The 68,530-nt window shown below is 36.3% G+C and overlaps 3 protein-coding genes and 2 pseudogenes across 3 annotated transcripts; 2 read left to right on the forward strand and 3 right to left on the reverse strand.

Annotated features, from left to right (window-relative positions):
• The first annotated feature begins 3,100 nt into the window (after positions 1 to 3,100).
• On the forward strand, positions 3,101 to 3,460 carry LOC148584216 (uncharacterized). The gene has a single exon (XM_088518802.1). It carries the CDS (start codon positions 3,101 to 3,103, stop codon positions 3,458 to 3,460), a length of 360 nt encoding a protein of 119 aa, XP_088374928.1.
• A 5,720-nt stretch (positions 3,461 to 9,180) lies between these two features.
• Positions 9,181 to 10,386, forward strand: LOC148584217 (uncharacterized; annotated as a pseudogene).
• A 15,101-nt stretch (positions 10,387 to 25,487) lies between these two features.
• Positions 25,488 to 27,186, reverse strand: LOC132164067 (LOB domain-containing protein 1). Its single transcript, XM_059574477.2, has 2 exons — positions 26,870 to 27,186; positions 25,488 to 26,192 (listed from the first exon to the last, which is right to left on the reverse strand). The coding sequence occupies exons 1-2, from the start codon at positions 27,110 to 27,112 to the stop codon at positions 25,821 to 25,823; spliced, it is 615 nt and encodes a 204-aa protein (XP_059430460.1). The 5' UTR covers positions 27,113 to 27,186; the 3' UTR covers positions 25,488 to 25,820.
• Positions 27,187 to 35,339: 8,153 nt separating this feature from the next.
• On the reverse strand, positions 35,340 to 42,972 carry CARB (carbamoyl phosphate synthetase B). Its single transcript, XM_059573467.2, has 4 exons — positions 41,330 to 42,972; positions 39,456 to 40,148; positions 36,877 to 38,447; positions 35,340 to 35,597 (listed from the first exon to the last, which is right to left on the reverse strand). The coding sequence occupies exons 1-3, from the start codon at positions 42,668 to 42,670 to the stop codon at positions 36,897 to 36,899; spliced, it is 3,585 nt and encodes a 1,194-aa protein (XP_059429450.1). The 5' UTR covers positions 42,671 to 42,972; the 3' UTR covers positions 35,340 to 35,597; positions 36,877 to 36,896.
• Positions 42,973 to 63,639: 20,667 nt separating this feature from the next.
• Positions 63,640 to 68,530, reverse strand: part of LOC148584218 (uncharacterized) — a 5,636-nt pseudogene continuing 745 nt past the window's right edge.

A 68,530-nucleotide genomic window follows, 5' to 3' on the forward strand; every position in this document is an offset into this window, starting at 1 on the left:
TCGATCGACTGGGTTAGGCGATCGATTGCACCTCCAGAGGCACAGAAACTCCGAAAAAGACTATAAAAACAGAAAAATTTAAAACAAAAATAAACTAAGGAAAATAATTCCAAACAAAATCAAACAATCCCCGGCAACAGCGGCAAAAACTTGTTGTTCCACAATTACCTACCTAAATTAATAGGCAAATAACTGGATGTTTTACCCACAAGTGCACGAGGTCAACATAGTAGCAATGTGTGCAAATATGGGGTCTGAATCTTGTCTAAATTAAATTCCCAAAGTAAAATAAAACAAAGATTGGATTTGAATTGATAATGATAAAAAGGTAGGGCTTTGATATCCACCACTAATTATATTATGCTAATATATCAATATGCCAATGTTTTGATCAAGTTATGTCTATCTCAAGTTTGTCAACCTAAGGGCATGGGTGTATACTCCTTAAGCTATAGATTTCCCTAAGTAACGATTTAGGCATAAGTGTATACTCTAACTCTTTTCTTTCCTAAAGGATTTAGCATGGTATATACTAAGTTGTTCTTTAGAAAATCATATGTCTATGGAAAACGACAAACACATAAGGCCTAGAGCATAAGTGTATACTCCCGGTTCCCCATGTTGATTAACCCAAGAATTTGGTGTGGATATCTTTTGTTACTTATGTTAAACCCAGGATTCGGTCATCCAAATTGATTTAACTAACTAGTCCATACCACATCCACATGTTGATCAGGTACACACATATGAGAAATTCATGAAACTAGGTATTAATCGAGTTAAATATCATAACAAGATCATCACAAAGGCGCCAATATTGAATATTAACAAAACATAACTAGGGCTTCAATCTAGCCCTACTAATTAAATTAGTTACACATAAAGTTGATGTTAAACATCTTCATAGAATAAAAGAAAAGAAAGGAAAAGAATAAACCTGAAACTCAAACTTGAAGAGCTCTTATTCTTCTCCTTACAAAGTATACCTATTCTAGAGGCTTAAGGATCTATTTATCGGCTTTAGAAGTCCTTGACAAACTAGTAAACCTAGGAATTTCGTAGGGTTTCAAAACCTATTACAATTGGGAGTTGGAAAACCCTAATATGGAAAGAACGACACTCTGGCCGCCACTTGATATGTCTTTTGCGCACGATCGCAGGGAACCTGTGATCGATCGCAGTGTCAAGGACTCCCATTTTTCCCATCTTCTCTCTTTGGGCCCAAATCTTCCAAATTTACTTCATTTTCTTCTAAAAGCCTACAAAAGTGTGGAAAACACAAAAATGAATTAAAATGATCTAATTAACTAAAACCAAAGGATTAATACATGTAAGTTACGGGCTTAAAATATGAATATTGTAGCACTTAACAAAAACTGTCCTGGCAAGAATATGGAAGGTGGAGGGAAGCATCTCTTTTAAGGAACTGCAGGACAACCTCTGGATCTTCGAATTTTTCGATGAGGAGATCAAGCGAAGACTGATGACTAGACGCCCGTGCTTTTTTGATAGACAAGTGTTGGCGCTCAATGATATTGACGGGCTCAAACCCCCTTCACAAATGGATTTTTCTAATTCCCCATGCTGGATCCAAGTTCATGACATGCCACTTTTGAGCATGACAAAGTTGGTGGGGTGGGGGAGATGCCTCAGGCTCTGGGTTAACATTGACCTCACAAAGCCATTAGAACGGGGAAAGCACTTTTGATGGGAGGCAAATCCATCTTGGTGTGCTTCAAATACAAACAACTTCCTCTCTTCTATTTCCATTGTGGGAGGATCATCCATGGTAGCAAAGTCTGTAATGGGCTTAAAACTAGATGTATGAACTCGACGGAGTAAGAAAAACAATGGGGTTTTTGGCTGAGGGTGGAAGAGTTGGGAAAGAAAATTGGTGGTGAAAGTTCTTGAGCAGGTGGGGCAAACTGGTTTGTGGTAGAGATGACGAACCAACCATCCAATGGGCACCAGACGATTGGTACAGCTCGAGAAGGGACACAGACCGCATCTTTTGGAAACCCTAAGTTAAACAACTCTCCAGATACGAAAGGTAGTAGTGGGGAGTCAATTTATTACGATACAGCAAGGGACAACCCATATGCAAAGAAGGAATATTCACGAAATGGAAATAATACAGTAACAGCAGGAATCCCTGATATTATGGAAAAAAAAAGGCGAGATTGGCTCATGAGAAGGAGGATCAGTTAGAAGCTAGCAAAGAGGACATGCAGATTAATAAACAGCATGGGCCAATGAGATTCCATCCAATAGCAGCTCATAATAACCCAAAGGAAACATTTCCTGATGGGAATAGTCCAAAAAGAAAGGATGTGGTTAAAGTGAACACGGGTCGCATGGTGGGCCGGGCTGGAGGAAAGAAGGGAGTTAGTTTCAGAGACAGTTGCAAGTTACTTGAAGTTGAGCAAAGTACTACACCCTTGACAACCACTATAGAGGGAAACAACGCCGTACATGGAAAAGAATAGCTTGAAACAACTCTGGAGAAGGGATATGTTCGGGGCTAGAGAATGGAGGATTGGAGGAGAGGTCGAAGAAGGGAAGAATTGATGAAGGGAGGCATGCCCTGATAAGCATGGAATTGGCGGATACTGCAAAGAAATCCTGCCAAACACCATGATTCTCCTAAGTTGGAATTGCCGAGGGCTTGGAAACCCTAGGGCAGTTCATGACCTACTCATTCTTATGAAGAAAAAGCGCCCAACTTTTTGTTTCTAATTGAAACAAAAAGTACACATAATAAAGTGGAACATTTAAAGATTATACTTTGTTTTCATGGATTATTTACAGTTGACCTAGTTGGTCGTAGTGGCAATTTATCCCTATTCTGAGAGGAAGACTGTGATCTCTCCATAACTAATTTCTCAAGAAGGCATATAAATACAAATATCATCTCCGAGGGGGTGGGGTCGAATGGAAGCTGACATGTTTTTATAGACACTTGGAGGTGGCAAAATGACATGAAGCATGAGCAATTTTGACGCATCTAAAATTTTTTTCTCCGAATCCATGGCTTTGTGTGGGAGATTTTAACGAGATAGTCACAACCTTTGAGAAATGGGGAGGAGCTACAAAGAGGGACATGCCGATGGATAAATTTAGGGAAACCCTAGAGACATCCTATTTGGGAGATCTTGGATATGTTGGGTCCAAATATACACGGTCAAATTCCAGAGAGGATGGGGGCCACACCAAAGAGAGGCTTGATCGTGCACTTGCTAACAATGATTCGTATGCAGCTTTTAGGAAGAAGGAGGTTCAGGTATTCGCGGCCCAATCTTCTGATCATAAGCCCCTCTTACTTTGGTTCTCTAAGACAAGGTCGGATAGATATGTTGCAAAGAGGGGCTTCAAGCTGGAAGCAAACTGGATGCTGGACAAAGGATTCAACCAAGTAGTCCAAGATGAATGGAAAACCGTTACCACCGAATCCAACCAGTGAACAGCAGTAAGGAATAAATTGAATAGGTTTGGGGATGTGCTGAAGTTATGGAGCAGGGGTAAATTTTGCAATATGGAGTGGATCATTAAATCCAAGACAGCCCAATTGAAAGCTCTCCGACAGGAGGAAGAGCCAGGGGAAGTAGCAAGAATTAAAATCCTTCAACAGGAGATTGATTTATTGCTTGAACAGGAGGATTTGAAGTGGAAACAGAGGGCCAAAATTAACTAGTATGACAAAGGGGACCGCAACACTCTTTATTTCCATGCATGGGCAAACCAAAGACGAAGGACCAACATAATTTATTGTATTAAAGATGCTAAAGTTATTGAATGGAGGGATACGTAGAGAGTGAGTCAAGCTTTTGTTAATTTTTTTCAAGCAGCTATATACAACCGAAGGTACAGTTGGTCTAGTAGAATGCCTTGATGGCTTACAACCCATAGGGACAGAGGCTATGAATAGAACTCTTTTGGCCGAATTCACTAGCTGTGAGGTGGAGGCAACGCTATCTCAGATGGCCCCACTGAAATCACCACTACCCGACGAATTTGTGGCAGATTTCTTCCAGACGTTATGGCCCAAGGTGAGCAAAGAGTTATGTGAAGCGGTCTTGGGTTTTCTTAATGGGGGTTTTTGATCCTGCTTTAAATAGTACATATCTAACTCTGATTCCTAAGAAGCACAATAACTGAATTTTGGCCCATACTTTATAAGATTATTGTGAAAGTGCTTGCAAACAGGATGAAAGGGGTGCTATCTCACATTATCTCTCCTTTCCAAAGCGCATTCATCCTGAGGCGCCTAATAACGGACAACATTTAGGTAGCGTTTGAGGCTCTTCACACCATGAATGGGAGAAAAAAATGGGAGGAAAGGGTTTATGGCCTTAAAGCTAGATATGAGAAAGGCATACGATCGGGTGGAGTGAAATTTTTTGGAGGAGATCACGAGGAATATAAGGTTTGCACCAAGGTGGGTTGAGCTGGCCATGACCTGTGTTCGCACAGTTTCTTATTCAGTCTTAACTAATAGACAACCTCATGGGTGTATTTTTTCTCGGCTAGCCTGGCAGGGTTACTAGTAATTACCCAAGTTTAACCAACTTGTAGCTAAATAGGGAATCACCCCTCTAAGTATTATCCGAGTTAATGCATAAGAAGGTGAAATAAATCAGAAAACATCTAGAAATCATTATGGAATAAGTAAAATCTTTGAAATTAAAAGATATGGAGCAACTAATAAAAATATAAAGCAAACTTGGTAACTGCATGAACGTCTTAAACCAAATTCTGTAGTGGTAACCGTACTACTCTTGGGTTCTAGGAACAGACTTCCTATAAGAATAATAACGGCGTAAATCTAACCACTTAGTAAGTAAACCCCACAATTTGATATGACATGAGCTCATTATTATTAGGCAAAAATAAATGTGCAATTTTGGTAAATATTTAAAAGAGGTGTTGCCTCCGGTAATATATCTTGAAAATATCATTTCGTTTGATAAAGGGTGCAGTACTCCCAACGGCAATTGCCTAAGTATTTTAATGCACAAAAAGTAATGCTTTATAGAACATAACTATCATGTAAGGTTTACTCGAGAAATTACTCCTTCTAAGCAGGGTTGGCGTTGGCCCGAGGGACCTGAAATATAAAGTCGGTATCTCGGCCATTGTACACTACCATCCATAATACTAGGATCCTAACCGAATCCGAGCTTGGGTGGCCCACACTACTAATGATGTACATCTTGTAGTGACCATCCTTTAAGGCTGCGCCGGTTACGAAACAACCATTGGATCCAAGACCCATATATCACACACACATTTGACCATAGAAACATGTCTATATAGTACACCCATGGCCATTAAACCACACGTACAGGTATACTATGTCATACAATGCATCTTATCAACTAATTATTAAAGTAGTTACCAAGTTATTACAAAAAGTAGACATGCTCATATCATACACATGGTCAGTCAGTTGAAATATCCCACATTTTTAAGGAAAGTGTTCGTAAGTGTTTACTTACTTCGTTCATTCGCTCGAGTCCTCCAACATTACAAAACACAGCTATAACGAAATACGAAGCATCATTACGCACAATACTAGAGGACCTTTACGAGTATGACACCAAATCCTATCTCAAAAAGGGATTGTTGGACCTAATATACACAAGTGGAACTAAGGGCAGGTGTCCTGCTCTCTGGTCGTACGTCTGGTCTCAAGAGCGTACGTCCGGCGAGTGAATTAGGTATTCTAACAAAAAGCTCCAAACTGTGTCTTAAGGCCTTTATTCAATCTAAGGCTGATACATCTCATCCTATGCCAGTATGTAAACACATGCATTGTAAGAAAAGACATTATCATGCAACACAATTGAAGAAGTGTTTTAAACTCTTTTGAAAACATTTCTTTGGTTTTGTAGGAAATGAGTACAAAAGCTTAACATATTGTCTTTAAAACGCATAACACTAGGAAAGCAGTAAGAACAACATTAAAAGTATAGAAATGAGCAAGGGATTACCTTAGAAGATGGCAAGATCACCAAGCTCTTCCTTGCTTCACAAGAAAAATCACTCCTCACACCAATTAGGGTTTTCTGGGGGTGGAAGAGGCTAAGGGGATGACAGGGGGTCTTATATAGGGGTGGGAGGCGTGGCATTGTCGGGAAAAGTGGATAATGGGTTAAAATTGCTTTTTAGGGTGGTAATGTACATATGGTACTATTGGGCGTACATACGGTACTATTACACATTGGGTAAAAGGGTTCAGTCGTACGTCCTGACGTATTGCCCACTAGGTCAAAGACTGGTCAACGTACCCACGGGTTACGTCCTCACTAAAGACAAAATGCACATACGGTGGTCTCTTGACGTACATCCTCACTAAAGACAGGTGCATACGTACGGATAGTCCTAGCGTACGTGCGGTCAGAAGATTGGAAATTTAGGTTTTGCCTCCAGGTTTTTCAATTAAGTGTGAGGGCTTCGGTCTTTTGTTTTAAAGCTCGGCTTTGTGAGATATAATAAAACGGTTGTTTTTATTGGGGTATTACAACTGTAGCTCCGAAATCTAAAAATTCTAAAAATGCCCCTCCAGGTGTCCTTAGTGACCTAAAGTCCAATTAACCCTCTAATTAAGTTGTCTTAAGCCTAATTAATTATTTAGGTCACTACAAACAGCCCGCTGGTGGTGGCGAAGGACTTGATACGAGTCATCTTTGAGGACTAAGACCCGTTATGGCTGAAGTCCATATGGGATGATAAAAGATCTATCTGAGCAGAGATGATAGAAATTGTTATCATGTTAGCTTTACTTAGGCTTAGGCGTTGATCTTATTCTCAAACAATGATTATGGTTTGTAATATTTTATGATCAGTCTTTGACCAACACATTTGATGATCTGTCTATGTTATGATGCTTTATTATTACTCTCGTTATTGTGATTATGTTTTTAGTTATTGCCATCCTTATCTTGTGGTTGAAAGTCTTCCGCTATAGTCTCTCCTAGGAAATGTTATGATCTCTGAGTCTTGTTCTGTGAGGAACAAGGTTAGGAGGCGAACCATGCAGTTAATTATCAATTAATTGATTTACACGGAACGTTACAGTTTGAGATAATATGTTGGTGCAGACCAACTTTAATGTAAGCTCTTTGAATTCCATCTCATTGATTAACATCATAATCCAATATCTGACGACGCAATCTGTGATCAAACTCCAATGAACTAATATCAAATTCATTGGCATCAACTCCCGGAAGTTTTTTAGGAGAATTTTCAAAAATTGGTATCACCAACATTGACATTTGAACTTTGTGCATTTTTTCTTTTGAAAAAGTCAAGTATTGTAGTTTACTTTCCCATCATCTACAAATAAATTTACATGGTCATTTAGAAGTCTTTAGAAAAGAAAGAAAAATATATGCATAGGTTAACAATGAACAAACTCACACAAAGAACAATATCATATAAGTAGCTTTCATGAGTCAAATTCTCCAATTAAACGTTTAAATTGTAACAACCACTTAGATTAGGAATTGAGCTTAGTATACTAACCTCAAAAAGTGCAACCTGCGTTGAGTTATTTTGTAGCGCTTCTAAATGGTTATGTCATCTACGAGTTGTTGTTCTATGTTAGGAAAGATAAAAATAAATTAAAAACTCTCTCATTATTTTGATTTGAATTGTTGTCCATTTTATGAGTTGTAGGCTGGAGAGATAATAAAAAAACACAAGAATTAAGAATCTAAGGATTTTGAGAGATCTTGTTTTAATTGAATAAATTGTTTTACACTCATATTATGAAATTGCCTTTAAGTTTTACATTGAATAAATATTATAACACTCATTGTCAATTAAAAAAATCACACAAAACAATTGGTATGATTTGAAAACTAAAAGGCCCTTGAAAGAACTCATGCCCTAAGCTCCATTTTCTTGAGCAACTATTAAATTTCAATTATATCAAAATTGTGTTTCTGAAGCTCAACTCTGGTCCATTTTCTTGAAGCTCACAAGCAGGGAATCAATTTTGCTCAAATATTTGGCTTTCCAGACGGTTGTTATGAAAAAAAATTATTGGAATTTGCTTTTCACAATGAAAAACTTGTTTAAAAAATCACACAAAACACCACTTAATCTTACCCCATTTGACCACTTTGATTAAAATTTTATTTTATTTTCTCCATCTTCCTGTTGTTCCCCATTTTCTAAAGCTTCAAAAACATTGAATTTTTTTTTTTTTTTTTTTATGCCACTATCACTCATTCAAACCCTTTTCCAGCTGCCCATGTGCCTATGACCAAAATCTCAAACAATAACTCCCTAAAAAAATACCAAAATAAAATTCACTCTTCCTTACAAAGTTGCAGGCGTGTACTCTTGCACTCTTACTCGCTTTCTTTATTTCTCTTTCTTTTTCTTTTTAATTCTCTTGACATAGGAGCATGTTGCGTTGAGTGCCATGATTCACTGCCTAGATCCAGTTCTAGTGGGCAGTGGACAGTGGTGAATACAACTATACAAGTGAAACGACCATACAGATTGAAGAAAAAATTGAAGTTAGGGTTTCAAAAATTTACAAACTGTCCAAATTTCCAATCAACTACCAGAGATCACGTGAAGTTCTTTGAGGCTACAAAGGATACCGAAAAATCTAATGGTGGTGGGAATCACAGATCCAATGGTGATTTCCAATTTTTTTTTTTTCCTTCTGAAATTTGCCTATTCCATTCTACTGAAATATTGGCATTTTGTTTGTAGCAATCGACAGATCGTCGGATCCTCTATGTTAGAATGGGTAAAGAGCCTAAAGGCCAAAAAAATTCATTGGGTAGGGCCAATAAATTTTTAAGGTAGGGGTTAATGGGCTTAAAATAATTTTTTTTTTTTTTTTTTTTCTGAGGAATGGGGGGGGGGGGGGGGGGCTGTGGGCTGTGACTGCCTTCAACTACTTTACCTCCTGTTAACTCCATGGATGATATTCCATCAAGTTCTGATGGAGAATTTTCCAATCCGTTATATCCTCACCATGGAGATAGTCTAGTCACTCTGCTCGTTTCATAACCATTGGTTGGAAACAACTATCATACATGAAAAAGATCAATGTCAATGGCTTTCTTTGCCAAGAACAGGCTCGGGTTCATTGACTGATCTTTGGCAAAACCAACCATGGAAAGTCCAAATTATCTTGCATGGGATAGGTGCAGCGATATGGTACTGTGGTAGATCCTCAACTCGATGTCTCAAGAGATTGCTTCTAGCATCATCTACATCGATTCTGCTGAGGAAATGTGGAATGATATCAAAGAGCATTTTTCTCAATCAAATGGACCTTGCATTTTCCAGTTGCAGAAGACCATATCTGCTCTTTCTCAGAACAATCATTCGGTGAGTTCTTATTACACTTCTTTAAAAAGATTTTGGGATGAGTTGAACAATTATCGTCCCTGCCTTTATGTTCTTGTGGAACATCACGAACTATTCTTGATTATCAACACCGAGAGTATGTGTTTCAATTCTTGCTGGGATTGAATGAGTCATTCTCACACATCAGAGGTCAAATTCTACTCATGGTGGTGTAAGAAGAGTGTCAAAGAGAGGTTACCTCTACATTCTTTGCTCCTTTGAACCATACTGCAGCTGCAATGGTGACAAAGTATAATCCACCTTATCAATTACGTCCTCAAGGCTCGAGGACACAGTGTACTCACAAAGAACGTCCACTTTGCACTCATTGTGGCCTTCTTGGTCATACCATTAAAAAATGCTACAAACTGCATGGCTATCCTCCAGGATACAAGTTCACTAAAGGGAATAGTGCTTCTTTAGCAAATCAGGTATTTGATTCTGCTATACCACAACTTCCAATCACATCTAAGCAATGCTAGCAATTGTTAACCTTGCTCAGATCAAAGTGCCCTGATGGTGTCTCTTCTCCTCTAGCTGTCAACACTGATAACCATGATCATTGGTTCACTAAAATGGCATGTAATACACATCAATCTTTCTGTTTTCAATACTCTGTTCAATCATCAAATCCAGGAGATAGACTTTTGTTTTCTCTTCAACCTCTCTTTGTCACATGGTTGTTAAGAATTATGTTAAATATCCATGGGATCATTGACACGGGTGCCATAGACCACATGGTCTGTTCAATTTATTTTCTCACAACAATCACATCAATTGTTTCTAAGCAACTTAATTACCAAATAGTAACTATGTTGCAGTCACACACATTGGCACTGTTAAGATTTCTACAAGATTGACTCTTACAAATGTCTTATGTGTTCCATATTTCTCTTTCAATTTGATTTCTGTAAGCAAATTGATTAGAGTTCTTAACCGTTGCTTAATATTTTTGGCTAAATTCTGCTTCATTCAGCAACTGTTAGGCTGGAAGATGATTGGATTGGGTAAAGAGAGAGGTGGCTTGTATCATTTAATACTACATGACTTGGAAGGTTTCAATGATTCAAATGTTCCAGCTTTAGCATCTCTTTTTGCATCAATAAACCCTGTTTTCAATTCTGCATCAGTTGCTTCTATAAGGGTCTCTACCAGTGTTTGGCATTCTAGATTAGGCCATTTGTCTGACTTAAGAATTCAATTACTACATCATGTAATTCTTGGTTGTTCTTCAACTTCTAATAAAGATTGTTCAATATGTCCTTTGGCAAAGCAACATAGAATTCATTTTCTGACTAGCAACACACATTCCACTCATATTTTTGAACTAATTCATTGTAACATATGGGGTCCATTTTCTTCTTCCACATCAAATGGTTCAAAATTCTTTCTTACAATTGTAGATGATCATAGTAGGTTTACTTGGATATATTTGATGCATAATAAATCCCAAACTAGATTTCTCATTAGTTGAAACTCAATTCAACATCAAAATCAAATGCTTAAGATCTGATAATGGCAATGAATTTAGCATGACTGATTTCTTTTCTTCCAAGGGTGTTATTCATCAACTTACTTGTATTGAAACACCACAACAAAATTCAGTAGCAGAACACAAACATCAACATATATTAAATGTTGCTCGTGCCCTAAGATTCCAATCAAACTTACCCTTACATTTTTAGGGTGAATGTATACTCATTGCTGCATACCTTATCAATCATACTCTCACTCCAATTCTCACAAACAAAACTCCTTATGAATGTTTATACTCATTCCTTCCCCAATACACTCATCTACATGTATTTAGTTGTTTATGTTATGCCTTCACAATCTCTAGAAATAGATCAAAATTTGATCAACGTGCACGTGTCTGCATTTTCCTTGGATACCCTTATAGTGTTAAAGGTTACAAACTATATGATGTTTCTCTCAACCAATTTTTTTTTTTCCCCGTGATGTTATCATTCATGAGAATACATTCCCTTACTCACTTCAATTTCCATCACAGTCCTCCAGTCCAAACCAGAACGTTCTTCCTACACTCATCCATTCTCTGGAAAAATCTGATTTAATATCATCCTCATATCAAAATGAGTGTCAATAGACTTCACATTCCAAACCACCCCCTTCTCCTGACACTTCCCATGATGATAACACATCTTATATTCCTTTTATTTCTCCTAGGTTACTTCGCAGGTCCACTAGATCATGTTCTCAACCAAGTTATTTGTAGGAATATCATTGTCAACTAGCTACCACATCTTTACCAATTCCATCATCCTCCAAGTCCATGATAGTACCTTCCACATCAGGTATTCATTTTAGTTTATAATCTTATCTTTCTTATGATAAACTGTCTTCTACTCAAAAATCATTTAGCCTCTTAGTCTCATCACATTTTGAGCCACGGTTCTACAATCAAGCTATCAAAATCCCTCATTGGTGTGATGCTATGAAAGCTGAGAATGTTGCTCTTGAAGCTAATGATACTTGGCAGCTAACTACTTTACCACCTGACAAGTATGCTATTGGATGTAAGTAGGTTTATAAGGTGAAGCTTAAGGCTGATGGCTCAATTGAGGGATACAAGGCCTTGTTGGTTGCAAAAGGGTATACACAAAGGGAAGGGCTTGACTACTATGAGAATTTTTCACCCGTGGCTAAGTTAACCACAGTGAGATGTTTGTTGGCAATTGTTGCAGCCAAGAATTAGCATTTACACCAATTGGATGTGAACAATGCTTTCCTTCATGGAGAGTTAGATGAAGAGGTGTTTATGGAATTACCACTTGGTTTTGATGCTTAAACGAAGTCTTAAGTTTTTCGATTGACAAAATCACTCTATGGATTTAAACAAGCCTCGAGACAATGGTTTTTAAAATTCTCCATTACCTTGCTTAACCTTGGTTTTACTCAATCCAAATGTGATTATAGCTTGTTTACTAGACTAGTTGGTTCATCTTTCATAGCTTTAATGGTTCATGTAAATGACATTGTTTTGGCTGGAAATGATTCTGAGGCTCTTTCCAGTTTTACACAACTTCTTAATCAACAATTTAAGCTCAAAGATTTAGGTGATTTGAAGTTTTTCTTGGGTTTAGAGATTGCTAGGAAGTCTACTAGGATTTCCCTTTTTCAAATGAAATATGCTCTTGAAATATTGGAATATTAAGGTTTGCTTGCTTCTAAATTAGCCAAATTTCCTATGGATTCCAATCTTAAGCTTTCTAAACATGAAGGTTCCTTGTTGGCTAATCCTACTTCATATAGAAGATTGGTTAGCAGATTGTTATATCTCACTATTACTCGTCCAGATTTGGTTTATTCCAATCAAGTTTTTAGTCAATTTATAGCTCAGCCACAATAACCTCACTTAGATGCAAGCTCATAGGGTTCTTCGCTACATCAAATCAGCTCTCAGTCAAGGCCTTTTCTTCCCTGCCTCCTCTAATTTTAAGTCGAAATCTTTTTGTGATGTAGATTGGGCTGCTTGCCTTGATACAAGGAAATCTGTTACTAGTTTTTGTTTGTTTCTTAGTGATTCACTAATCTCTTGGAAATCCAAGAAGCAATAGAACACATCTTGTTCTTCATCAGAGGTTGAATATCAAGTAATGGCAAGTGCTTGTTGTGAAATCATGTGGCTTTCTTCTCTACTCAAAGATTTACAAGTCACTTTTTCACAATCTGCCTTATTATTTTGTGATTCCAAGGCTGCCATTCACATTGCTGCGAATCCTGTCTTTCATGAGCGCACTAAACACATTGATATTGATTGTCATTTGGTTCAAGATCAGATTCAGAAGGGTACTATTCGAACATTACATGTCAAGTCTAAACAGCAATTGGCAGACATTTTCACTAAGCCCCTTGGTTATGCTCTTTTTACTGCTATCACTTCCAAGATGAATCTCCTCAACATATACGCTTCATCTTGAAGGGGGTATTACAATTTAGCAGTTCTAAGAAGATGAGTTGAGCTGGATAATGCAATGTTTATCACGTGTGAGAATGAGCTAGAAGTATTCTGTTAAGCTTGTTATTCAGTTAATAGGTTGGTTATTCAGTTATCTAGATTAGTTGATTAGTTAATCTATTTTTCAATGTAACAATCATAGTATCAATATTGAACTCTTGTAATTTTGTTCATTAATGCAAATGATCTAGAAGTTTCCGTAAGTCTTGCTCCACATTTGCATGCTTTGCTTTCTGTAATTATGGGTGTGTATCACAAGGAGGAATTGGAAGACAACTCACATTTGAATTTAATTCACTTATCTTCTTGGCTTCTGCAAGGCATTACAAAATCCCACCTATGAATCCATCGCTCTCTAGCTTCCTCAACTTGTAAAACTACTGCCCTCGACTTATTAGGCTGATTGTAGAGAGATCTCTGATCGGATCTGTCTTCTGTTTTCCGTCTTCCTGCAAATCTCCATGAAAAAAGACATTCTTTATGTCTACAAGTTTAGGAGCTCTCCTTTGAGAGCTTTTGGGTTGGGGATTTGGAAGAAATGGTTTGTGGCCGTTTTGGGGTAAAAAGAAAGAGCGAATAAGAGAGAGAGAGAGAGAGAGAAGGTTGAGCGGCATTTGAAAGGAGAAAGTGATTCGGTGAAGAAGAGTAAGTAGCGCATGGCATGGGTAACAAGGTAAGGGTTATCTAGATTTTTGGGTTAAAATGCGAGGCGGAGCGGGTACCCGGGATGTTAAGAAAATTCTTACCGAAACTCACCCCGCCCTGCACGGATATCCTAAAATCGAACCCGAATATGCGTTTTTACAAGGGAAATTGGTCGGGGTTGGGCCGATTGGGTAGGTACTGCAGTTATAAATGGGTTTTTCTCACTCCTAACTATAACTATCTTTTCGCACCTAATATTTTTAATTGGGTGGCTATTATCAACCCAATATTTAAGAGTTTTACTACAAATTTTTACAATTATGTGTATGTGCTTGATATAAAAGAGTGAGTGACTCGGGAATCAAACAAAATTGTAACCTTATTTTCAAAGATAGGTATCTTACTTGTCACTACCTTGGATTTGGTCTTCGCATTTGTGGAAGTCATCGTATAAACTTGGGTTGGAACCATCGGTTGCAAGGCATTCCTTTTCGGCTAAACCGTGTTGTAGGTGGTGGGTGCAGTGCAATATTTACTAGAGTGGCCAGTCTGGCCACAATGGAAACAAACGTTGGCATTTGTTCTACAAGGTCCCTAGGTGCAACTAGTTGTTATGGCTGGTCCTGTTAATGTTGTTGTTGTTGAGGTGTGGCTGAGATGCACATTCAGCTGGCCTTTGTATTGGGTAGTCTCATGTGACTATCTTCTTAACCATTCCAAATTCTCCTTAGGGTGCTCCTTGTACAAAAATCATCTTCCTCTACTCATAATACAGTCAGTTCTTGAAAGTATTTTAAATGAGGGAGTCAACTATTCTCAATGTGGTGATGTTGAAGCGGCTTATATGGTATTAATATCATTTGAATTTGTTTTGATCTTGCATTTGATGAAACTGATTATTAAATTCGATAATTCTTTTTCCAAGCTTTGTAACAAAATTCTCAAGACATTTTAAATGTTATGAGTGCAATTTTAACTATAAAATTACTTCTTCAGAAGTTGGAGAATAATAGTGAAAGTCTCTACTGGATACTATCAAATCATTTTGTGAAAAATATGAAATTGATGTTTCTGATATTAATGCTCGTTATACTAGAGCTCGAGGTAGATCTCATCGCCAAGATGAAAAATCCTCGATAACAATGGAACTCCATCTTAAAATTGATGCATTTACTGCTACAATAGTCTTCCAAATGCAAGAATTGAATAATAGATTTAGTGAGCATGCACTACAACTTCTTATTCTTAGCATCATTTTAAGCCCTAATACATACAAATCATTTAAAATTAATGATATATGTAACTTAATTGAGAAGTTTTATCCTCAAGACTTCACTGAGCAAGAAAAAATCTATTTGAGATTTCAATTGCAGCGTTATGAGCTTGATGTGCCAAAACATCTTATTTTCAAAATATGTCTATTTTATTTGTGCTATGCAGATTTTGGACATTTTGGAAAAGTCAAAGATCTATCATTTGATTAACAAGTTGATTAGTATAGTATTGATTCTCTCTGTTTCTAACGCCATTACTAAATGAGTTTTTTCTGTCATACAACTTGTAAAAGCTAAATTATGTACTAGAATGGAATATGGGTTTCTAGCCGATCATTTGGTAGTTTATATTGAGAAATAATATGCTAAATATTTCACTACGGAAATGATAATAGATTAATTTTATTCAATAAAAGATCTTCATGGAGCATAATTTGAAAGTGATACCAAGTTCTTTTTAGTTTTTGCACATATCTATAGCAAGTTAGAAGACTTTTTGTATTAAAAAAGAAAGCACTTTTTAAAAATAATTTTATAAACACGTAACTTACTTAATAACTGTATACAAATTGTTTGCAAAGACAAATATTGGGATTGGCCCTGGCTCTATCATAACTGGAGTACGGTGTTCTTGGTTTCCCTAGCACCATCATGTCAATTTCTAGGTGGAACATGAAAAATTAAAGAAGGGTACTTATAGGCCCAATACATACTTAACTTAAACCACAAGAAACAGCTCATTACTGTTCATTATTGGAAGATTGGGCCACAGATTACACATAAAGAATAAGCACTTCCTCTTCAACTCATTTCATCGCATGTTTCCAACACAAGACATGTACTTATTACTAACAAAACTGAATTGTGTCTTATTTTGATGGGAAGCTAAATCATGCAACATTGGGTCCGCTACCCTGTTTGAGTTTCTTTAGATGCAATCAACCAATACTTAGCTAGCTAGCTACATCTTATCTAGCTATTTACCTCCAAAGTTTATAAACTTATCAAAATCTAGCTATTGGCCTCAAGAATCAAAAGTTGGGTGAATGCCTCTTTTTCTCCTCAAGTTATCGAAATTATTCGTAATAATGAATCCTAGTATTTGGAATTGTGTTTTCTGGGTTGTGCTTTTTGGTAGCTAACAATCGTCAAAATCAAAAGAATAACCTTAGTTCTTGCCAAACATGTAACAATATTGTCTTGAATTAGGATCTTCAGTACTTTGCTGTTCATATTGCTAACAAAATACTCACATGTCCAAATAAATTTTAAAATGCTCAGCTAGTTAATCGGACACGTAGATTCCAAATAGGCTCAAATAGTTGAAAATCCTTAACCGATTGTCTTTGACATGGCAAAGTAATCCTAGGGCATTAACCAAAAGAAAATAATAAATTGTGGGCCAATTGAAGCCCAGAGCCTCTAAGGCTCCCAAGCCCAAAATGTTACGGCCCATTTGTTTTCTGAGAAGTCATTTTCATTTCTGAAAGTACCTCGAATATACCATTTTCAGATACTTATTTTTGGCAATATATTCTTAAACACAATCCAAATTCAAGGAAACACTGGAAAACATAATCTAGATCTAGATTTCTTTTGAAACTTCTTGGAAACGACATACATGGAAGGGTCAATTCAATTTCCTTTCAACATGTGTTCGTTTTCCAACTTCTAATACCTAACCAAACATACACCATATATATATATATATATGCACATGCCACAACCATATACACTGGATGACTATACATTGAATCTTCTCGGAAAATCATTTAGCTGTTAGATATGGTACCATTTCAATCATAGAATGCAGATTCGATCCCCATTTCTTTTCACATGATTTCTTAGCAAATAAGAAATGTGGTACACGGATTAAAACACGAAACATGGATACTTATAAAAAAAAAAAAACGAAACACGAAACACGGATTAAAACAAGGAAACATAAGTGGGCTTCTTAACAACATAATTAAAATGAAAATTATAGTGTAGAACATACAACCAACTAGTAAAAAATGACTCGGCCCTATCTGAAAAGACAGCAAAAAACGGTGGTAGATTTACAAGACCTAAGAGTAAACCGATGTCGACCAAAACAAATGTTAATTAAATGATTAGTAGTGATTTAATTAGAGCAAATATCTTAAATTTAAACCATTTCTTTGTAATTTATTCCTCATTTTAATTAAATATTTCACGTGTTGTATCTTATTTATTAAGAAAGAGTTTGGCCACACGTATTTGTTTTTTCTTGGGCTTTGTTTGGTGGGGGGAGTTAGAGTGAGAGAAAGTGTGAAACAAAACCTTCGTTTTCCATTGTTATTTGGTAGGCAACTCGAAGATATGCTTTGCATCCGTAGAAGTTTGACACTGCCATAGTTGACTCGCTGTAAGAATTCTGTAATAGTTTTTATTTTTTATTTTTATTTTGCTTATAGGAGTAAGACAGCAGCAGCAAAAATGGCCAATAAAAAGATGACAGCAAGTGGAAAGCCAAGGCGAGTGCTGTTGTACACAAAATCCATCAACCAATGTTTATGGTTTGCGTCTGATTTGAAAAATGGAGGTGGTGATACTCAAATCAATCAATCAATAGATTTCAAGTAGAGTATGACAAAAACTAATCCTTACTTTGAAAAATCTACGACCATTTGTCCAAAATACAATGCTGACTTTATGGGTTTCCCTTTTAAATTTGATCACTTTGCCTTGAAAACGACTTGCTAGTTATATGGGAAAGAAATTATATTTAGTCCCTGTGTTTTATGCTTTTATCAAATTGTTTCTCATCTTTTCAATTTTATATTTCTCTCTCTCTCTCTCTCTTTTTTTTTTTTTTTTTGAGTGTTATTATGAAATAGATTTTTCATATAAACAATCTATTTCATAAACATGTAAGAAATGTTTTTTTTGGGTGTTAACTATATTCCTTAAACAATCCTGTCTTTAAAAGTGTCATAAACATGTAAGAAATGTTTTTATTATTATTATTATTATTATTATTAATGACTTTTAGTGATTGAGTTTGAAGAATTTTCCTACAATCTAATTTGTTAAAAAATTCTATTCATAAAAAAATCTATTTGATATAGGTCAAAAAGTAATATGATAAAAGATAAATTAAATAGAGCGATTTAACAATAGCCAAAACACAAGGATTAGTGGAATAATCTTACCTAAATATACCAATGGGTTCCTTAATAAAAGCATTCTAAAATATGTGTTGAAATGTTTATTAAAAAAAATACCATAAAAATCAAGGACATAAAATTCCTCCAAATCAGTCTGGAAGAAATATCCTCCAACCCATGTAAAATAGTATCGAAATATCTATAAACATTTAAACTGCACATTTAATTCTTAACCTCATTAATAATAATTTATTAACTTAAACTAAATTTAATGTGATTTTTAAATGTTTATAGACATTTAACAATATTTTACATGGATTAAAGGATATTTCTTTTATACTAGTTTAAAAAAAATTTCTGTCCAAAAATCAAAAACTTTTTTTTAAAAAAGTTGATATATGTAGAACGTCTTATAATAATAATAATAATAATAATAATAATAATAATATTATGATTGTGACTACTCCACACCAAATACAGCTAGATCGGATTGCTAGTTATTCTTGTCTGGGTACGCAATAATGCTCCCTCCCTACATCTGTTTTTTTTTTCTTTTTCTTCTTTTTATGTGAATGTCTCATAAATTGGCGGCCGGCGGCGACGACCGATGCCGATGATAATATGTACGGTCGAAATGCTAAGCCGGTGGGGCAGTCAACATATATACATGTGCTGTCGTCTGTCGGGGCTCTTCATTATTATCATCACCCCATGTGTTATATATAATAGAAGTGAGAAAGCATTAAAACTTCAAAAAGGAATTAATGTGGAACTTGCACGAAAAAACCCGAAGCATATATAAAAAGGAAAGAAGAATAATTAAGAGATGGTGGTGGGGTAGCTTCTGCAATATGTAAAAAGTTATTTCAAAAATGATGTCTTGGTTCCCATTGAAGCCTCTTCTGCAGCAGTTGTTCTTTGTTTCTTGGAACATGGACAAGACTAATTTCCTTACAATTTTTTCTAAGGAATAGTGTACGTACGATGTTTTGTCTCATCTCATTTCCCTGTTCAAATACGACTTTTCTTTACCTTCTCCAACTGAATCACATTTTTTTCAATTAAATTTTGTTATTTGCCCTTTCTACTGTGTGCACAACCTAATACCACTATTGGCCAATGATGTAGATTGAGCTAACTACTCAATGCTGCTGCTTCATATACTTTATTTCAGATTATATATATATATATATGCAGCATTATATACTTTATTTCAGATAATATATATATACCCAAAGTGCAAGAGATAAGGAAAAATTGTAGAGAAATGTGAGAGGGGCTTCGCCGCCCTGCTTTGGCAAGAAGTCCCGGCTCGAATGGGGGCCCTCTTATAATCCCCGGCCGCCAGGTTAAAGAAAGAAATGAAAAAGGATTGTAATCCAAAGGAAAGCGAACTGTTTGGGATTGCGTTTCATAGCCTAAAAGTACGTTTAACACTCAAAAAGTTCGTTTGAAGAAAAAAGTATTCGTTTGGTAAAAAAATTAAAAATGCTTTTAAGAATCCAAAAAGCCTAAAAATGGCAAAATGCACTTTTGACAAAAGCTTAAAAATGAAGATTTTGCCCAAAAATTCTTTTTGATTTAAAAGCTCCATTTTCCTAACGCAATCCTAAACAAACTAGTGATACATAAATAATCATCTTAGTTACCTTTACATGGAAGGTAATTATCGAGCCATTAGATTACAATTACCTTTATAAGGAAAACAAATCAATTAATCTTCCCTATGTGAAAACTACACACCCTCTCGTCTAATCCTCAATTAGCCATTAATACACTCTACATGGTGAGTCATGCCCCCACAAGGAGAATTACGCACCATTGACACTGATGTTATCATGTTAGACTAGAAACATCTCTCAGGTACTAAACAAATACGTCTTTCTCCTAAACACATACGTCTCTCAGGTACTAAACACATACGTCTTTTTCCTAAACTCTTCGTTTAATTTTCTCTCTTAAAAATGACTCTTCTGACTTAAACATCGAAGAAGATTCGTTATCTATCAACGGCGTCATTCCGATAGCTCTTCTTTTGTTTTGCAGGTGGCCCGTCGCGATCCACCGTTTCCAAGTAAATGTCTATATTCTAGATATTGGCATGCACTTGGGACTAGTCTTTGATTCATTCCCTTTTGTAATCATTTCAAATTTAGATTGGCATGCACTGGAGGGGTCTAGTCTTTGATACATTCCCCTGTAATCATTTCAAATTTAGAAAAAATGTGGTTTCGCTACTTCCTTCAGTTGGAGGGTTCATACTAGAGCAGGTTTTAGCCCAATCAATTACTTGTGTATTCTTTCATACTAGCTAGTCACGCTCAATTTTACCAAGAATTAAAATCTTAGTAATACTTAATATCCTTGTTGAATTAAAAAGAACTCCAACGCGTAAGCAGTAAAAGTATCTCTAACAGATGCTTTAAATTAATGGCTAATATTAGTTTTATTTAATTAATATGAGATGCTTCAAAGTAAAATGTATATTACAGTAAACTTTTAAATATAAAAATTCACGGTAGCACATTGAGTGAATATAATATTGAGAGCAACAGTTTGTTTGTTTTTTTTTTTTTGGAAAAATTACAGTTTACCCTCTTAAAGTTGACAGCGTTTTTCAATTCGAACACCAAAGTTTCAATTTTTTGCAATCCATCCACCCAAAGTTTCAATTTTTTGCAATTTGACCAATTATATCCAAAACTTCCCATATTACCCCTAATTTTTTATTTTTTATTTTTTACAAAAAAAAAATTAAAATTAAAATAGAGGTGGCCGTAGCCACCCCTTTGGCCATCTGGCCATTTTTGTACCCCCAAAATTGTTTTTTTTTTTTAAAAATAAAAATTAGGGGCAATATGGAAATTTTGGGATAATATTAGTTGAAAAAAATTAAAACTTTGTGAAGGTGGATTGCAAAAATTGAAACTTTGGTGTACGAATTGAAAAACACTGTCAACTTTAGAGGGGTAAACTGTAATTTTTCCTTCTTCTTTTTTAATGGTTTCTCTCCTTTTAGCGCATTGAAAAATAATAATTAATGAAAGCAGTGATAGAAGTTGAGTTATGGAAACTGATAATCAAAAACAGATAAGGAAGAAGATGAAGTCTGAATATTTATGGAGAAAAATGATTATCTTCTATTGAATATCTATAACTACCTTGCTACGTGAACGAATTGAATACATGAGAAAACAGAAAACTAGCTTTATTAACTATCTTCTAACTACCTTGCCAGCTAGCTTTAAACTATCTAACTAACTAGCTTAACTAATTTACATAATTTGTACAAATCGCATACTCGTAATAAGTAGATAGTTGAATAGAAATAATTTGTTGAAGTTTGTATTAAGAAAAAAAAAAAAAAAGTTTTTTTGGTAGTTAAAATAGACATTAATATTGGATATGGTCTAACAAGGGGATACTTAGAGCATTCACATTGGTTTATGTATATTTTTATACAAAATAGTTAATCAAAACGCACTTTATCTAATTTAGCTAATGAGTTTTAAAAGACACCATACATTCAATTATCTTTTGTTTTTTTATCTATATCATATAAAATTTACCTTTTTATTTTTTTAAATACGGATTGCAATTTTCCTAAAGGTCATATTTTTCAACTTTTGGTAAAAAAGAGATGTTAAGAGAGAAATAATATGTTAATGAGATGGATCTGTAAATAGTGTCGGCTACATATAGCAGTGACTGTTTACAAAAAAAAAAAAAAAATTGCATTTGAGATGCATAATCCGATGTAGAGGATTTTTTTTTTTTTTTTTTGTGTATTTTACTTATTTATTTTAGGTAAAAGTAAGAAATAACTAAGTCATTGTGAGTGCTCTAAGAGGCCCAATAGTTAAACATGTCATCTAAACATTATAGTCGGTATTAATTGATCATAAACTTATTTTATATCTCTAGTAATGTTTGTAAAGACAATCATCGAATAGTTTTTAGTGACAAATTTTGTTCTTTTGATTCCAAACAAGCATAAGACTTATTTGAGCTCAAAGATGTATGGTCAAGCCGAGTTTGAACATCCTTGAGCTCGATCGATCGACTTAAGCTCAGCTGCTCAAGTCTAGATATCATCTTGTGGAGTCGAGTTTGAACATTTAATACTCAAACTGATCAATTGAGATCTATTAATTAATTACAACCCTAGAGAAAAACAAATTAAATTATGGAGAATCACTTGGGTAAGGAGTGAGACAGGGGTACGTAGTACCTTGCCAATGTTTTCGTTTTCGTCTTCTTAAAATGCTTTCTAAATGATGTAACAACAATTTTTTTTCTTTAAAAAATCCCATTCTCTCTTCTTTCTCTCCTACGCCTTTCTAAAATAGTACTTTTCACATTATTTAAGAAAAAATTTAAGAAGAATTTTGAAACACCTAACAGCCTTCATCGTGATTTGCATTTGACGTCCTCTATATTGTGCATCACATTTTTTGCTTGGAAATGACTAGTGGGACGAAAATTTAAGCAGATGGAATTAACAGCATTTGACTTTTGAAAAGAAGTGAAATAATCCCTATAAAGAAAGAGGTACAATTTTGAGTCAAAAAAAAAGAAAAGTATTAATGTGTTCCCCCTTTCATGCATAGAAAATAATAATGGCATGTTGGGTGAGGTTGCCGACAGGTGACGATCTACTATTGGCTAGCGATCAACTCACGTGGGGTGCACATGATTTTGAATTATACCCCAAAACGCGTTTAAAGGGACACGGGCCATCATTGCGTTAAAAGAATTAAGCCAAATATCACCACGTACGTTCACGTGCGCTGTCTCTCTCTCTCTCTCTCTCTCTCTTCGGAAATTTAGGCTCTTCCCCGTGGGAGACCTTTTTAACTCCTACGTACGAAAAGACTGTCCTCTCCTCACTAAGTATTGTCGGGAATGAGAAAAACAACTTTGCCTCTTTCTTTTCTTTTTTTTCCCCTTTTATCTCTTCTTTTTCTTTTTTCCTCTTCTTTTTCTTTTTCTTTTTCCTTTTCTTTTTCTTTTTCTTTTTCTTCTTCTTCTTTTTTTAAAGTCAGATTTATTAGCTATCTGCCTCCACTTAGTCAGCTGTTGCACCATGGACTGCGGCTCCCCTTCTACCACATATCCGCATCAAAAAAATGAAGTACAGAAGAGCCGGTCATTTGCATGAGAGGGACAATTATTTTTCAAAAATAAATAATTTTACCTCTCTTACAAAAAGCTCATATCGCCTTCGTCTATTGTTGCACCACCTACCGCTGCTCCCCTCTACCACATATCGACATGGAGAAATGAAATGAGGAGGAGCCGGTTACTTGCATGAGAGGGGCAATTATGTCAACAACAAAAAAGACAATTTTGCCTTTCTCCTACAAAGAACTCACATTGCCTTCGTCAGCTGTTGTACCACCGACCACCGCTCCCCTTTACCAAATATCAACATGGAGAAATGAAATGGAGAAGAGCCGGTCTCTTGCATGAGAGGGGCAATTATGTTAACAAAGAAGAAAAAGACAATTTGCCCCTCTTCTACAAAGAACCGACTCCTCTCCATTTCAAGTGAAATGGAGAGGATTCCTTTCTTATGAACATATCTTACTCGCAGCTACTTTTTTTGGTTTTGACTTCCCTTTACAGTTTCTCTATAGTTGGTGTCTCTTTTATCAAATCTAAATTCGATGCCCCTCGAGTGTCAATAGCAGAACACTTCTCTCACCGTCGGTCCAATCATTATCAGTATTATCTTTTATGGTTATCAAGTTCTCTTTCACTTGCGGTAAGAGTGTTTTTAAACAAGTCATCCGTAGGAGTACTACCTCAAAAATAACTATTTTCTATGGTTCTTATCTTAGCTCGAGTGTCAAGAAGTCAATGATTTCGGGTTATTTATTTGACTTTTTTTAAAATATATTTTTTAATTAATATTTGAGACTTTTGTTGGGATGCTAGCTCCACCTAGTCCTTCAGCTTCAGCTGGTCTTTCAATGGGGCCCAGTTTCTCCTAATATATGTAATTATATGATTCTTCAATATGATTGTCAATAGAATGATTGTAAGTCTTTAAAAAGACAGGGACAGTAAAAGTAACAAGTAACAACTAATGACTTTTGATTACAGTAAAAAACACAACGCGCAACCTCGGTAGACAGCCACAATGTAGGTATTGTTATCGGTCAAAGGCAAACTTTATTTTTTCTTTGAGTTGTTGGATTGGACATCATATATCTACCTTTATAGTAATCTAATACTTTTCGCCGATACTAAGGAAGAAATTAGGGACTCAAGAGTCTCTTACCTCTTTATTTCTTCTTCTTATTTTATTTTTCTTTTTGTTATCAAATACAAAGAAGGCAAAAAAAAAAAAAACAAGTTACAAATTATTATTATTATTTGGAATATTATGCAAACAAATAATGGGGCATGCCTAATCTAGCTACCAATTAAATTAAGTTGTTAATCTGATGATAACATGGAGTTTATAAAATTCCCTCTTTTTTTACAAAAAAACTTCAGTTCAAAGGATTTAAGTAAAGTTTCTCCAATTTTTAATTAACCAAAGTAGCCTATAATCCGTCCATTTTCTCCATCAAGGAGTTGATCAAAGAAAGATTAATACTAGTCTTCACAACCATTAATTATCATACTGATTTCACACCCGCAAACATAGTGTATTTTTAATGACTTTTTATATCAATGACTTTAATTTAAAAGAAAGAAAGTTTTAACTACTTAAAACACGTCACGTCAGTCGATGTGAAATATGTATAAAAAATGACAATATTGCTATGAAAGAAATAGTGATCACCAAGCTAATTAAGGAGGGAAAAAAAAAAAAAAAAGTCTTGGTTGTTAGGTTGGATAACTAGATTCTTGATGCTTTCAGTTTATAGATAAAAACAGCAAAATTTGTTTAAGAGTTGCTAAGATTTCTGCCTATTGATTATTGAAATAGACAGCAGGATAGTCCGAGTGTTCAAGGCCACCATAAATGAACCAAAAGCAAGAAATATATTGGTCAAAAGCTAGTTTGACAAGGAATTGATCAACAAGTTTACATCAAATTTAAGACAATTATAGTAGGTGACCAAAAAGTTGGCTTAAGATTCAATAATCAGCTTACAATATATGGACTTAATTAGAACAACCATACCTCTCTTTCTCTCCACTATTGCAAGATTACAAGGATGGAAAAAAAAAACAGACCCCATCTACTTTGCCTAGGCTTAACAAAGAGATTAGATCCTAATTCATACAATAATATTACAACATCTACGTACCCTCCTACTAATTTGAGCTTATTAATTCAATGTCCTTAGTTCACTTCTCCTTAGGAGAAGGAGTTTTCAAATACGTACGGCTACATTAATTATATATATATATATATAATAGATTATGATTTTTTTTTTTTAATTTAATTTAATTTGATCATGTCCAAAGAGGCTCCCAAAGAGATCCCGCAAGATTGTTGTCGTCAAGAAAGCAATTATTGGGATTGGCCTGCAGGTAGCTGTGAGGATTAACAGATGTGAAGTTATCATGAAGCGATGACTGTTGTGGCGGCGATGCTTGTGGGGATTGTGACATCTCCATGCAAATTAAGGCTACAAGGTGGGCTTGCTGGGATTGCATGTTGACGAGCTCCGCCTGAGCCTTGGCTAATTGCGCCTGCAGCTCGTTCACTTGCTTCTGGAGCTGGCATATTGCCCCGGCGCACCCGTAAACTGGGTCTCTAATTCTTGCGCTAGCCTCGTAGACCATGCTGCTCACTGCATCTGCCCTCTGGGATTCTGGGAGTTCCTGAAATTTCCATAATATTCATATCAATCTCATTAATTAATTATAAGGGTCAATAAGTAAATAACTAAAACATAAAGGGCTATTTAGAAAATACATGTGTTAGCTAGCTAGGGTCAACCACATATATATATATATATATATATATATATATATATATATATATATATGATAGTGCTTTCTTAATGTATTCCATTTTCTCCTTTTCTTAATGTATTCCATTTTCTCCTTATCTGGTCAGATTCCTTATTCTATGTTGAGCATGCATTTATTATTTGAGTTCATACAGCAAAACGTACGAAGCTAACTAGATTGCTTACTTTTCAAATATGAATGCAGAAATGTTAAATGTGAGCAGCCAAGTACTGTTATAAGAGGTCATTTTCTTCCCTTACTCAAACCAGCAACCGCTCTAGCGGGTCAATTCAAACAGACTCCTAATGAACAACTTCAAATACAAAATACTTTTCAACCAAAAAAAAATATCTCTATCAAATTAGACGATTAGATTATATTTCAGGCATATAAAAATCTACTCTAGCTTCAAGTTTGACAAATATGTCTCCACTCATGTTCATTAATTAACACGATTAGCACGATTATCTTGTTCATTGCCACATTTAAAAGATTAACGATGACTCTTAAACAACTCTTAAGCCAAATTATTATTCTCAAAGTACCTGCAAGAACTTGATGATGTTGCTAGCACCAAACACCCTATGAGCGATGGTGAACTTGGCCGGCTCGGTCGGGGGGAAGTAGGGAGCCAACACGCATTTCTCCGCGCACCGCCGCCTCAGAATCTTGCATGCCGCGCAAGGGCTTAGAACAACCGGATGAGGAGGAGAAGACGATGAAGATGGAGAGTGAGAGAGAGGGGTTGATGGAGTGGTGCTAGTGTTTGTGTCGCTGCATGACTCCATCTTTGCTTCAAATATTTGCTTCTGTGTATTTCTCTGTGAAAGAGAGAAAGAAAAGAGAGAGAGAGAGAAAGATAGAGAGAGAGAGAGAGGGGTGAGATGGGGTTTCTGGTTGGAGCACAAAGTGCGTATAAATAGAGAAATTGGAGCCAGAGAAATGAGAATGGGCGTCAGCAATTTGAGATGTTGACGCCATCAGTTGAAATTTACCGTTAGGTTTTGTGGCTGCGACCATATCCAGTTAGGTTTGTAGTTTTTTGGATTATTGTGTGAAAACTCTTCGAGTTTGAAATACATATCTCTTCCTTTTGGCACATGAGAGATAAATAAATAAACATATATCAAATAATATATACTTGGAAAGGGGAAATAGTTAGAGTTGAAAACGTCAAAGCTAATAGAGACGTAGCAAAAGTAATGAAAAGTCATAATTTGATATTACCTTTTCCTTCCTCTTTTGTTTCTTTTGTCTAAACAAAAATATTAACCTAAACAAACCAAAATGCTAAACGTACACTCAAAATTATCTACCTCTCAAATACAAGAAACGAGGGATGCTCTCCAATTCAGATGAACTAAAAATGATTAAGAGAAGATTAAGAAGGAATGAATTATAGTTATATATATATATATATATATATATATATATAAACTAAAAACTCTTTTATAATTTGTTAACACGTGTCAAGATATAATTAAATGGTATTAAAATATGTTTTCAGTGGTTACAGTGACTCCAATTTAAAGATGTAGAGTTGATAGTTTAATATAAAATGTGTTCATTAATTCAAATTACTTTATGTTACAATTAATTAATTAAGACGAGGTTGTTAGCTTAATTTCACATTGTTTAATTTGTCTATATTTTTATATTATGTTTCCTAACCCCACTTCCAGACCAGTCCTTAATAGAAAAAGATTTCCCCCTATATTTTATCACCAACAATGTCCATGAAATTTTTGTTCATCTTCGCAATTTTCTATGGATTGCCAAACTTTTCAATTGGAACAGCTTTCCAAGGAGAAAAACTTGCCTCCCTCTCTCCAACTTTCTTGGACTCATGTCATTCTAATATTTCAACCAAAGAGCAGAAAAGTCTTACTCTATTAAGCATTCTAACAACCATTTCAATCTCTCAAGATTCAAGGCAAAACACAAACGTGTCCATCGGTACAGAAACAACACAACCTAATAAGCATATACTTTGAGATGCCCGACAGAATTAAGCCACTAAACTAGTGTTCATTATTTCGATCTGGATGTTTTTCTAATTTGCATTCCTCGAAATCATATGATCTACGTGGGGCCGACAAGTTTTGACACTACCCATAAACCAACAAGAACTCACTATTATTGGATTTGAATTGAGGGATGTGTAGCACTTCTCATATCGATTTAATTAAACGATCAAAACCCTCAATTCAAACCCAATAATATTGAGTTCTTGTTGGTTTGCTGGTCATGTCAAAACTTGTCGGCCTTACGTGGACCATCTTTAATCACTTAATTAGTATTTTAACACTCCTCCTCATGTATGGACTCAAACTCCATTTTAATAGTAAGATCCAACACGTGGAATATTTTATTTAAATGGGGGTGAATTGACGAAATCATAATTTGATTTCATGACCTTTAGCTCTAATACCATGTTAAATTACCAACTATCTTAAAAGCTTAAGCGGATAGGAAGAGATAAATTTAATCACTTAATCAAGTATCGAAAACGAGAATACAAATTATTGCCGACCCTTGGTCAACGTATAACTACTTGCAAATTTTGAGCCTTTGGAGGGACGACATGTGGATGATCAGATGCATCTAATTGAGCTACAAGTACCCTTTGTTGGTGACCGAGTGGGGTTGCTGCCACCACCGAGACAGTGCTATGTTTCTACTTCAACAACCACCCAATGACCTGGCCCATTTCTTGAGAACGACCAAGAATCCCAATGCGTGCGAAGTGTTTGTGTGTATGTGTGAGAGAGAGAGAGAGAGAGAGAGCGTATGTGCAGAGAGTGGAAGAGATCGAGCGAGTGCATATATGTGGGGTAAGGTTGGTGGGGTGCCGGTCACTCGTGGCGCACATGAAGTAAGAAAAACCCTGTAAGCAAGTCGTAAGCTACCGTTCGCGATTGTGACGCTTTTCAATTATCACTACAATTTTTGCCATTTTTGGTTTAATTAAGAGGTTTAAAAATTGCTTTTAATATATAGAAAATCGTGCAAAATAAAAATTGATAAAAAAAAAAAATTGGAACATGTTTGGAATTGCGTTACACAGGGTCAAAAATACTTTTAATACTTAAAAAGTTATGTCAATTCAAAAGCTGACATAGTAACATGTTTGGTAAAAAATTTCAAAAGCACTTTTTTAGCTTTTTTACTCTAAAAATGACCAAAACGTATTTTTTGTACTTAAAAATTCTATTCATTAAACACAATCTCAAACATACTCTTAAAATATTTTTATTTTTACCTTTTTAGTCTGAAAATGTCAAAAACTAAGAGCATATTTGGAATTAGTTGAAAAAAAAAAAAAAAAAAAACCCTTAAAAATCTTCATTTTTAAGGGTTTTTTTTTTTTTTTTTCTAAAAGTGTATCTTGCCTATTTTTACGGTAAAAGATTAAAAGAAGTACTAATTATTGAGTTTTTAATCAAACATTCCAGTTTTTTGTTTAGCACAGATTTTTTAATATTAAAAGTACCTTTTAAGTTTTCTAAAGGAATCCCAAATAAGTCCAGTTTATTCGGAGCTTGAAAATGAGATTTTTTATTATTATTATTATTCTTAAAAGCTCCTTCAAGCCATGTTTTTTCTAGACAAAAGTTCAATTTCCTTTGGAGGTTCTAATATTTACTGGCCAATTTTTCCACTAACTGGAAAAAAAAATAAGAGGTTCAACATTGGTGTGGAAATAGTTGGACTTGTGAAATCCACCTTCTTCCATTCCAGGCCATCTTTCTCTTGCTTCCAAGAGTCTTTAGCGTGTGGACCTTGACAATGGGAAACACTAGCTAGGAGCCGACTGTACTTTATTGTTTACTGCATGACTCACAAACTAACTGGTTTTTTTCTCTCAGCAATGTAAACTCAAGCAGCTTCAGTTCCCACCTCAGCGCGAAGAAAAAAAATAAAATGGATTGATCGAACCAGCTGGGATATTATCCTGGTGGGCCATTGGTCTCTCTTAGTCTTGGAGGGATAAGATTAAGATTAGGAGAAATAATTAATCAATTAGGGATAATTTTCTTTTGATTAGAGTTGATTATTATTGTATCTTGGTAGGATTTGTGACGCCGGACAGAACTAAGATTGTTTTGACAGCGTATAATAGTACCAGAAGCTAAGAATTAAAGATAAAAAAAAGAACTCAGGAAGAGAAAAAATAACAAATAGGGAAGAGAAAGTCAAGTGCCCCAAATAAGCAAACGGAAAAATAATTCTGAAATACTTAAATTTAATTGATAGAATAAACTAAATTTTAAAAAACAACAAAGATTAGATGCCTTTATATAGGCTAGACACATCCTAAATTAACAAAGAAATGAAAAGCAAAAGCAAACCTAATTGGAAAAAGAAAACAAATTCTAATAGGAAAAGGAAAACAAATCCTAATAGGAAAGGAAAAACTCAATCCTTACTGAAAAAGGAAAACTAAAACACACATGCATAATTAAAATAACAATTTTCTAAAATTTCTTCTGCATTAATTTGCTACTAGGATTAATGCTGAAAAATTATTATCAACAAGAAGTTTCGTATTGTGCGGTTAAGATTTCCTTTGAAGAACCTGCCCTAAATAATTCTATTACACGCTTTCATACAAACATGTAACAAAAAGGGAATTAGACTCTAGAAGGAGGCGGCCAACGAAATGGACTTTTGTGGCGTCCCACATCACCTGTAAATGAGAATGTGCTTATATGTATATATATTCGCATCCTTGACAACAATGTTTTTTAAAGCCGTGATGGCAATTAACTTTTTAGATATCCGTAGTTAAGCATGCTTTTGCGAGAATAGTATCAAGATAGGTGACTTTCTGAAAAGTCTGGTTAAGATGAGTTAAAAGCGAACAATATTATTTGTCGTTGAAGTGTGGTGTTACAACTACCTAATGCCTGAGTGAAAACGCCACAAAAGTGTAAAGGGCTATCAGATCTTGAGTGTAAGCCGCCGTGAAAGTCGGCACAAAAGCATAGTAAATTGTTATGATTCTAGTAAAGACTAACAATATTCTCTCTTAGTGATCTTAAGATCGGGATGAGAAAAAATAATTCAATTAAGAATAATTATCTTTTGAATAGGGTTAACTTATCCTATCTCGACATATAGGATTTGCTAGTAGAACTAATGTTAGAGTCCTCCATAATTGAGATCAATAAAGTATGATGAACAAATTAATTCCTTATTGTGAGGTCTAATTAATTAATCCTCTCTAAAAGACCTACTCCAAAATAATCCTCATTCATACAAGCACGTAATAAACTGTAACACGTGAAAACAATAAAATTCTTTGGGGGTCTACCAAATATATATATATATGCATCGCTGGATATCACCATGATGGCTTTCTCATACGTCCAAACAAATCTTATCACTCATCTTTGTGTAATTTTGCTCTACCAAATTAATAGCAATACAAATATTCATCCTCTCAATAAAAACAAAAAATAAAAAATAAAATAATTATCTTCCTTGAGAGGGCCGTACGTTGAAGATATGTTAGACATGAATTGGGTCGTATCAAGTCGTAATCACTTGGAATGGTCGTCGTACGTGCTCCTCGTGCGTCCTCCAAAGTGCACTTATCTCATACGGCATCGGTACTTCCAGCTTTTGGTAATCCCTACACTTTATGGCCTTAATTACATCTGTTCCGTGTTTGATTTAAATTCTATCGTATATATATATATATATATATATATAGATCAAATATAGTTCGATCAATATAAATAAATGAATTGAATCTCTCAACCATAACTTGGTAACTTTGTTTGGAGTTCTTATTCGGATTGCAACAAAAATTATCAACCCTAAATTTCACCTGTTCGGTTCGATATAATTAAGTCAATTCAAAACTTATTTAATTATTGTCTTTGACTAAAAAAACAAACGACGAGAAAACACAGAGGGAAGAACGGTCCTCTCCTCTCCTGTCTCTCTTCCCCTTTGTAGCAGTGTTCGGTGTCTTCTCTATAGTCTCTTCTGTACTCAGGTTTTTGTGGTTTTGTTTTAGTTCTAGTTTATAGATTTAGATCTAGATCTAGTTTTTAAGTTCAGATCTATTCGTTTTCACCAGCAAAGGCGTGTCTTCTTGAGGATGTTTACAATGACGTGTTCCTCCGCTGCTACTTGAATTGGGGATTTTGTTTTTTTAGTATTTCGTTTTGATTTTTTGTTATTTTTGTCTTGGTCTTCGGGTCAAGGACGTGAGTTGTTTTCCTGACATTTTAGGCCTAAGAGGAGTAGATCGGTGTGGGGATTATCTCTCACGGCCAGAAAATAAAGTTTGAAAATTTGGGCAACCCATGTCTTAGATCTAGTTTGTTCAAAGCAGATCTGTTTCATAACTGTAATTGTACATGGGTTAACAGAAGCTCAAGTCATAGATAATATTTGATTGTAAGAATTTTCTGATTGTATCTATGATTTTGTAACCTCATAGTTTTTTGTTATGATTTATATGTAAAAAATTTATATTCTTAATCTTTCATCAATAAAATTTGACAAGATTTCCTTTCAAAAAAAAAATATTTAATTAAATGGGACAAACCCCGTTCGAATTAAATTCTTTACACCCTTTCAATTAATCACTAAAGCAAAAGGTGGGTTGCACACTTAATAAATGCAAGCAAATTCCCTGAGCCAGGTGCCTGGTTGATGGCAGTCTAAATACGACGGGAATAATTTCACCCATGAGATCCAAGGGCTAGGTTTGCATCAAGAAAAAATTGATGGTTTGGAAGTCCCCTATGAACCCCAAAAAGAGGGCACCTTGGCCAATTAAATTTGTGCCAACACTTGCTGCAAAGACCATGACCAAAAGAGTCTCGATGGAGACTTGACCAATTAACATATGTTGTTGATTGATGATGCAAACCAAAGCTGTAAACCATATTAATGTGCAAAGACCATGACATCAATGAAAATGTGCTCAACACCAACTGGCAAATTTGGGTTTCTTTCAAATGACGTGTTGTAATACATGCCTGCAAGTTGTCAGCTTTCTACAGCTTCCCTCATCGATCCTTTAGGCTCTTAGCTTTATATTTCCTCCATACATGGGTTAAAAGGTCCACACGGTTTAGGGCAGATTTATGTCTTTGCTCCAACCCGTATCCCACTCAGACTGCCAAGAAACTAAGGTCTCAAAAAGGAATATTAGACTTCTTCTTCCTTAGAGTTAGAGAAGTTACAATTATTCTTCTCAAATTATTTTTATATTGAAGGTGAGAGAAAGAAGAGAGCAGAGCGGAAAGACGTAATGGAATAAATCTTGTGTATTGAATTTTGTAGAACAATATTATAATAGTCTTTATAAATAGATAACTTAGGAGTGGTGACTAAAAAAACTCTAGAAGAGTAATAAACTTAATAAAGTAGAATATAAAAATATTCTAACAGACCCAACGTACTTCCACTCTCATAATTTTTATTATATGTCCGGTACAATATGTGACCACGGTATTGGATGTATGAGTGTTAATTCGTGTTTGCGTGTTGGGTTCGAGACGTGTCGAGGCATGTGTATAAGACTATATATGCTAATCATAACCCGACTCATTTAATTAAACGAGTCGAACCCTTCAACCCTAACTCTCTACTTTTGTATTAGGTTCGTGTCGCATTCACTGGTCATATCAAAAATTATCTTTTATTATGTCGTGTGTTTAGGGTCGGGTCATGTCAATCCTAGCCTTTTAATTTCGTTTTGAATCCGCATCGAATTCATAAGTGGTGTAAAAATTATCGATCTTAAATTTGCAATTGACCCATTTTCTATTGGATTTACCAAAAAGAAACCTATCGGAAGAAGTTAAGTAAAAGGATTAAACAGTTTGGAATGAATATCACAACTTTTTTAAAAAAATTAGGAGAAACATTACAATTTGAGAGTAAACTCATTCTCTTGTTTTTCTTCTTCAAAGACTTTTAAGCCGCCAAATTAGCGGACACGCTAAGATGATGAGTAGATCGGTGGAAGATGAAATCCACGTGTTTTAAGGCTTGAATTTCAAATGAGAAAAATGTATTGTATTGAAAAAAGAGAACAGATATTCTAAGTATTGCAAGTCTAGACTCTAGAGGCCGTGTCTCTTTCAACTTCTGGGAAGAAGAAGGCTGACTGGACCGCTCCGCGGCTCCGGTCCTCTCACAAGAGTCATTTGCATAAAAACAATTTACATGATGTTGGAATTTCTTTACAATGGATAATCCATGCCTCCCATCGATGCTAAGGTCCCTCTCATTGAAAATAAAAAAATAAATAATTTTAAAAAATAAATCCTTTTTATGGCCTTTTAACACCTGTAAATTTTGAAAATGGCATGCAACTTGCAATAATGCAGGTTTTTTTTGGATAAATATTTCTTTTTATTAAGCTGCCCAAATTTCTGTAAAAATGAAGGTTGCAAATTCCCGCTGCCTAGGGTAGCCTAGTTTTATAGGACCAGCTACCCAATACTTTTCTTAAGCTGAAATTCAAACGGTCTAATAGCAAGAAATTTCAATCTAATTTTGTTACACTATTTGCTCCTTTATTATCAAAGTATAATATGAATAGGTAACATTTAAAACTCCATGTGCTTTTTTCAAATGGGTTGGAGGAAACGAAATTCTTCCACTCAAGTAATGTTAAAAATTTCATTTTTTTCCTACAAATTGAGTTGAAAAAACTTCTTTCAACCTGGTCTATAAAAGTGACGTGCCCTTGAGCATATGAAAAAAACACTTGTTTTTTCAAATAGCAAGGACGAAGTCGATGTCATTTTTATAAATTAGGTTTAGATGAAAACTCTGCCAACAAGGATGTTTTGTTTTTTAAGAAAACTTCAAACAGTGCTGTGAGTGGAACCCAAACATTAGACCAAATGTGGCTGGCCAAAGAGTTTCCAGAAGGTTGTAATCCATTCAACAGCAATAGTCAATAATTATTCAATGCAACAGGGGTGACTGATTGTGTCATGATTTGTCTCTAGAACGTCAGGATTTCTCCAGTTGAGGTAGGTTCAACTTGACCACTATTATGTACAACGGATTATTTTTTTCCCCAATTATAAGGAAAAGTCTGCATCAAGTAGTTCACTTATGTTCAACATTTTACACGCCCACAGTAAATACAAATCCGAATGCCCTTTTTATATAATATTATATTATAATCATCAACCACTTCTGCGGGCAGCAATCCATAACAAGTACAATCAAGAAGGGAGAAAACCATATAGATTTGCAGGAACAATCTACGCACAAGGGGAGTGTCTCCTGGATTAACATCAAACAAATAAGTAATATGCTTGAAATGGTGTCAATTACAGCAAAAGCATGAGAGAAGATTGGAATCATTTTTATTCACTACTCAGAAGAAGTGGTGGTTTATGCATATACTCATGGTGAAGATTCTTTATTATTACTGCTGAATAAACGAACATACTCCAATAAGGAAGGCAATAATGTACTGGGTTTTAGATATTTGTACATCTAAAGAAAAAGGAAAAGATTATATTGGGAAATCATACAAAGGCTATTATTATGCTTTTCATTTCCTTTTCTTTCTCACAAAAAGCGAAGAGCTGGAGAGTTTTCCATTTTAAGGGCATGGGTGAACAAACTAGTTGACTTAGAACTGCATCATCTTTTTCAGCCAATATTATTAAAGGTTCTGACGAATGAATCTTAGAATTCGCTAGTACTTACAAATCTTTTTATCAACATTTTTGTTAAAACTAACAGATTGAACGTTTTGTTCATCTGTACAACTTAACAAGTTTGACAAGCTAACAGCACTATGAAGTAGACCAAGTTGCATGGAACCAAAGAATTTTTCTTTTTTTTAATAAGAAAAATAAATAAAAATCTTTATTAAAAATAAATAAAATTCTTTGGTTCCATGCAACTTGGTCTACTTCAGAGTGCTGTTAGCAATTGCATAAAGAAAGTATTTTAATTCCCAAATGACTGAAATGATTACTGATCTAATTTCCGACCAAATAAATGAGAATACTACAATACCAAGTCCAATAACCATACCAAAATTAATCAAAAACGCCATCTCTAAATGTACAATAAAATGATATGCCAAGATTAAATGTAAACCAGCAGAAGTTAAGATTGCAGCAATGGTAAGCTTATGAAAGTACCTAGCCTTCTAACCTCCATACGGCATTGCTCCGTCAGGCCAAAAATGCTTGCAGAAAATCAAAGAAAGAATAGGCACTCTCATACAAATGTAAGGTTCCATAATAGGTGTTAGGAAGCAGTACAACTAACAGTGTACATCTTTATGGCAACGAAGTAGTTATTATTGATAATTGCATTAACATATGAGATATTATTATGGCAACGAAGTACTTATTATTGATAATTGCATTAACATATGAGATATTATATCACACATCAAAATCAAATATTCCCTACATAATGGTAACACTCTAAATTTTTTGGTGAAAACAAACAATTTAGTAAAAAATCTGTCCCAAAATACATTATTTGATACAAATCAGAAAACTATCAAATGAAAGAAAGAGGAAGCACAATGGCTTACCGGAGAATTTCCTCATCAACTTATACAGAGGAAGAGGCTGACTGCAAATCTTTACTATGCTCTGATTTAACATCGACATCAAATAAGTCTTGAATAGCGATCATCTTAATGGGGCTGGACTTCAAGCTCCTTATTGCTGCTGCAGTTGCCAAAGCTCCAGGAACCGTTGTTATCACAGGAACCTTGTGAGAAAGACCCATCCTTCTGAGCTTCATTCCATCAATCTGATCAAGTGAATCACCCGAGCTTGTAATCACCATCAACTGGATCTGCTCATTAGCAAGCATATCACCAGCATGGGGCCGCCCCTCATGCATCTTCAGCACTCGCTCCACTGGGACATTTGCTAATTCAAGAACATGAGCTGTCCCCGAAGTTGAAACTATACTAAAACCCAGTGCCAGAAAGGCCCTCGCAATTCTTTCAAGATGGGGCTTTGTCAAGTCATTCAAGCTGAGAAACACGGTGCCAGAAAGTGGTAGCTTCTGCCCAGCTGCAATTTGAGCCTTGGCAAAAGCAATAGCAAAATCAGGATCAATACCCATCACCTCACCAGTGCTACGCATCTCAGGCCCTAGCAACACATCACAGCCCAGGAACTTCTCAAATGGAAGAACAGCTTCCTTGACTGAAACGTATTTCGGGATTACCTCTTTTGTGAAATCTAGTTCATGAAGGGACTTCCCAGACATGACAAGGGAAGCATATTTAGCCAATGGGTGACCAATAGCCTTTGACACAAACGGGACAGTACGGGAAGCACGGGGATTTGCCTCAAGCAAGAAAACATCCTTAGATGCTGTGATTGCATACTGACAGTTCATAAGACCACATACATTTAGCCTCTTAGCCAATTTTGTAGTCCACGACCTAATTGTGCCCAAGCAAGAAGCTGGGACGGTTTGTGTCGGAATCATGCAAGCTGAGTCACCAGAATGGACCCCAGCCTGCTCAATGTGCTCCATTATCCCACCAATCACCACATTACCATGTAAGTCAGCAAGTGCGTCAACATCGATCTCAATGGCATCAGATAAATACTTGTCAACCAATACAGGACGCTCTGGATCAACCTTAACTGCATTTTCCAGATATCTCACAAGCTTGTCATCACTATATACAATCTCCATTGCACGGCCGCCCAATACATAGGAAGGCCGGACAACAACTGGATACCCAATTTCCGTGGCAATGGCGAGGGCATCAGCTTCGCTCTTGGCAATTCCTCCTTTTGGCTGGTCAATGTCTAATTCTTTCAGGATTGCATTAAACCTCTCTCTGTCTTCAGCTGCATCTATGGAATCAGGTGATGTACCCCAAATGCGTACATGTCCAGCCCCACTGGTACACATGAGCTTGTGCTCATCTAAATACTGCTGGATTGGGAGAGAGAGCTTCAGCGGTGTTTGACCTCCAAACTGCACAATGATACCATCCGGTCGCTCCAAATCAATAATGTTCATAACATCTTCACTTGTCAAGGGTTCAAAGTATAGACGATCACTTGTGTCGTAGTCTGTGGATACTGTTTCAGGATTTGAATTCATCATGATTGTCTCATATCCTGCTTTCTGCAAAAAGGAAAAGAAGAATAAATAAGGTTAAAACTGAAGAGTAACCATATTAAAGCAACACGACCATGTACAACCAGGTTTCTATGAATCTGTTCATCATTTCATCTAAAATAATACAGTCAACTGGGCCATTTTTTGGATTGGTTTCTCCAACCACGTGAATTAAATGACCAGTTGATCATTATGGCAGGCAATCAAGAGTAACCATATTATAATAGCAAAGGCCAGGTAAAACCAGGTTTCTATCCATATGTTCCGTCACTCCATCTGAATATACAACTAATAAGCCCCTTTTTGGAGCAGTTCCTGTAATCACATGAATCAGGTCGCCATTGCAGTAGAAATTATCTAAATCCAATCTGGTTAAAACAAATATCAAACTGATCACAGACATTCCTGTTATGCAGTCTAGGAGGATCACATTCAGATAACAACGTTTTTATCTAATAAAAAAAAAAAATCAGTGCATGCATACATGTGCAAGAATTAGCTAAAACGCATTCCTTCTACAATCAATGGAGTTCATTTTTTAAACATAAAATGCCATTTTGGTGCTACATTTTACAATGTTTTGGCATATGCAAGGAATCAACAACAAACAGCTTTCTTTTTTCGTATTTCTTTCTTCTTACAATAAAGTTGGAAATTTAAGATGACATTTGAATTACCAACTGTTTTATCATTTTACACCTCATCTTAAGTAATTTGTCCAATCATAGGCCCTTAAGTATAAATCCATAAATTATCTAACCAAATGAATCTATTTTTGGTTCTACATCAGAAGTTCAACGTGTGGAACTCAATAGATTAGAACAGAAGACTGATGATTAGGATGTTTGATCATTCAAATAACACCACAATAAATAATGCAATGCCATTCAGCTGGTAGCTTGTTGCTTTCTCATGTCAATAAGCTTGTCCATGCATAGTAGAGTAAACTGATAGTGAGAGAACATGCTATAAAGAGGGAGGGGAGGGGAGTAAAGAGTAATGAAACGCACAAACCTGAAGGGCAAAGGATGTATGGCAACAGCAATAGTCAAACTCAATCCCCTGACCAATTCGATTTGGTCCTCCACCTAAAATCAAAACCTTTTTTCTTTGGGTGGGAGCTGATTCACACTCAAAATCATAGGAGGAGTACATATAAGGAGTATTTGCCTCAAACTCTGCTGCACAGGTATCTACCCGCTTATATGCTGGAGCCACACCTAGAGACAACCGCTGCACCCGGACTTCTTTCTCAGTGGATTTAGTTGCAAAGGCTATCTGCTTATCACTGAAACCTCTTTTCTTCACTTCATAGAAGTCACTCTTTGTCAGATCAGACAAGCTACGGGAGAGGAGGAACTGTTCCACATCTACCAGCTCTTTAAGCTGTGTGAGGAACCATTTGTCAATGTAACTCAGCTCATGAATATCATCTACCTTCATCCCCTTCTTCATTACAGCATATATGGCATGGATACGATCTGGGTTAGGAACCCGTAGGCTATACTTCAACTGGTCCCATTCCCAGTCAAGTTCCTTAACCTTTGCACAACCCCATCCGAAATAACCAGATTCCAGTGATCGAACTGCTTTCTGGAAGGATTCTTGGAATGTGCGGCCTACTGCCATAGATTCACCAACTGATTTCATTTGAGTCGTAAGTATTGGCTCAGAGCCAGGGAATTTCTCAAATGCAAACCGAGGGATCTGCATGATCAATGGTAATGAAAAGGCAAATTAGTAAGTAAATGAGGGGGAAAGCACAAACTATAGGATAATAAGCCCTGCATAGAGAGAAGAACTTGGGTTGTTAACAGACAAAATTGTTGATGATAACAATAATGAGCCCACATATGTAGAAGCTACTAAAGTATATAAGTGGAAGCTAACACAGTAATGCTATCTCAAGTTTGAAATTACCATCAATCTTAAACATTATTAATGCACACGTTAACTCAGTGTGTTATGGCTTCGACAATAAAGCTGCTCCAATTCGAGAGACACCTTTCATAAACCAATTTTCCAGTTCAGTAGATCAGTGCTTGCCAAATTATGGGAAGTTGAACCTTCAAAAGTGCGTAGGGGACAAATTGAGAAATGCATGATGACAATCAAATAAGAAAATGAGGCCAGCATCTTTGTTTACTTCATGAAAATACATGAGAAATGCCACCAAATATCCTTCTTCTGTGATACAACTGTTTGAATTGATCAGCCTTTCAAGAGGAATATAAAAAGCTGCGATAATGCATGAGAGGACTCTAGTAGTTGCAGCAATTGATGGCACCCAAGGTAAGCAGAGAAGGGGCACGGGTGTAAAACTACAGCTTGCCAAGCTGTACTTTAGTCCTCTGCAAACTCTAATTTTCCATGAACCATAAGAACCAATCCAATGGGGTGCACGAAAGTAGAATATGAACATAAGGATAAAAACACCTCAAACACCATACGATTCATACTAAAGCTTAAATGATAGATGCCAAAGAAAAGAAAGAAGGGGCAGGGACAACATGTGTGAAACAGAGTGCCCTGATGAGAAGAAACATAGTTGACAAATGCCATCATTCACCACACAAACATACCAACATTTCTTTATACATAGGTCCCAAGAAAAAAGAGGCTTAATGGAAGAGTTGAAATTTAAAAACGAAGTGGCGGGAATAAATCAACAGCCAAAATGCAATATCAAAAAAGGGAAAATATCAGTGTACTCAGGGAGATGAATATGAAACAGAGGGTGATGATGGCGTCAGGTATCCAGGTGCAATTCATTATAAACATTTTCAGAACATAAATGGAACCCAATTACTAAATTTATTGTAGGTTCTGAGTAACAATAAATAATAAAAATGTTAACAAATGTAGGAGGAGATTGAAGAAACACTTGCCTTGGTCACCACATAATCTATAGAAGGCTCGAAACTAGCCGGGGTCTTCTTCGTGATGTCGTTCGGAATCTGATCCAAGGAATATCCAACAGACAACTTTGCAGCCATCTTGGCTATGGGAAATCCCGTAGCCTTGGACGCCAAAGCCGAGGACCGCGACACCCTCGGGTTCATCTCAATCACCATAACCTCACCGTCTACAGGATTCACAGCAAACTGCACATTGGAGCCGCCACACTCAACCCCAATTTCCCTAATTATCGCAATAGAGTAATCGCGAAGCCGCTGGTATTCCTTATCCGTCAATGTCTGCGCCGGAGCCACAGTAATCGAATCCCCGGTGTGAATTCCCATCGCGTCGATATTCTCGATGGAGCATATGATAACCACATTATCCGCTAGGTCTCTCATAACCTCAAGCTCGTACTCCTTCCATCCCAGCAGAGACTTCTCCACCAAAACCTGAGAAGTCACGCTCGCCGCGAGCCCGTCCTTGCATATCACCTCGAATTCCTCCTTGTTATAAGCAATGCCGCCTCCGGTACCGCCTAACGTGAAGGCGGGGCGAATAATCAATGGAAATTGACCAATCTCGTTCGCAATTTCCACGCACTCTTCCAACGTGTTACCAGTCCCCGACGGCGGCGTTTTAATCCCGATGTTCTTCATCGCCTGCTTGAACAATTCTCTGTCTTCGGCTTTCTTGATGGCCTCGAGCTTGGCTCCGATCAATTCGACGCCGTATCTCTCGAGCGCGCCACTCTCAGCCAACGCGACCGCCAGGTTCAGCGCCGTCTGGCCGCCCATGGTGGGCAACAGTGCGTCGGGGCGCTCCTGCTCGAGGATTTGCTCGACCAGCTCGGGCGTCATCGGCGTAATGTACGTCCTATCGGCCAAATCCGGGTCGGTCATGATAGTGGCCGGGTTCGAATTGATCAAAACGACCTCGTACCCCTCTTCTTTTAGCGCCTTGCATGCTTGAGTCCCCGAGTAATCAAACTCACACGCCTGCCCGATCACAATGGGCCCCGCCCCGATTATCAAGATCTTCTTCAGGTCGGTCCGTTTCCCCAGCGCCGGTCTCGAATAATCGGCGGTAGAAAACTCCCGCTGCTCGCTCCGAACCGAGTTTATTCGGGTCCGAGACTTCTCCGCGTACCGGGCGAGTTGAACCGGCCATGATCGGAGACTAAAAGCGGCCGAGTTCCTCTTAGAACAGCCGGGCTTACTGGGCCGGAAAAGGACCCAAGCCTTGCTTTGTTTGGAGGAAGAGAAAACGGAAGAAGATTGCGAGAGAAGTGATTTGGAAGAGAGAGTTTCGCAGTTGATGCAATAGCCCATGGTTGCCTGTTTGTTTGTTTCACTCTTTCTTCAACAACATATAAAGAAGGGGCGAAGAGAGAGCGCATGCGTGCGCGCGTGCGTGCGCTTGAGAGTGACGTTAGGGCTTCTGAAGATCCGAAAGGAGCTTTCCTTTTGGAGGTTGAAGATATCTGAAAGGTTCTTGCTGGAGAGTGTCGTTTGGAGTGAACTGAAGGACAGGAGGCTGAGTAGGACAAAAGATAATAAGTAGGGTTTGGTTAATGGTCGCACTCAGGCATACGTCGGGAACTCCGGGCGGGTTGCCGTGCGAGTAAACGAGGCCCGTGTTTGAATTTTGGCTCGATTCGCAGGCTTTAGCCCATTTGTGGTTTGTCCTTCCTTGCCATTATCGACTCAAGTTCGCTGTATTTATTAATTTGTTTTCGATATTTTTATTTTATTTTTAAATAAAATAAAATCCATTCATATAGTTACGGTAATTCGCAATATACTCTTTATAGTATAAAAATAGATAATAACTCACAAATTCATCATTTTGTGACATTCAAAGAGAGATTGACACTTCAAATGAACATGAATCATATATTGTTACGAGAACGGAGTTTATTCGAAACAATTATTAATATTATGATATATTAAAATATATGTTACAATACGGTATTTTATTGTGTTTATTTTTATTTGATATTGTCTTTATTTTATTCCATGTAAGAGTCTTGATGACTCAATCCTAATTTATATTATAATAATAGCTAATGACTCAGCCTATAAAATATTGTAATAATTTGCCTATTTAAAGACCATTATGTTAATCCAAACTTTATGTTTGAAAAAGTTTTAGATTCTCTTCACGTGTATGTAAAAGCATTCATATAGCATATATTCTGTAGAACATCGTTCTTGCTAAGGTTGTATGTCTTTTTTCTTTTTAGCCTACTCAAGTCCAAACTATTGAGACTCCTTACGGGTTCTAACCATGGAGCATTCAAATCCCAAAAACACATAGTTTCTCCCCCAAACAAAGCGGTAGGTCCTTGAGCGGATCCCACATTAGCCCTAAGACGTTGGTCTCTAGCTAGAGAAGTAAATGATTGAGCTTGAAAAGCTTTTGGTCTAGTGGGCCCGTAAAACTCACTAAGATAAGCAGTATTATTGAACCAAACAAAGCAACAAGCAATAAAACCAAAAAAGATAAAGCACTTAAACTATAAGACAAGTAAGCATGTCTAGCTTAGTACAACTTATGAAAGAAAAATAAACAAACAAACACACTAGATTGACACAACCATAAATATAAGGTGATTTTTCTTTTTAATTTTGAGTAGATTTGGAAGTGATCTGGAGTGTTCGTTTTCTTTTTTTAAGTTGTACTACACTGAGGTGTCAATCACTCATTAAAGAGCAAAAAATAAAAGAATTTGTACCACAACCCATAAAAGCAGCTCTCATCAAAATGTTATGAGAGGGTCCATGATTATAATTTGCAAAGATGCTGAAATGCCTTTAGCTTGAAGAGAATCTTATCATTTTGATGTAATTCCATTGATTGATTGCATGGGCGCCATATGTTTGTCACTAGCATTCTAAAGGTGTCTTTTTGTGATCGTTTAAGCATATTTTGCTTTTCATCAGTCTTTCCCTTCACGTGATTATCACCATTCATTTACAACTTTTACTATAATTTTTTTTTTTCTTTTTAACTTAATTAGTGAAATGATGTTGACAAGTGAGCCATTAATTAAGGGTCCGTTTAGTAAAAGAAATAAACCCCTGAAATGAAATACATATACTTACATACTATCACCTAACTAACATAATTAGAGTATAAATCTATTTGTATTCAACATAATTGTTCTATAAATATGAACATATGATATTGTAAACTCACTCAGGAAAATAAGAGTTTAATGTATCCATCTCTCTAAGGGCCTGTTTAAGATTGTGTTTGAATGGCCTAAAAGTGTTTTTAACACTTAAAAAACACATTTGAAAAAAAAATTTGTTTGGTAAAAAAATTAAAAGCATTTTTAAGGGTTCAAAAAGCCTAAAAATTTTCAAAACGCACTTTTGACAAAATCTTAAAACTAAAGCTTTTGTCAAGAAGTGTTTTTTTACTTTAAAACTTTATTTCTTAAACGCAATCCTAAACAAGCTCTAAGGGTGATGAGATATGATAGTATCATAGGGCTTTATCCTGTGAACATGGGTCATAGACCAGTAAGGTGATTCTCCCCCGGTTATACAAAGATGTTTTATATATATATCCTTAGAGCTTGTGCCTTGAAGGAGGGCATAAGGTAGTCTCTCAAAAAAATAATTTTATATATATATATATATATATATATATATATATATAATTCATCGTGATATATTACATAGTTGATTCTTGTCGACAACAATTTATTTTAAGTAGTGGCTTCTTGTTATGCTTCTCGTCGTTGACTCGTTGTCGACAAGAAGCAATGACGAAAAGAAGCCATCACGTAAAATAAATCGCTGTCAACAATATATATAATTCATCGTGATATATTACATAGTTGATTCTTGTCGACAACAATTTATTTTAAATAGTGGCTTCTTGTTTTGCTTCTCGTCGTTGTCGACAAGAAGCAATGACGAAAAGAAGCCATCACGCGCGTAAAATAAATCGCTGTCAACAAGAAGCCACCTTTGTAAAATCAATTGTCGTGATATGTGCTTCTCATTGTTGTTAACAAGAAGCAAGGAAATTTAATATTGAGAAACAGTTGGGTTTTTTTTTTTTTTTTTTTTTTTTTGGATATCACTATTAATAAAATGGTAAAAACCAAATAAAATTTTGCAAGTTTGAGGTACATTGCCAATTTTTAAATATTTGAGGCCAAATTACAAATTGAGTAAAATTTTAGAGATAAATGTATTTTTCCCAATGGACTAAGTTTGAACTAATGAGAATAGTCTAATCATAAATTTCCGTTTATCTCATACAATGGAAAATTTAGGAATTTTCGTCCTATTATTATGCAAAATATAATAGTCAATTAAAATTTTATCATTTCTCATACATCAAACTTGAAATCAAAAGGTGGTAAGGTGGTCTCCTTCTTGCTCTCCAGTCTCCGCTAATTGCAACGTCACACTTAAGGCCTCTGCACACAGTATGAATAAATAAGGGGATAAGGGATCATCTTGGCGAATGCCACATGAGGGGGTAATAGAACCATTCGGTCTCCCATTAACCATAATTGAGTACGAAATTTAACTAATGCAATTTAGAATTAATTGTACCCATCTACTCGTAAAATCCATTCTCCTCATAACCCCTTTATAAAACTCCACTCCACCCAATCATACACCTTGCTCATATTGAGTTTCAGAGCCATAAAGCCCTTCTTCCCTTTCATACTCTGTAGTGACCCAAATAATTAATTAGGTTTAAGACAACTTAGTTGAGGAGTTAATTAGACTTTGGGTCACTAGGGACACCTGGATGGGCATTTTTAAAATTTTTGGATTTCGGAGCTACAGTAGACAATCGCTTGCGAGGGGGACCACACGAGCGCTCACCTGGCAACAGTACACGAGCACTCGTGTGGGTACCAAGACGAGCGCTCATTGACTTTTTATTGACCACTGGTTTTTGCCTGTGCATACTACCTGCAACTCAAAAACCCCTAGAAAAATAGTACACGAGCGCTCGACACTATAGTACACGAGCACTCACACCTTTTCAAAAAATTTATGCAACACCCTTAGCTTTTTTTTCCCTATTTAAACCCACCCCTTATGCCTTTAAACCCTCATTTCAACCTCTGAAACCTTGGAGAAACTCTGTTGCTTTGATTCTTGAGTGTGTGTGTGAGGTTGTGATTGTTTTTGGAGAAGAATAAGGTGTTCTTGGGGAGTTTGTTTGTTGAGGTAACCACTGCACTCTCTTTTTGTGTTTTGTTAGGTTGTTATGCTATCTTCTTGATTTATGGTAGCTTAGTTGTTAACATCTAGGAGTTTTAAGCTTTAACTTCGTTTTAAGTTCTCCTTTCCGTTTAGGCTTAATCTTGTTACTTGGAGACATTATTGTTGTTAGGAGATGTTAGAAACCATTTATGTAGCTTAAGGACCCGTCGAAAAAAAGGCTCGGGAGCACGTTGGACCAAATGAGGTTCTACCAAAACCTCACTAGCCGATCGCTCTCCCTAGTGGACGAGCACTCGACCAGTGATGTTCCAGGGAACATCATCTCGGCCTGATGTTCTACCGCTCCTATTTTTGAGTCTTAGGTTCATCTTAGTTGGACTTAGGACTAATGGGAGGTTTTCCACAGATTTGGAGAACTCGGATTGTTTGGAGGGATATTCGGAGAACTTGTTCAACCCAGGTGAGTTTTAACTCACATAATGCTTGCCATTTATTTTTCCGCAATAAATGACTATTTTGTTTACTAAAACATGCATATTTACAACTCTCACGATATATACTTTATTACACCATGAACTTTATTATTTGTAAAAATGTGCTACTTAACAAGATAATGACATTAATATTTGTAAAAGCATGCATGTAAAATACAGACAAGATTAATTGCATAGTGTGACATGGTACACCAGTACATGCAAGATAACAGTCATAGGCTTACTATACATGTTAACTTTATCTTTACTTAAAGATATATAAAAAGTGGGAATGCATGCCAAATAGTAACTTTTCTTTTGCACTTTAAATTTACTATTTTATCCTTAGTTCCTTACTCTTTGTTCATCATGATTTAATTAGATGAGGTTATTTTTGTCTTTTGACATTTCTTTAGATTGTAAAACTACTAATTTACCTTTCCTGAATCTAATGAATTTAAAAAGTTGTCTGGATATTTTTGTCTTTTACTTAAATTTACTATTTTGTCATTACTCTTTGTTCAAAATGATTTAGTTAGATAAGCTTATTTTTGTCTTTTGACATTTCTTTAGATTTCGAAACTACTAATTTGCCCTTCCTGTATCTAATGAATTTAAAAAGTTGTTTGGATATTTTTGTCTTTTATATTTAAATTACCATTTTGCCCTCTGAGTAGGTAAAGAGTCAAACTTTTTGAGAGATTTTTTGGTCTTTTACGAAGGAAGCTTCAGAAATGGGCAAGATTAACAGGCGATTTAGAAGGAATGGGCAAGAAAGAAAAGCAATATTTTTTTTTTTTTTTTTTTTTTTTTTTTTTTTTTTTTTTTTTTTTTTTTCAGTTGCAGAAGTGTACAAAAGTAAAAACAAAATCTACCGAAACCGATTTTGTATTCAGAGAAGGAATGGAGGAGAAAAGGTGGAGCAATTTTATTTTTTTTTTTTTGAGAAAATTGCAATGCCACTCCACCTCCACCCAACCCCTCAAGTCTCCATCTTTTTTTCCAACAATCCAATGCTCCATTTCCTCAGCTTGGAAATTTTGTGAGTTTTTGGTGGGCTTTTCTAGATGGATTTTGGGGCGGTGAGTTTGGATGGGTTAATGGGTTCAGAGATAGATTTTTCTTCTCTTGCTTTAGATCTTGAGACAAAGCAGAAATGGTACAAAGCTGGGTTCCTCAAGCAGGAGAGATCTACTGGCACCTTTGAAGATGATTGGAGGAGCTCAAAGCTGGCAAAGACTGATGATTTCTCTGCCTCCAAAGTCATGGTGCTTCAACAGAGAAATGCTTTACGGAGATCTAAGAAGAATGTTATGAAGACGGTGAGTTGTTTCTCAATTTTTATTTTATATTATAATTACGTTATACCCGGTGATTATTAAGCACATAACTCATGCTAATTGGTAGTATTTTGCTTAGGTGATTTTTGGGTTGAGTTTTGTGGGAATTTCTTTTTTGTGGGTGTTCCGTGTGTGTGTGTGGGTCAACAATGAGTATGGTTTTTTTTTATAAAAAAAAATTTAATTTTTTTTTTTTTTTTATGGAGTATGTGTGATATGAATCAGAAGTGAGTTTGATAAGTGCTAATTTTCAGTGACGTCGTTAGGTTTGATATTGTGAGAACAAACATATTGTTGCTAATGAGTTAATAACAAATGAATCTATGGGACAATGTCTTTGTACAATTGCTTTGCTCTATTCAATACCCAATTAATAGAGAAAATGATGATGATGTATTCTATGAGTTTCAGAACCCCAAGGGGAAGATCCAGGCTTATGAGTTTGATGGCAATTTTTTATCTTCGGCTTTTTTTTGGGGAATAAATTGGGAATCCATGGAAATAAACCTTGAAGCATTTTATTCATCCAAGGATGCAAGTCCTGACAGCGAGAGTTCTGATTCAATCTCGTCAATGGGTAGAAATCATGAAAGAATTAAGATCAAGAAGCCCACGCTTTTGCTTCCTAAACCAAAGACATTGTTTTCTCCAAAGCCAATTAGTGAGCTTGATGCTACTGCAACTAAGCTTCTGAAAGTCTATTGAGAGTTGTCGGACTAGACAGAACCTTGCAGATTATGCAGTTGTGGTCTCTCGGTTTCTTGAGTTTGGTGGGTTTTTGACAATTCTTTCGTTGGGTTTTGTTTGAAATAGAGATATATCAAAGAGATCAAAGTATGACTTTTATAGTTAAATTTTCGATTTTTCCTGTGTGAAATTTGATAAATTTGATGGGTTTTGTTTAATTTTTTTTCTTGGCTGTTTCTTTCATTGTCCAGAGGAGAGAGGTAAGATCAAGAGAGACCAGTGGAGAGTGAGATCTTGAGATAGAGAGAAGCTGAGAAACAAATTAAAGAGTTGTTGATGCATATTGCTTCCTCATGTTTAGTGATTGGGTACTGCTAGGTTATGCTTCCTCATGTTGGTGATTTTGTATTGCTGAATATTTTTCTAAAAAGTAATTTATTTTTTAAAATTGTAAATTTTGAGAATGCTGCTACAATTTTTTTTGTTGGCTCAATCAATAGTAAATTTGAAAAACAAGTGCCAAATTTTTTTTTTGAATTTATTCTGTATTCATGGCAGCTTCATATATTATATTTTTTATTTAGTTACTGGTAAATTTTATTCAGATTTTGCAAGGAAAACATAGGTGTAGTAATTTGTAAGGAAAACATAGGTGCAGTAATTTGTATTAGCTTCATATGTTATATATATCAATTGTCCCCAAGGGGTACAACATGTTTTTGAAAGAACTAGCATATATATCATGTCTTGAAATACTTTTTAAGCTCTTATATTTACAGCACAATAAGACTATCTATCTTGCAAGACCTAAGAAAGAGAACTTGTAATATGAGTATCTTCGAACTTTTTTGTAATAAGATGTATGATGATTACATATACATATGAAGCAACATATATAGTGGTCTATGCATGTTATTTAGATAGATACTGAGCAATTATTAATAATTGTATATAGAGAGTTAGTGTGCAGATCCCTATTTCCGACATATCCACTTTCACATGACTTATCCCTTTTTTTTTTTTTTTTTTTTACAAAATTCACCTCACATTCAACGTACAACACACCCATATTATATACTAAACTTACTCGTATCCTTATTTCTTCTTCTTTCCCCATTTTTCAAACTTACTCACCTAAACAAATGACTCAGTCACTTGCTTTTGTTTCTTTTCTCCTTTGCTTTTATTTCTTTTCTCCTTTTCCTAACGTCTCACACTGTTTGTTCCCAACCTTTTTTTTTTTTTTTTACATATATCGGGATTTGAGAGAGAACAAAATAAGAACGAAGAAAAGAAGGAATAAAAATTTAAAAGAAAATAAGGAAACAAAGCATGGGTCATTAATTCATAAAGGAAGATAATGAGTAGATTCTCCAATAATGCTTAAATTTTCAGCGAAATGAATTGGAATGCTGAAATTTAAAAGCAGCATCCGTAAACAAAAGAAAAGTCTAAGCTATTGGTCCATGATGAGTTGTATAAAAATCTTACACATCATTTCTTACAAACTCATATATAATCAACTTTCTATATTTATCTTATTGCAAAAAACAATTGCATCAAAATTATAAACTCCAACAAACAATGAATGCAGCACTCCATCTTTTGGGTCAAAGCAAAAATCATGTCAACAACTTGCAACAACGTTTTTGTTATATGACCGGCAACAAATGTAGCAAAACTACATGTGTAGAAGTTAATGAAACATTTGCTTGTCTAAATTGCATGGAAACAAATGCTGTTGCACAACCACGGTATGGACAATCTACTTCTACATGACTTTTCTTTAACTTGGAAATATAAAATGAACAAATTTTATACTTTTAACATCATATCCCTAATTTTTTTTCTTCTATATTTTATGATATGATTTTAGATGTCGTGTACATGTGGAATTACATGATGCAACTGGTTTGTTAGTCGCATCTTTGTTTGGTGAAGATGCAAAAAAGTTCTTGCAATGCTCAGCAAATAAATTAATGTAATACAGCACCAAGGTATTAAAAAAATCAAAATTAAAATTGTCATAGCTCAAAAAATGTTTTTATTACTCAATATTATGAATATAGGTTATCAATATCTTCCATTTTTTTCATAGTACCAACAAATACCTTCCACTTCTCGTCGAACCTTTGCAACATGAATTTTTCCTCTTTGTTTTTATGATTCATCAAACCTATCTTACTTTTATTCTCCTGTAAATAAGAGGGCATTACTGATATAGAAAGCCTTGCAAGACTTTCTTCAAAGCAACAATTCATTATTCGACTAAGGGCTACATTGATTGATGGACGTGAAGGACCATGCCAAAGATTCAACATTACTACTGTTGAAGAGCTACCAAACGAAAATAGATCAATTTTCACAACTGAATAATTATGTGTGCTATGTAAATTAACCTTTTCTCATATTTTAACATTGAGAACCAAGCAAGTGCATTGCACGTGCTATCCCCACTAGTGGTCAAATATGTGTGTTGTTATATGAGACTTGGATCTAATGGTTGTTTTGTGACTGACACAGCCTTAACGGACGGTCACTACAGGACATACATCATTAGTAGCGTGGACCACTCAAGGTCGGACTCGGTCGGGCTATTAGTGTTATGGATGGTAATATACAATGGTTGGAGCACCGACATTGTATTACAGGTTCCTTGGGACAGCGCCAACCATGCTGAGAAGGTATAATATCTCGGATAGACGATATTGTTGAACTATCACTGATCCTCATGATTATAGCATGTACTATATCTATATTGCATTCATGGATAACTGTCATACCTAAAATATTGCATACTTTACCAAATAGAGTTCATCACTAGATGGCATGGGTATTATGTTCATTATCTCTCACTAAGTCCTTGGACTTACCCTTTTTTATTTTCCCTCTCATTATGTATAAATTGCACGGTTTAGCTAGCGTTGAGGAGGATGCCTTCGGACAGGATCATGGTGATTGCGCAAGACCTAATTTAGGTTATTTTTTAGGACATGGACCCTATTTGGCTAAAGTCCATGTGGGACTGGCAAAGTTGATAAAGATAGTGATCATGCTTGCACTACTTAAGATTATGTGTTAATCTTATTACCTTATTACAAGAAAATTATTTTTTGGATCTGTAATATGTATATTTTGATGATTGGTCTTCGACCAGTACATTCGGGAGATCTATTTATAATATGATGGTTTATCTTTACTTTAGTAATTACATTTGTGGTATTTAGTTATTGCTTTATATCCCTGTAATTTAAAGTCTTCTGCTGTATTATCTCGTCTAGGAGAGATTAAGATCCATGAGTCTTGTCTCAGGAAGAATGTAGGCTGGGAGACGAACCATGGAGTCAATTACCAGTTAATTGATTTCCATAGAGCATTACATACTCATCTTCATAGAATGCAAGATCTCATAAGCAGCTATAACATTGTCAGTCATATGTCTACTTGCCACAAATGCACTCTGGTTCGGAGAGATAACGTAGGGCAAAATACGTTTGATCCTATTAGCAAGTACTTTAGCCACCATTTTATAAATCACATTGCAAAAGCTAATTGGTTGAGGTAGGGTTCGGGTTAACCATTTGTTCTTTGCAGATGATAGTCTTCTTTTTTGCAAGGCGAACTCTTCTGAATGGTCACGGCTATAGAAAGTGCTTGATAGATATGAGAAAGTGTCTGGGCAACGGCTAAATAAAGAGAAAGCATCACTCTTTTTTAGTTGTAACACAAAGGCCAGTACCAAATAGCAAATTCTGCTAGATTCGGGAATTCAGGCAACAAATTGTTTTGAGAAAGATCTGGGCTTGCTTGCTATTGTGGAACGATCTCGCAAGATGGCGCTCTCTTTCGTCAAAGAGAATATAGAGCCGTATATGTAATTGGAAGAATAAATTTCTTTCCCAAGCAGGTAAAGAAATCCTACTAAAAGCAATGGCCCAAGCTATTCCTACCTATACAATGAGCATTTTTCTCCTCCTAAAGAATCTAATTAGGGAGATCAATGCCATGATGCAACGATTTTGGTGGAGCCACTACAAGCAAGACTCAAAAATACATTGGATTAGACGGGAGAAGATGGGTGCTTCCAAGAGCCGTGGAGGGAAGGGTTTTTGTGATCTAGAATGTTTTAGCAAAGCAATGTTGGAGCATCCTCCAGAATCCAAATTCTCTATATACTAAGATCCTTAAAGCAAAGTATTTTTAGCAAGCTATGTTTCTTAATGCTAAATAGTCATCAATCGTCTTATGTATGGAGAAGCATTTGGAATGCCAGAGAGCTCCTTGTGGAGGGATTACAATGGCGGGTGGGAAGCGGAAGTCAGATACGTTTTTGGGAGGATAAATGGTTACCTCGTAACAAAGAACTAATTAGTATACACCCTAGAGAAGAGCTTGATAAGGAGGCTCGAGTTGAATAACTCATTGATTAGACCACGAATGTATGGCAAACTAATCAGTTGTGGGAGCTATTTGAAGTGGATACGGTTGAGGCTATATGCCAAATTCCTATAGGCTCCATCACTAATAGCGACGTGCCGATTTGGAATGCTACTACACATGGTGATCAGTTCATAGTGAGGAGTGCATATCAACTTCAACATGGGTTAATTGGATCGAATAAAGGGGAAAGCTCACGCACTGGACAACAAAGGGTTCTGTGGAAGCAAATTTAGCAGATGAACACACATAATGTCGTGAAGGTGTTTATGTGGAGAGCATGTCATAATGCTATACCTACCAAAGCAAATCTGTTTTGACGGAACATTACAAAGGATCCACTGTTCCCCACTTGCGGTGTAGAGGCAAAAACCACGAGGCATGTTTTGTGGAGTTTCCCGGCTGCGAAGGTTATATGGAGTATGTGTGGCAGTAAAATCCAAAAAATATGCATTGATAATGAGGAATTTGTGTTTATCTTGGAGGAGCTTCTTCATTTCCTAAGTAAAGAGGATATTGAACTTGTGGTGGTGGTTACAAGAATGTTATGGCTTCGACTGAACACCCTTGTTTATGGGAAAAATGTTAGTCCATCTACCACAGTAATCGGATATGCCTCGGAATCTTTGAAGGCATTCCGATTAGTTCAGTTTCGTAAAGATGGTGTGACTATAAAGGGGAATGCAAATGACCCTCGATGGGAAGCCCCTAAGAATGGCTTTGTTAAAATAAATTTAGATGTAGTTGTGGATACAAATAGAAGGAAAATGGGTATTGGTGTTGTAGTTAGGGATGGCATGGGAGAGGTGTTGGCGACTTTGTCAGCACCAAAAGACTAATAGTTGAGCCTAATATTGCCGAGGCAGCTGCGGCATTAAGGGCCATTAAGTTGTGCTGGGAACTAGGTTTTAACAAAATGGTTCTGGAAGGTGATGCCCTCCAAGTAGTGCATGCACTCAATAAAGATGGTAGAAATTGGAGCTGATATGGACATCTTATTGAGGAGGCTCAAGAAGTTTTAAATAGCTTATAAAATTGGAAGGTTAACCATATTCGACGACATCTCAATGATGCAGTTCATCATCTAGCGAATGAAGCCTTATCCCATAGCGTGGAACAAGTCCTTATTAAGGAAGTCCCCAATTTTATTTTAGATATTATATCTATAGAGCGTTTGTGCTTAAAGTTGTTATGATATTTAAATCGCTCGATTCCTTTCAACAAAAAAAAAAAAAAAAAAAAAAAGGTGGTAAGGTAGTGGTTATCAAAGAAAAGGGTATAATACGCAACTTCATTATTCATTATTCTTTATGAGCTTTGTTAAATTAACATGTATTTCAAAAGTTTATGCTAATGAAATTTAATGAATCTAATATATATTTTAACATTTTCCTTTATGGGTGACCTCAAACTCTGTTTTAGTAATTGAGACCCAACATATTGAATATTTAACTAAAATTTGAGATGAGTAAAAGAGACAATGTGCGAATTAAATACATTTGCTCTAATACGATGTTAAGATGTTGCGATGAGCATAGTGATCAATTTATCTCTCATTTTAGGGTAAATATATTATAAGTTCCTGAGTCAACCTTCCAAAATTAAAAAATCCTTAAGGTTTTTTTTTTTTTTTTTTTTCGAATTTTTTCGAATTTTTCGAATTTTTACTCCCTGGTCATTCGAAATGCCAATAAAATTCCTACCGTCAAAACTTTTTAATTGCCGTTAGATTTGTTGAAACACACTGTTTTAAGGAACGCCATATCAGTCAAATTTTTTGATCCTACGTGTCACAGTGAACACGTAGGATCAAAACTCACTGTTTTGGCACCATCCAAAACGGTGAGTTTTGGCTGAATTAGGTTTTTTTTTTTTTTTTAAACCCCCAAATCGTCATCTTCCCCAAATCAAACCTATTTGGCTGCAACCATCGTACCCATGGAGACCCACCGATGCACCCACTGATGCAACAGAACCCACCGATGCACCCACTGATGCAACAGAACCCACCGGCCAACACTCAGTCTGACGTCCAACACTCAGTCCGACGTCAAGTCTCCGACAAGCTAACGAAAAATCTGAAATTTTTTATTCCGACTAGAGATTGATGAAGCTATTTTTTTGAATTTTTTTGTGGGTTTTGTTGATTCAAAGAAATGGAACCCTTTTCTTGTAGTTTTATGAAGCTTTTTGTTGTATTGGAAGCTTATTGTCGAAACCCCCATCCCCCAAGATTTTTGTCGAATCTGTGTTGGATTTATTTATACTTTATTGAATTGTTGTATTGGAATCTTATGTATACTTTATTGCATTAAAATTTACTTTATTGCTACGGATTGGCAGTGGGTGTGGTCTATGCTTGTGGTCTTAGAATGAGACAAGTTGGTACTTTATTCAAGTTGAACTGAGCATATATTTTTGTGTGTAATGTGTAATGACATCCGGATGTATTTATCCATAAGTATTGGGAACTCAAAGGAATTATGAAGACTGGCCTCTTAATCTGTAATTTTACATAGAAGGAAAAAGGAGTACAAGATTAGGCAATGATTTTCATAGCCCTTGCAAATGACAATGTTTTCTTAATATTTTCATCCACATTGTTGCATTTTGTTGTCCTCTTAGAAATTGATGGTTTATGGTGAAGTCCTTTAAGAAGTCTTACTTCCAAGATCACCTATACTGTATGTGCCTTTACATATGTGATGTGTTGATGTTACATTCTTTTAAAATACATGATGCATTTTGATTTTTAAATGAAAAGCTTACATAAGTAGCCTCTTATACTAAACATATTTGGGAAAAATATAAAAAAGCCCCCCAAACTACCAGCCGTTTGCGATTTAGCCCCCTGATGTTCCAAAACTCATAAAGTAGCCCCCTAAACTACCAAAATGTTGCATTTTGGCCACTCCGTTAGTCAAAACCGTTAGTCTGGACGGAAACCTCGAAACGACGCCGTTTTATTAGGGTTAAGTTACGAAATCGCCCTTATGGCATTTTTTTTTTTTTTTTTTTTTTAAAGCTGGAGCAAAACGGCGCCGTTTTGCTTATGGTTAGGGAACCCTAAGCAAAACGGTGCCGTTTTGCTTAGGTTAATAGGTAACAGTTTAGGGCCTCCTTCTCCTTCACGCTCACGCTCACGCTCACGCATCTCATCCGTTCCCCTGGTTCACCCAGCCCCCCTCCCGATTCTCGGCTTCCCCGTTCACGCAGCCCCACCGCACGGTGCGCCGCCCGATCGTAGCCATCCCCCGGTCACGCAGCCCCCCTCGCACGCGGCGCCGCCCTATCGTAGCCATCCCCCGGTCACGCAGCCCCCCTCGCACGCTGCCGGCCGGTCGTCGCAGTCCCTTCACGCAGCCCCCCGTTCACGCATCCGGTCCCGTCATCCTGAAGGTAGCCCACTTTCCCGATTGAGTTTTTCCTATGGGTTTGGTTGTTTTGTTAAAGATTTTGTGGAGAATGGGTTTGGTTTGTTTGTAGAAGATTTTTGTGGAGAATGGGTTTGGTTGTTTTGCAGAACATTTTGTGGAGAATGGGTTTGGTTGTTTTGTTAAAGATTTTGTGGAGAATGGGTTTGGTTTGTTTGTAGAAGATTTTTCTGGAGAATGGGTTTGGTTGTTTTCCTTCACATTTTGTGGAGAATGGGTTTGGTTGTTTTGTATATGTATTGATGTTCTGATTAAGTGCGAAGGAGAATTCGCTTTATAGTGTCCAAAAGTGATATGGGTCCCTATGTTTAGAATATTTTTGTCTCTATATTTTTGCCTTGTCTGCAGCAGACCCGTTGGTTTTGAATATAATTTTTTTGTTGTTAAAAATTGAAAGTTATTGGTTGCTGTGAATTTTTTTTTGGTTAAACATAGAAAGGTATTGGTTGATGTGTATATTGTTTGCTTATTGTCGGATGGGTTGGTTTAAAATTTTGCATTCTGCCTTCCTTTGTTCTGTGGTCCCCCTTGTTGTAATGCATGTCACGCAGCCGGTCCCATCGTCAACGATGGAGAAGTTTGCTGGCGAAGATGATGCGAATGGCTGTGTACTGTCGGTGGGAAGTTCGCCGGCGAAGTCTACCTCTACGTGTACGAAATGCCTATGCGGAATAGAATCACCAGTGATGACTTCTCGCACGCAGAAAAATCTTGGTAGAAGGTTTATTGGATGCGGTAAATATAAGGTGCGAATTTAGGTTTTAAAAATTAGGGGTTTTCGATTTCTTTCTTTCTTTCTTTCTTTATGCTTTTCTCCATTTGATTCAAATCTGTACAGTGATTGCTGGTTTGGATTTGTGGGTCTATTCTAAGAGATGTGTTCCATGTTGTGTAGCCAATGTTTTTTTGTGGGTTCCATTTGATGTTTTTGATGATGACTACTTATATTAGACGTTTTTCATTTGCTTATGTGATGAGAATAGAAGACTTACACCCATTAATATGAATTTGTTTGAATAAGTAAGCTGCCAAAAAATTAAGGAAAGAAAAAAAAAAAAGAAGAAGATATTTGATGAACATATTCATTTACTTTTGAAATGCAGGACCCCATTTTCTGAGACCCATTCATCACTTTGTATCCCAATAGCACATTCACTTTGTATCCCATTCATCACTCTGTATCCCAATAGCATAAGTTTAATTATTATCCCCTTTTGCCTTATTAATTTGGTTAATTGCTTCTTGAAGTTTAATGACATCGTTTTTATGTACATGATGAAAACATATGTCAATCTATTCCCAATAATAATAATTAATAATAACATGGTATATATTCCCATTCTATGCGACTGTTTTAGCTCTCTCTTAGAGCATACAGCAATTATTTATTGTTCTAAGCAAATAAAGATAATGTTAATTAGAAAGGTGGGTCTTTAGACTCTTTTTTTTTTTTTTTTTAATTCTTATTATTATTTTATTTTTTATTAGAATTAGGCATGTCCATTACCAATAAGGTTGGCCTTGTTTGACAAAGTTTTTGGGTCTTTTCCATTGGAGTATTGGAAAATTGAAGGATGTAAATGTTTCACACTCCATAAATAGAAATAGTTTGAAAGCTCATAAGGTCTCCTTTTGTTGTTGTCTTATTTGTCTTCTTTTGTTTTTGACTCTCTTAAATCAAATAACATTGAAGAACTCTATTGTGAATTATATTACACTTTGTTTGTGAATTGGTTAGTAATTCTCATTTATGAAATATGCAGAGCGAAAGTGATCGGGGTTGTGATTATTTTATGTGGGTTGACGAAGAAGCTATGCTCCCTGTGTCACAGTTTGATGCCCAAATAGCTGATCAGAAGAAAGGTTTTGAAACTGAAGTGGCAAAGTTGACGTTGCAAATTGCTGCTGAAAAGTACAAAAATAATAGCATTGAAAAAAACTTAAGGATGTCATTGGCCACTTGTTTGATCTTAGCTTTTTTGTTGTTGTCTTGTTTTGTTAATGATAGGGAGAAACGTCATTGCACTGTTAGTAGGGCAATGTTGCCGTGAGAGGGAGAAACCTATGTACGTTAAGGACTATTATTTAGTATGTTGTATTAAAGTGTGAAACCTATGTTAAAGTGCGAAACCTTGTTTCAATTTCCTAATATGACAATTTGATGAGTTTCAATTGTTTGTACATTTACCTATTCCAACCGAATTGCATTGATTGTGTTCTATAAAGTAGTGTTTACACCTAGTCTTGGTGTCATTGGTGTTTTCCTCGTGCAATTGTAGTTAAGAGCCTGTTCATGATACAATTTGATAAAAATGAATTTTCTATCAAAAATATAATGGTTTCATACATAAGGTACATGTTGTAAACATAAACCAAATATATAATACACATCCAAAATAACCAAATTGTAACGGCTACAAGGTTAATGTGTCTACCATCACCTATATACATATTACACATCCAAAATAACCAAATTGTAACGGCTACAAGGTTAATGTGTCTACCATCACCTATATACATATTACACATCCAAAATAACCAAATTGTAGCATTAATTGGCATGGGTGAACCTGATGGTGTTAACACCTTGATTTATACAATTATCAAGAATTTTGTTGGAACTCCCTCCAACATTACTTCTCGTATTTCTGATTATTTGAACAATCTTCGATGCCCTACTATGTCTGATTATAGATGGTATCAAGATGTTTTTCTTTCCCGTGTTATGATGAGGCCTGATAGCCAAAAGCCTTATTGGAAAGAAAAGTTTATTGATGGATTGCCCTCATTATTTGCTCACAAGGTTAAAGATGAATTGATCAATACTGACACTGGTCTTATCGATTTTGAAAGATTAACCTATGGAGATTTATTCTCCACAGTGAAAAAACTTGGTATTAAGATGTGCATCGATCAAAAAATGATCCGACAGCAGCTTAAGAACGCCAAGAAAGCTAAGTATGAAATGGGAAATTTCTGCGAACAATTCGGTTTGCCTCCTATTGCTCCTTCAAAGAAGCATAAGAAGAAAACCAGAAAAGATTTTGCGAAATCTTCCCCTCCATATTACAACAGAGCTAAGACAAGAAAATTTAACAAACCTAAATTTTCTAAACCTCCCAAACGGAGTAAAAGCTCTAAGTTTGAAAAATATTTTTCAAAAGATAAGTGTTTTAATTGTGGAGAAGCTGGACACTATGCTGACAAGTGCCCTAAACCTCCCAAAAAGATTAAACAAGAGATCAATGCTTTAAACATCAAGGACGATGAAAAGCAAAAGATTTTCAGAATTTTCCAAAACAACGGGTTTTCTGATTATTCTTCTAATGATGATCTTCCATCCTCTTCGGATTCTGATTATCATTCTGATTCTTCTGTTTATGAAAATTGTTATAAATTCGAGAACTGTGCCGGTTCTTGCTGCAACACAAAAACTTGTTCAATGATGTCAAAATCGGAAGAACAAGAAGATTTGCTTTTAACTTTGATTTCAAAAATTGATAATCCTGAGTTAAAAGAAGAGTATCTTAAAAAACTTAAGAAACTCATGTTAAAAGATTTTAAAAAACCAGCTACTTCCAAGATCTCTCTTGAAGACACTTTGAAACGTTTTTCAAACCCGAAAAACAAAGTGCTTACTGTCTCAGAATTGCAGCATGAGATTAGTAACATCAAGAAATATATTGTGAAATTGCAGACTGACCTGCAAGCTGTGAAAACTGAAAACAAAGATTTGCAACAACAGCTTCTGCTGTTAAATCTTAACAAATGTTTTCCAGAAAGTGCTTCCAGTAACGAAGACACTAAAATTTCTGAGCATAGTGATGAGGCTGAATCCACCCATAAACCTCTCTCTGATGAGGTTAAGGTTGTCAGTATGATTTCTAAAGTTGTTCCTCCCAAATGGTATTCAAAAGTTCATATCCGCATTTCTGATGAATATGTTTTTGATGCTATTGCTTTAATTGATTCTGGCTCTGACTTGAATTGCATTCAAGAAGGTTTTGTTCCCAAAAACTATTTTGAATCATCCACTCAAAGATTAAATTCTGCCAGTGGTGATAAACTGCATATCAAGTATGAGCTCGGTAACATTCATATTTGTCAAAAGGATGTTCGCTTTCATACTTCGGCTGTTCTTGTCAAAAACATGAAAGAAAAAGTTATTCTTGGCATGCCTTTTCTTTCTTTGCTTTATCCATTTTCTGTTGATGAGATTGGTGTTTCTGCGGTCAAATTTGGTACTAAAATTCAGTTTGAGTTCGTTTCCAAATTTGAAATTGATATTAATAGGTTGATTAATAGGTTTTCAGGACTAGAGTCTGATGAGTACCCTACTCCCATTAGGACTTTATCTTGTTTAAACACTCCCCCTGACGGTCGTGTTTTACCTACTGTTCATACCTGCACCCATCACATGGCGCATATTATTATAACTGTTTTACTTTGCATCAAAATAATTTTAAAATTATTTTGTGATATTTTAAAGATTTTTACATCTTTATTTCTGATTTCTTTCCTTTTGAAATTTTGCAGTGCCACCATGGCAGGCAAAAAAGAAAAAGAGAAAGTTACTTCCAAGGCTCTGACCATCAAGTCAGAGTCTTCCATTGTTCCCACTGCTTCCCCATTGCCGTTTTCATCTGTTGCCCTAACCAACAGATTCACCCCCTTTTGTCCTGGTTCCCAGGTTTCATATTCCAGCACTCTTGCTGCCCCCTTTGATCCCTTTGCGGATCCTTCCCAAAAACCTTCCGTCAAGAACGACCGGACGTCGTCAAAATACATGACCCTCCCCTACTCCCAAAATTTATTTTTTGTTGAGTTAAATCGGGTTTCCCCTTCCCTTACCCCCGGAGATATTGCCGTCGCCTACTTTCCCCCAAACTTTCATTGGATTCCTGAACATCCTTCGAAAAATTTGGCTTATTATTCTGCTATCCTGAAACAAACAGGTTCTGTTTTCTTCAAGGTCATCCCTGACAAGATTAACCTCCAGAAAACAATTTACCACGGTGTTTATTTCAAGAGAATTATTTCGGAAAAAGAATGGGGTAATCACCCTTCTGATTCCAGGTCCCTTAACGGGTTTAACATCCCCTGTAATTATTATGATTACGTGGATGCCTTTTTCAAATTCCTGCTTCATCAAACCTCGAAATTTGAACATTCTTGGTTTGTCAGTTTTGATAAAGAATTTTCTGGTATTCTCCCTCTCTGGTTCTCCAGGTGGTGGAACCAATTTGGCTGTCTCCCTGATATTCTCCCCCTCCAACTTGTTGATGCCTTTCAAATTTTCAAAGGCCATTACAAGGTTGATTCCTATGGAGCAAAGTTTCCAACTGTGCTTCATTTTGTTAAAAAATTCAAGATTCCCTGGATTCTGAGATGGCAATATCACCTCTCGGAAGACAAAATCCAAAGGCATTGGTATATCAAATGGTGGGATAAATACTCACAAAATGATTCCATTGTCCTTGAGGTTAAAAACATGGCTCGCGCTCCCAAGGCCCTTCCTGCCCCAAAAGCGTCTGCCCTGTCTAACTTGTTGATTCCTCCCAGTGCTTTCTCATCTCCAAAACGAGAAAAAGAAAGTTCCCCTGCTTCCCCCCATTCGGCTTCTTCAAGCTCTTCAAAGAAGAATTCTTCCAAGAAGAAAGAAATGATTGAAGCCTTGCTTGCTGCCCTGGATACTTTAGAAGATGATGAAGACGAGACGTCCAAACCATCTGCTGAGAAGCCCATCCAGGTTCCGCCATATTTTGAAGACTCACAAGACTACTACCCCTACCCAAGGGCTGAAGACATGTGAAGAATTGGGCCCCTAACGGTCCTCAAAGTTCAGCATTATCTAGCCCCACAAACGGCTAGTTTTCTCAGGTTTTCTCCTGCATACTGCGCTTCATGACGGCCAGGATAGTTCAGTTCTACAGAACTAGCCCGGACGGCTGGTTTCGGTTTATTTGGTTCTCCTTGATCTCAGACGGATCACTGTTCATTTATACTTGGAGTTACTGTGCAAAATCACTGTTCACTTTTACTGTTCATGTCCGGACGACACGCGCAGGATTACTGTTCAGATGCACTGTTCACTCACTATTATAGATTTGTCCGCCGACTCTACAGTGCCGACAATCTACTGTTCCAGATTGATGCTTTCACTGTTCAGACTGGCGCCAGACGTGCCTTTACTGTTTACTTTTTACTGTTTACTTTTGACCGCATGGACGCGGCTCATGATTGTAATTTACTGTTTTTAATTTTCTCAAGCCTATATAACGGGCTCCCCTCCCCCATTGTAAGGCAGAGGTTTTTTGAGCGGTTCCTTGAGACACTCTATCCTCCAGCCATTCTTCTTCTTCTCCCTCTTCTTGTCCTTACTTCAGTAAGTTCGAACGCTTACTCAAGCTTAGGTTTTTATCTGTATAATCTATAACGATTATCTGTTATCTATTTTCTTATCAACTGTTTTAATTTCAGTTGTTTATTTTGATTATCAATTGTCATACCGCCATCTTGGTCGGTTCTATTGCTTTGATTTTCAACTGCTTATGTTCTACATCTATTATCACCTCCCCTCTTCCCCTGCATCTCTATGCATACTGCGCTTCCACCCCTCCCCCTCCTTGGTATATATATATATATATATATATATATATATATATATATATATACATCCACAACGATCAATGTGCGATGTTCGTAATCCATTTTCTTCGTGTCTAATATTTTTGCCAATCTGGCTTCTTCCTTTTTCTCTTGTTAGACTCCATGACTGCAATTGCCTTATCCACAGTCGGCACAATCGTTTTACCTCTTCTGGCAGGTGATGATGTACATGCAGTAGTACGCCCCAAATGTTGTTGCGAATGCTGAGAAGATCCGCTTGGTAAAGGAGTCCCTTCTAGGTGCGATGTTCCATGTTCCTGCGTCGACAACTGTGGGCTCACATTTGGGGAACCAATAATAAAAAATAAAAAATTCCCAAAATTGTAGATACGTTTAATACAAAATATATATATATAGAAGACAAAAGACATTAACAAACAATTCAAAACACATACACACACACGTTACCAAACAATTCAAAACACATACACACACATTATCAAACAATTCAAAACACATACACACATTAACAAACAATTGCACGACTCGCATACACCAAGATATGTGCTAGGGCTACATCTTTAAAATGCACAGATCCCATAAAGAAGTTCTCATATGTTTCAGTGCACCCTGCAGCAAGGATATTATAGCATCATTAGAGCTTTTATTGCCCTAAATATCATAAACTTAGACTTGAGAAAATTACAATTCCACAAAATTTTCAAAGTCAGGATGAAAGTCAACCCTTTAGAATGACTTGATCACACTCAAAAGAATAGATGTTTTCACTACGGGGCTTCTCTGAGGATCTAGGCTTGTGTGATTAATTTCTTCTTTAGTTCCTGCGCTCTAGGAGTGGTTCATCATCTGGGGCGTGCCCCTTAACCTTCAGGTCTTTTTGTTACTCATTGAAATTAATATTCACTTATCCAAAAATAAATAAAAAGTAGAGAAAATTAGAAATCCACAAGAATCAACTATAATAAAAAGTCAGTGAGCTTGTGGAGTATCCTCAGAGTCACAGACTACATCCAATTAGAGGGGAGACGGGTTTTGCAACATAGACCCAGATAGGACCCATCTTCTATATAAAGGAGGAATGACAAAACTTGTTGAAAGCTTTCACTACTGTGATTGCCTGCTGGTTATTTATTGGCATGCATTTTCTTTAACATCTTTCCTTTCAGCATGGCTACTTCCCAGCCCAGAGAACAGCAAAGGGTGGCATGCTTTTGACAACTCATGGAGTACCTAAAGTGAAACCCTTATGGACATAAATTCCCAAGACATACCTAGGTGAGATGAAGAGAGTAGCATATCACCGCATTTATACCTAAATATGATATAAAAAGAATTAAATAAAGATTTTTTACAGTGCAGAATCTTAGAACTTTATTTAAGGTCAGCTACTTGATTTCTATTCCTCATTCTACTCAAGCCTTAATCATACGGAAGCCCGAACAAAGAAAGGACCAAGAAAACAAAAAACAGATGGGGCATTCACAGGAATGGTCCTCCTTTTTCATGGGTTTGGGCTATTTTATACATCACCCTCAAAAGTACTAGACACACTTTCACATGGGACTAATCCTTCACCACTAGAATAGGCAAAAGAAAGAAAGAAAAAAACCCTAGACTCTCTCTCTCTCTCTCTCTCTCTCTTCACTTATGGGTATGTGTTTGCAGCATCATGCTTTTATAGACATGCTAGTGAGAGTATTTCTAGAGCCAAGGCCCTCATATCATCACATTATAAATGAGAAAATTGCATTCGTCAAATGACAAATGAACCCTTTAATAAAAATTCTCAAAGAGATGAATTCTCTTTTGGTCCGAATACATCCAGATGCATGAATTTTGTCACAAGCTTACAACCATACTATAGGAATTGCATAGGCACTCTATATATGCCAAAAGAAACTGAACTCAGAAAATGTTACTTTCAAATATAAAAAAACAACCAAAATGTTACTATGATTTTAGCAAACCAAAGAGTACATTGTTGAATAGACAAGCTATTTAATGTCACACAGCATATGTTATATGGGAAACATGAATTAATCATCATCATAAACAATGATCAAGGTAATAATTCTATAAGTTCATAAAGTCAATGGCAATCCATAACCTTTGGTTTAGATCATATATCCGTGTCCACAAAATATGAACAGACAACTGGATTCTAACATAGAAGAATAGTAGACTCTCTCTAGTAATAACAAGTTTATTTCCAAAAATACCAAAATAAACACTTAGTGTGTGAAGTACTCACATTGACACTAGAAAGGCTCTGAGATTGTGTGGACTGTGTATGAGGAGGTCCGTATAACCTTACGGTATTGACAGTACCAGTACCCTGAAACGTTGTAACATTTCACAATATTAAATATTTGAAATAACATTTTATTATGTCATCCAAAAGTAATATTATAATCATGTGCTCACAGTAGAATTGCCCTGAGACTGTGGGGTTTGATGTTGAGATGGCCCATATAATCTGACGGTGTGGACTGTACCCTGAAACTGACCTCTACCTCCACTCCTAGTCATAGGTCCACTAATATGCAGTCCAGTGGGCCCTCCCCTAGTTCTTGGTCCACCTCTGTGCAGCCCAGTAGGCCCTCCCCTAGTTCTTGGTCCACCTCTTTGCAGTCCAGTAGACCCTTCTGGGGTAGGTTGAAACTGACCTCTACCTCTACCCCTACCCCTACCCCTAGTACTCCTTCTACCTCTAGAAGAAGCATCAGCATCTTGCGAAATCTGCAAATATGATGTCAACTTGGTAAATCAAATGTAATGAACTAATTATAATGAGTAATGACATTTAAACAGTTTATCACTTACTATTTCAGCATCAATGGTTGGCTGGGGAGTTGGGGTCTGATCATGTACACTTCGACCACTATCATCTTGTACCTATGATAATAAGCTTGTAAATTAATAACATCATACAATATATAATGAACAGGAGAAAATCCGCTTGACAAAAATTAAAAATTAATAATATATGTATGTAGTAACTCACCTCATGTTGTCTTCTACTACTGCTTCCTCTTCTATAATTCACTGCCTCTGTTCTGTTTCGTGGACATGTTCTGCTATTGTGTCCAACTCCTCTACATTTGCTGCATCTCATCCTCACTCCACCCTTCCTCATACGGTATTGATTAACCGGCTCTTCTGGACCCCTTGTCCTTACTTTTCTGGGCCTCCCTGGTTGTATTCTACTTATAGGGGGTCCACTTTGTCGCAGTTAGTCTTCACCCATTGGTCCTCTCCAGGCATTGGATACACAATTTCATCATACGCCTTTTTATACATCTCAATGCTATACCAATCATCTACGTAATCCTCAGGGTTTGCATTAAAAAACCAAATTGCAGACATTGCATGTGCACAGGGAATTCCTGTCATGTCCCACTGTCTACACCCACAAGTTTTCCTCAACAAATTCACAACATATTGTTTATTATTGTGGGTTACTTCGTATAACCCATCCCCAGCATATGTGCTGTAGCAATGCCCAGCAACTTGTCCAATTTCGTCCAATTTGGCAACAACCCTTGGACATAGCGTACCAGTCATGGTGCGGATGCCATCCCTCTTCGTTTGATATCTCTTCATCAACTTCTTCCTTATGAATTCCAGCATGGATATGATCGGCAGGTCACGCGCATTCAGGATGTAAGCATTGAAGCACTCACAGAGGTTGTTGACAAGTAGATCACACCTTGGGAATGTATTGAACCAAGCCCTGGACCATGAGCTTGGGTCAACATTTGACAAGTAGTTGTGTGCATCCTCGCTTATATGCTTCAATTCATCCATTGCCTTATAGAATTCAGCTTCAGTGTATGCAGCAGCCGCAGCCCATAACTTGTCTTTCAATGCAAGACCACGATGCCCTGCGTCTCTGAAGTTGGCATAGAAATGCCTCACACAAAACCGATGGTCACCCCCGGGAAGCACCACGTCAAACGCTGGTTGTAGCCCCTACAACCACAATGAATAATAAACAACACTTTGTTATCTTTTAACAAAAACAATGAAAAACAAAAAAGGAATAAACTTAATGAACTCATAATATAGTTACCTTTTGACGATCAGAAATAAATGTCCATCCTTGTGCAGGAGGGGTGCCAAGATCTGAGAGCAATGTCTCAAGAAACCATATCCAACTGTCTTTGGTTTCTGCCTCAACAACTGCAAGAGCCACTGGGTAAATGTTATTATTGCCATCCCTCGAAATGGCTGACAAAAGCTGTCCCTTATAAGTTCCCTTCAAAAAGCACCCATCCAACCCAATGATAGGCCTACAACCAGCTCGAAAACCTTTCTTCATGGCAGCCAATGAGAAATACAACCTTTGGAAACATGATGGGTAGTCAAGTAAAGGTCTCTCAACCTTCATCATCACACAACTACCCCGATTCGTTTGTCTAACGGTTTCACAATAATCCCACAGCTTATTGTATTGCAGCTTTACTTTGCCCTGCAGCATTTCCTTTGCAATTCTCCTAGCCCTATACAATTGACAATTATTAACATCAACACCCCATTTGTCTTTCACTTCCCCAAGAATTGCCTTCAACGGCATGTTAGGTTGCACTCTAAACTTGTCAATAAGTTTATCAGCAATCCATGCAGATTTCACAGTCGAATTCCTATGCTGCCTTGTACAAGTGTGCTTGTCTTGTATCGATATAATTTCAAATGATTCTTGATCCTTGGATTTACGGCCATAAACCCGATACCTACAACGTGGATCTCTGCATACGACAATACATTTGGCTAGGTAATTTTTTTTAAACCTTACATCCTTCCCCTTCTTCAAATTGTTCTCCCTAATTGCTTCTCTAAACACTTTGATTAAGGGAAATAGCTGCCCATTACTCAACTGTGGATTCGACATGTCAGTCGGTTGAAACTCTGTTCGCCTAGTAACAAATCTGGAAATAGATGAAACCTCATTCTCCTCGTCACTTCTAGGAGGGGATACAAGAA

Source organism: Corylus avellana, chromosome 8 (genome assembly GCF_965113065.1).
Source record: "Corylus avellana chromosome 8, dhCorAvel1.hap1.2, whole genome shotgun sequence".
NCBI lineage: Eukaryota > Viridiplantae > Streptophyta > Magnoliopsida > Fagales > Betulaceae > Corylus > Corylus avellana.

Bases quoted from the DNA above. Each gene is read 5' to 3' on its own strand.
- CARB (XM_059573467.2), bottom strand. From the start codon at position 42,670: ATGGGCTATTGCATCAACTGCGAAACTCTCTCTTCCAAATCACTTCTC. The intron at 40,149-41,329 runs GCAAGTGTTTCT...TTGATCATGCAG, and splicing joins TAGATTATGTGGTGACCAAG to ATCCCTCGGTTTGCATTTGA. The intron at 38,448-39,455 runs GTTTGTGCGTTT...TCCTTTTTGCAG, and splicing joins ATACATCCTTTGCCCTTCAG to AAAGCAGGATATGAGACAAT.
- LOC148584216 (XM_088518802.1), top strand. From the start codon at position 3,101: ATGCCGATGGATAAATTTAGGGAAACCCTAGAGACATCCTATTTGGGA.
- LOC132164067 (XM_059574477.2), bottom strand. From the start codon at position 27,112: ATGGAGTCATGCAGCGACACAAACACTAGCACCACTCCATCAACCCCT. The intron at 26,193-26,869 runs GTACTTTGAGAA...TGGAAATTTCAG, and splicing joins ACATCATCAAGTTCTTGCAG to GAACTCCCAGAATCCCAGAG.